The 72089-nt window shown below is 35.2% G+C and overlaps 4 protein-coding genes across 5 annotated transcripts; 2 read left to right on the forward strand and 2 right to left on the reverse strand.

The window, feature by feature from the left end:
- The first annotated feature begins 12782 nt into the window (after positions 1-12782).
- LOC125495671 (F-box protein CPR1-like) lies at positions 12783-13769 on the forward strand. The gene has a single exon (XM_048640454.1). It carries the CDS (start codon positions 12783-12785, stop codon positions 13767-13769), a length of 987 nt encoding a protein of 328 aa, XP_048496411.1.
- Positions 13770-23698: 9929 nt separating this feature from the next.
- On the reverse strand, positions 23699-28939 carry LOC104906823 (uncharacterized). 2 transcript variants are annotated; one of them, XM_057393719.1, is made up of 2 exons: positions 28244-28939; positions 23699-25601 (listed from the first exon to the last, which is right to left on the reverse strand). In XM_057393719.1, exon 2 carries the CDS (start codon positions 25595-25597, stop codon positions 24350-24352), a length of 1248 nt encoding a protein of 415 aa, XP_057249702.1. In that variant the 5' UTR covers positions 25598-25601; positions 28244-28939; the 3' UTR covers positions 23699-24349. The 2 variants fall into 2 exon arrangements, with proteins under 2 accessions (XP_057249702.1, XP_057249703.1); XM_057393720.1 differs by having other exon boundaries at positions 28237-28939.
- A 20814-nt stretch (positions 28940-49753) lies between these two features.
- Positions 49754-50822, forward strand: LOC109136400 (uncharacterized). The gene is made up of 3 exons (XM_019252476.1): positions 49754-50383; positions 50449-50601; positions 50691-50822. The coding sequence occupies exons 1-3, from the start codon at positions 49754-49756 to the stop codon at positions 50820-50822; spliced, it is 915 nt and encodes a 304-aa protein (XP_019108021.1).
- Positions 50823-57669: 6847 nt separating this feature from the next.
- On the reverse strand, positions 57670-58023 carry LOC104906851 (probable glutathione S-transferase). The gene has a single exon (XM_019252477.1). It carries the CDS (start codon positions 58021-58023, stop codon positions 57670-57672), a length of 354 nt encoding a protein of 117 aa, XP_019108022.1.
- Positions 58024-72089: the final 14066 nt, after the last annotated feature.

The raw sequence follows: 72089 nt of genomic DNA on the forward strand, positions 1-72089 counted from the left end.
TTTGGACTGAACGTCAAGATCTCAAGTCAAGATCGCAACAAAATAGTGGTGTTTCACTTGTGGCGTCGTCTACACAATATGCAAGCTCGAAAGATAAGTCGCCTGTACATGCTGAAAGCAACTATTATGGGCGAATACAAGAAATATGGGAGCTGGACTACTGTACTTTTAATATTTGCCTCTTGTGTTGCAGTGGGTGTGATAATCAACGTTGTGTAAGAAAGATGATCCTTGCGGTTTCACTCTTGTTGACCTTAGTCGTCTACGTGAAACTGAGGAGCCATTTGTAATTGCATCACAAGTCAAGCAAGTATTTTTTGTAACTGATCCTGCTGATCATAAGTGGTCAATTGTTGTACCTGGTAAAAGGAGTATCCTCGGTATTGGTGATGTTGATAATGAGGAAGAATATGATGCATTTGAGGACCTCCCCCTTTACCTATCCTGAAATTGTGTGGAAGATGATGTAATATGTCGGAGAATTATATGGTGTAGATCACACGGAAGGGATACATGTACTTGAGGATCCTAAGAAAGGCGGAAGCTCAATAAATCATGAGACATAAACTCAGGTTGTGTAATTTCTCCAATTTTATATTGGAGCGCTTCATTTTTGTTGGTTGCATTTTGGGAACGAAAAGGTCATTTGGCCTATTTTCGGCCTTTTCGCTCCCAAAATGTACTTATGAAGTATTTAACCCAAATTTTTCTTTGAACATGATTATATGATGTATAATGTAACTATTGTTATATTTTAGGCTTCAATTTTGTTGATTGCATTTGGGAACGAAAATGGCCAATTTCGGGCCTATTTTGGCCTTTTCGCTCCCAAATGTACTTATGAAGTATTTAACCCAAATTTCTTTTGAACATGCTTATATGAGTATAATGTAACTATGTGTAGATTTTAGGCTTTAATTTGTTGTTGTTGCATTCGGGAACGAAAAGGTCCATTTAGGCCTATTTTCGGCCTTTTCGCTCCCAAATGTACTTATGATATTTAACCCAAATTTTCTTTGAACATGATTATATGAGTATAATGTAACTATTGTTAGATTCTTAGGCTTGATTTTTGTTGGTTGCATTTCGGGAACGAAAAGGCCATTTCGGCCTATTTTCGTATTTTCGCTCTCAAATGTACTTATGAGTCACTTAACCCAAATTTTCTTTGAACATGCTTATATGAGTATAATGTAACTAGTGTGTAGATTTTAGGCTTTCATTTGTTGTTGTTGCTATCGGGAATGAAAAGGTCAATTTAGGCCTATTTTCGCCTTTTTCGCTCCCAAATCGTACTTATCGAGTCATTTAACCCCAAATTTTCTTTGAACATGCTTATATGAGGTATAATGTAACTAGTGTGTAGAGTTATAGGCTTTCATTTGTTGTTTGTTGCATATCGGGAACGAAAATGCCATTTCGGGCCTATTTTTGCCTTTTCGCTCCCAAATCGTACTTATCGAGTCATTTAACCCCAGATTTGCTTTGAACATGCTTATACGTGGTATAATGTAACTATTGTGTAGATTCTTAGGCTTGCATTTGTTGTTTGTTGTATTTCGGGAACATAAATGTGATTTTAGGCCTATTTTTACGCTTTGAACAGCGCCTCCCCTCTCCCCACTGCTGCCCTCCCCTCCCCACACCCCACCCCACTGCCCTGCACCCTCCCAACAGCCCCCCGCCCCCACCACCCTCCTGCCCTCCCCTCCCACACCACCCTGCACACTCCCCTCCCCTCTACACATCCCCCCCACTGCTGCCCCTCCCACAGCCCCCCTCCCCTGCACCCTCCCCACTGCCCCTCCCCACTATTGCCCCTCCCACTGCAGCCCCTCCCCTACACCCTCCCCACTGCCCCCTCTGCTGCACCCTCCCCACTGCTGCCCCTCCCCACTGTTGCCCCCTCCCCACTACAGCCCCTCCCCTGCACCCTCCCCACTGCCCCCTCTGCTGCACCACCCCTGCACCCTCCCATTGCTGCCCCTCCCCACAGCTCCCCTCCCCACTGCAGCCCCTCCCCTGCACCCTCCCCACTGCCCCTATGCTGCACACACCCCTGCCCCTCCCCACTGCCCCATCTCCACTGCTGGCCCCTCCCCACAGCCCTCCTCCCCACTGCTACCCCTCCACCCTGCCCCCTCCCCACTGTTGCCCCCTCCTTACAGCCCCCCTCCCTACGTCACTGCACCCTCCCTCCCTAAATGTGAATTTTTTTTTATTAATGCGTATATTTGTACAATTTCAGGGACATTACGGAGGTGCATACGGATACGAGTGCGGAACACACTACCGAGGATGAGTCTTTCGATTACCAAAAGGAGCGGGGTAAATTGGTTCGAGCTCGCCGTGAAGAAAAAGATGCACCAAGGGATAGGAAGTCATTGGCGACGAAAAAGAGAAAAGGAAGGGGACCTACAAAGTCACTAGGGAAACCCACCCTAATGACTTTGGAGTACGATCATTTGGGGCAACCTTGTGGAAAATGGCGTCAAAAGTATACCATGCAAATTGGGATTTGCATGCATAAGCTCTCCATTCTCCACTCATGGAAAGAGGTGCCCGAGTCTTTGAAAAAGATGATTTAGGAAGATACTATGGTAAGCTTCACGTACAATAACGTTTAGAATCTTAACACTTTAGTTAAATATATGTCTAATATTTACTAATTTGTGAAATGCGTTTTTTGTAGAATCAATTCAATATTGAAAATGATGAACCCAAGAAGAATGTGTTTCTATCCGCGGTTGCCCAGAGATTCAGAGATTTCAAGGCTAAGTTAGTGTCGGGGTGGATCACTAAGCGGAGAAAAGTAGTGGGTACAAAGAAGAAGAACATCTAGGACGGAGAAACACAAACCGGTTCTGAGGCTACACCAGACACATCATCTGAGGCACCCTCCAAGTTACCTATCAGATATGGAGGAATATCAAACATGAGGAGTGGCAAGCATTTATTGCACAAAAAAAAACCCCGGAAGCTGTTGTAAGAAGATTTTACTAGCTAAGATTTCATACTCTTAGATCCAGTATTATTGTATAACACCATACCTAACCTTTGTTTATAATTGTGTGTTTCAGGCAACTCGTGAGAAAAGTAGCGCGAGTGCAAAAGCTAGGAAGTATTATCATCATCTGGGTGCTAAGTCGTACGGTTAGGCGAGAGATACGTGGATGTATAGCCATTACCCCACGATAGGGTCGACAACCGCAACGGGGACTAACTCTACGACAACAGTTGCACAGCCTCGACAACCAAATAGAGTGCTCGATTGGTGGTGTTTGATGCATGGGGTTGATGCAAAGGGACAGAGAGTCTTGCTTGATCCCGGAACACAATAGATAGCTAATGCCATTGTAAGTACATATTATATGATTATATAAGGAAAAGGAGCATTTCTCTCTTATCCCACGATAATATAACTTGTGCGCTCACGAGCATTTCTCTCTTATCCTTATGTAGATTGGCTTGAAGGAAAAGGAGGCAACTGGTGAGTTCACTCCTAAAAGACAAGTTGATGCCTTACACGAGACTTTAGGACGGGACAAATATGGACGTGTGAGGGGCGTAGGAGGTGTCCGCCTCGGGGTGAGAAAGGTGTATGGTGATCAATACACTACTACGTCAAAATCCAGTGCCTCCAGTATGAATTCGGCAGCTTCAATAGATGTGGAGGCTATGAAAGCTGCAATTCGGGAGGAGCTCAGAGAGGAGATGACACAGAATTTCAACGCCATTTTGGCGCAAATGGGCTTACCGACTTTTGGTGCTTTCAAGGATGGCAGTGTTATTACACCTACGCAGCCTGATCCAGTTTCGGAGTTCACGGTAATCACTTAATATCACAACTATTGTTCTTAAATGCATGAAATTCTTACTATATATATGTTGTTTCATAGACTAACTATAAATAGAGTTTTTTTTTAAAGGAAGAGACACCATGTGAGCTATTAGCTCGAGGAGATGGTCATGCTAGTTTCATTCTTGTTGCTTATGGCCAAGTACAACCCCCTAGGGACCGGGTACGATTGTACAACCAGGCAGTGGCTGATATTCACTATGTGGTCAGCGTTTCAGAGACTGTGCCTGGTTTCGAAGAATTACCTCTTCCGCTGCCGAATACAAAAGTTGGTCTACATTTAGTGACTGATGCCCTTGGCAGTTATGTTCTACGTGCATTGGTGCGGTTATCAGATGAGGTACAATGATTATAGTTCCTATACACATATATATATTATTTTATTTTATAGTTCCTATATATGATTGACAGTAATATCTTTTAATTTAACTAATTACTAGGTTTCGGAGAAGGCCGACGTGATGAAGGTGAACTAAATGTGGAGAAAGAAAAGGTTTCTATGGCAAAGTGTCCACTTATTATGGAGATAGAGAAGGTGCAAGGCCTTAGTTCTCCGTGCTTTTGGTTACATGAGTGCGCTAGCGATGTAGACGATGAAGCAATCATTGAGATTCATCTGTCGCACCAACAATTCCACTACTTTGAGGATACATCGACCTTCATTTCTAAGCTTGATATTAAAGAATTCTTATGTGGGGAAGAGTTGAATGTTTCCATGATACAAACATTCATGAGGTAATACTTTAGTATATAAATTAAATACAATATATACATATGCCTTAAGTAGTTTTGAATTCAACTAACTTCCATAATAAGTAAGTTTTCTTTTAATCAATATGGTTTCTCAGGTTATTATACAATGAATTGATTGCATCTAGTGAGCCAATGTTTGGTTGGTTATCTCCAAGCATAGTACGAGATGACAGTCCCCCTCCCTCACTCTCGTCGCCCTCGCCTCCCCTCCCCCTCCCTCGCTCTCGTCAGCGCCTCCCCTCCCCCTCCCTCACTCTCGCCGGCCCCGCGAAGGAAGGATCTGTTGATTTCGCTGTTGTTCTGCTGCCGGAAAGAGACCGCGAAGGAAGGAGGGAAAGGGAGGGGAGGTGCGACGAGAGTGAGGGAGGGGGCTGCCAGAAAGCTTGGCGCGAGGGGGAGTTGGGTTGCCGGCGAGGGGGAGGGGAGGGGGAGGGGAGAGGGAGGGGGTGGGGCTGGGTTGGGTGGTGGGTCAAGGGTTTGGGGGTTAATTAAATTAATTAGGTTAATTAGACTAATTAGGTTAATTAGGTTAATTAGGACTTAATTAGGGCTAATTAGGTTGACTTAGGGCTAATTAAATTGACTTATGGCAAACTTGTAAATATAATCTAACGGAGCACTAACGTCCGTTAATAGTAAGGGTATCTGGTGAATTTTTTTAAAAGTTAGGGGTATCTGGTGAATTTTGAAAAAAGTTGGGGTATTTGGTGAATAAATTTTTTTGTCAGGGGTATTTGGTGAAAAAACCGTAATTATTACCTTTCTCCACTTGTCATATATATTATTACATATTTCATCGGGTTTTTTTTGTGTCGAAGGGAGGTTTTGGGTGGGGGTGGGGTGGGGTGGTTGGGGGTGGGGTGGTGGGGGCTGCTGGGTAGAGGGGGTGTGGCTGGGGTGTCGCAGTGTGGGCAGGGGTGTGCAGGGGTGGGCAGGGGGGTGGGCAGGGGGTGTGCAGGGGTGTGCAGGGGTGGCCTGGGGTGTGCAGGGGGGTGGCAGGGGGTATGTAGGGTGGGTAAGGGGTGTGCAAGGGTAGGTTGGGGGGTGGGCAGGGGTTGGCAGGGGTGGACGGGGGGGTGTGCAGGGGTGGGCAGGGTGTGGGGGTTGGAAGGGCTGGGGTGGGCAGTGTGTGGGGGTGTGCTGGGTGTGGGGCAGGGGGTGGGAAGGGCAGGCTGGCAGGGTGTGGGGGCGGGAAGGGTTGGGGTGGGAAGCAGATTTAATTTTCAAAAAAAAAAAAAAAATTAAAACAAGAAGGGCTGCGCTTTTTTCAACAAACGCAGCCCTTCTAACCTTAAAGGGTTGCGCTTGTAAAAAAAGCACAACCCTTCTGTTATGTAAGGCTGCGTTTTTAGGTAAAAGCGCAACCCTTTTACTCTAAAGGGCTACAGCCCTTCACCTTAAGAAGGGTTGCGCTTTTTAAAAACGCAACCCTTCAGGCTTAGAAGGGCTGCACTTTTACCTAAAAATGCAGCCCTTCACTTGTAGAAGGGCTACGCTTTTAGGTAAAAAGCGCAACCCTTTTAAGCATGAAGGGCTGCGTTTTTTGTTAAAAGCGCAGCCCTTCGTTGTGAAGGGCTGTGTTTGAAAAGTGTAGTCCTACTTAAAAAGTGAAGGGTTGCTATGGAAAGGGCTGCTATCAAAAAGCGCAGCTCTAAGGGCCTTTTTTAGCGCAACCCTTCCTTATTTTTCCACTAGGGTAAAGCTGAATGTTCCCACTTATGTCACAAACTTCTAGAAAGATTCTATATCATACATAAATATAAACCAGGCTGGACAATTAAATGACAAACATGAAGATGAATACCTCCATGGATTTTGAGTAAAATTAGAGAATGAAAAAACTTTGTTACTCAGTACATGCTCTAATTCTAGGATAAGGGCTAACTATAACCCTAGAAGGGGGTTGGCTAATCTAGGTAAAGCTACACTAGAGAAAGTGCATTGCACGTTTGTTGCCTTATTTTGTTCTTCCTTCTTGTATTTATACTTCGAGTTCAGCGTAACTTCTATGCTTCCTCGGAGGGAAATAACTTGAATCATCTGTGATTCAAATCATAATTGCTATCTCCTGCCGCCATGATAACCACGTCCCATTGCCCACATTCTAGCATGCTTCCATAATCCGGTTAACTACCAGCCACGTCCTTGTCTTTGGCGTTACTTGACTTTCAATTCCTAACTCCCATCTCTTGATTATTCTTAAGTGCTGGGCTTTCTTTTATGGATTGCTAACTGTTGACTATTTATCATGTGCTTCTTTATATGATTGGGCCTACACATTTACGTGATCATTAAACTCTTTGGGGCTTGATTCAATTAATCATAATAAATGCTAGCTATGACATACAAATGGTAATAACAAATTGTCCCCCTGATTTGTGAGGTGATGTGCTCAGATTTCACAAATTATTAGCAGGGAGATATGCTCAATGGCCATACCCAATTTGTTTTAAAAGCATCCTAAAAGTTGCTTCCTCCATAATTCTACGATGATCGACAAATTATTTTCTTTACGATGACTGAATTTAGTGGAAAAGAACAATCTATCATGTATTCCTTCCTTTTTTTCTTCTAGCCAATGTGAAATCTATTAGAAAAGTTTGTCTAGGGCCTGATCCTAAAGGATAATTTTCACAACATCCAATGGGGATCTAGACCTGGGACCATGAGATTATGCCATATTTGGCATGTACATATGTATTGTACTATATCTCTTGAAGATGATCCCTGCGCCACTCGCGAAATCTTTATACTCTTTGTATTGCCTTTAACAAATAGCCTTTTTAGATATCTCCAAGGCATATCTGGTTGCCAAACTTCTTCCATGTTGGCTTTACCCCCAAGATTTGCAAACCAATAAGGAAGTAACTTGATCATTTATGTCAAGTTTTGGAAATATCCATGCTTGCATTAAATCTAAATATGACTCTATTTGAAAGGCCTTAGACTTACTTACATGTTTTAGATCTTTTTGTATAATAGATTTTTTGCCAAAACACTTAATAATCGTGTCACTCCATCTAATGGATTCTTCCTTTATGAATTCATCTTTATCTCCAGACATAATATCCAATGCTTTATGATGATTTAAACATTTGGAGTATAAGGTTTATATATTGGAGATATTGGACGAAACATTGATAGATGAGTAAAATCCATTGATGACGTTCACAAATGTTTTTTCCTGACCTTCGTATATGTGGCCTTTTCATACATATTTATAGAAAAAAGTAACCATCAAAGGACACATGTTAACTTATTGCATTTAACGCAACAAAATATAGTTCTTTTATTAATTTCTTTTAGAAGTAATTTTATAAATACGAAAATTTCTCTATTTGTAGATAAATATTACAATTTAATCGAATGCTCCAATAGGAATTCTTTGGAGATGTTCCCTACAAACAAGTCCTACCATAGCATGGTAGTTTTCATTTTCGATTTCATAACCTGCTGTGTATCTTATGACAGCAAAGTAATGGCCATCTCCATGAGTGTAATTAAATATTCCCTTGAAGATCATCCTGCAATATGAAGTATCCCATATGTATCTTTTAACTAATAGGGCCAAGTACATCCAAGGGAAGAAAACTTCTGAGGCCCATAGACTCCACAGTTGACACAGGCACTTGGAGTACATTGCCCTTCCGTCTATTTCATCTTGGTTTGGTTCCACCCTTTACCACCTTGACTGAGGTTTGGGTACATGTGAGAACTAAACTTGTGGCATAGGCCCAATTAAGAGTTTGGGGCCTTGGAAAGTTGAAGGCATTTGCGACTTCCTTCCCCCATTTTTCGCAAACTAATAGTAGTTCATCTTGTGAACTATCTAACAATTTGGCCAAATATAGGTGACTATCCATGCTGGCGCCAACTTTGGTGGCGCTGGATTCTGCTAACGCCTAGATCCTCTGGCTCCACAATTGGATCATCCCCAATGATCCTAGCCATCTGCTCACCCCCATTGTTGTGTCTTCATTATTATGAAGGCCTCTTTATCCTCTTGGATAATATCCAAGGCTTGGTGGTGATTAAAACAATCTTCATCATCATGATTATTAAACTCCATCTTTTCTAAGTTTTGTAAGATGAGAAGAGAACGGTGGGAAAAACTTTCTTAACTTTGTAAGATAGGAAAACAATGATGAATAAAACTTCTCAATACAAACATCTTTAAATTACATAACCGATTTGTTTCCTATAGCGGTCATTTTTATAATAACTTAAAGGATTAATCTGTAAGTATTTGGATCATTTTTCGAGAAGTTTATAAGAAAACTTGGCCAATTTATTGGAAGATCTCATGATGACTTCATGTTATAGATCTTAGGGCCTATATTTTACTTCTTCAATTCATCATACTTTTTGAACATTTAAGTTTAATACTTGAGTATTATGATGTAAATACGTAATTTGGTACGTATTAGGAAAAATCTATCTTTAGATTAATAAGATTTAACATGAAATAAAAGCGTACTTTATTGATTATCAACAAAAGTTACATAGTATTTAAAAAAACTACGAACATTGAACAAAATTGTTGATAAACTAGACTTAATAGACTGAATAAACTAATGTCCAACATTTATCTTAATACTCTAAGTTGCCCTAAGATGCGTAAAGCTAATGATGATTTGCGGCTCCTCATTCTCATCCACATCTGGGTCATCATCATCATCCGAGTTTTCTTCATCTGGGGGTATAGGGAAGCCCTTATCCATCATATGCTCTTGCCACAAACGACAAGTGCACTTATATTGGATTAGCTTTCTAAAGCTGGTGTTTTTTTCAACTGCACCACTCGATACTTTCTTGTAAACACCCCTAGGCTGCTCTCACAAATGATTGATCTATGATAGATATAGGCTAAATTCGGAGGAAATAACTGTTTAACAATATTTTCTCCCCAAGCCTTGCATACTACCATAAGATTGAGTAGATCAGTTTTGCCTAGTAGGGGTTAAAGATTAGCAGCTAGGAAATCTATGTCGTTTCCTATAATTTTGGCGCTAGAGTCTTTTTCCTCTATATCTCTCGGTTGAATCTATGCCTCCAACATTCTCCAGGGAAGTTAGAGATAGCATCAACTTGAGGATTGGCCATTGTTTTTTGGAATGAACAATTCTTTGTGTAAAACGAGGGATTTTTATAGCAGTGATCAAATTTAACTACTTAATGATATATTTATAATACATTTCTCAAAACGGTTATTCCTTTTTATAAGGGATAACCAAGTGTCACATTTATCTTATAAATATTTAATTAAATTATCTGATTATCTTAAGTCTGATTTTTGATTTCATATCCCCGATTTTTTATCCCATAATGGGTAAAGTGGGTAAACATGGGTTATCCATTAAGTACCCCTTAACTCTTAAATTATACGTGTAAATTTTTTGAGTTAAACTATTAATATTAATGGCGTGTACAGATGGAAAGCTCTTCATTACTCTTAGGAGTACTAATCATGTTCCCAGCCTAAATAAATATCAGGTTTAGTATGCCAAGAGACATTTTGTATGTCTTTTTAATTGGAATTAAATTTAACATGCATTATTTGATGTGATAGTCTTTATGAACCGTTCATCTTATTTAAATTATTTGAAAATTACAAGATCACAAGAGAATGCTCCTTACATGAGAAATGAGAATGAATCTCAACTACACGATTGGATTAGACTTACAACACTTGTTCATTAGAGCTATACCCACCTAAAAAAAATTTAGAGCAAAAAAAAGTTTGAATTTTGAATTTTGAATTTTGTTTCTAATATACTTTTTTTTTGGAGTTACATCACTTTTTCATTAGAGTTACATCACTTATTCATAAGAGTTATAGCACGTAAATATCATTCTCATTTCTCATGTAAGTATGCATTCTCATATGAACTCACTTCTATATATACATGTAAATCTAGAATTTTCACTAAAAGATAATATTCAAAAAAAACTAATCCTTTCCCAAAACCAACTCAAGTTATATTTTCAGAATTTTTTTCTTTTTCTCCATTTTTCTTTTTGAACGAAAATCTAATTTACTAAAACAAACCAGCTTTCGAAATTTTTTTATTTTTTTATAGGGTAAAAATATGGTATTATTTAAAAAACGAATTTCTAGAAAAAAAATCTGATTTATTATAATTTTAATTTATTTTTTTAGAATTTCATATTTATAAAATCTTATTATAACAAAATAAATTTCATAAAATAGGTACAAAAATTTGGGATGTTACATGATGTGGGAGCCGAATGGTTGGAGCTCCCACTTTCCAACCTTATGGTCGGGAGTTCGACTCTCATCATCTCCATATTTGGGGTATTTGTGTGGATATTTGTTTCTGGGTATAAATCCCTAACTTCCAATCTCAGAAAGTTTCTCTATTAGTTAGGATCCCCTTCTTACCCCCTAGCTCATGAGGGTTGAGCCAGTTTGGCTCAGTAAATTACCAAATAAAAAAAAGGTGAAAACTTAAAAAGATGAATCTACATATATGCTTAACTTATCTAATTTCAAGATGTGATCTTTTAATATCTTACAAATAAGGATATAATAAACGGTTTTTTCACCAAATACCCTGACAAATTGGAAAATTCACCATATACCCCCATTGTTTCAGATTTTCACCATATACCCCTGAGTTTTTAAAAATGTGCACCAATTACCTTTTTTTTTTCTTAACGGACATTAAGTTGTCGTTTGCATTATTTACAACTTCCTAACCCTAATCCCTAATTAACCTAACCCCAACCTTAATGCCCTTAAATCTAACTAATTAACTTTCATAAATGAAACTCTATATGTCACCACCAAAACAACATTTTTTGATAAAATGGACACCAGCGATCCTTTAAGGGTACGAATTTCGAGAAGCCCATTAAAATGAGAACAAATAAGACATTATTCTAAGCAAGCTTCCCAATACGATCTTAAACGACCGATTTCACCAGCAAAACGATTTTTTTTGAAAAAACGGACGACGCTTGCGACCTTCTAAGGACATCAATTTCGCAAAACCCATCAAAACAAGTACAAATACAACAGAACTTTATGCACGCTTCCCGAAGCGATCTTCAACGACCGATTTCACCAGCCAAACAACATTTTTTTGAACAAATGGACGCCCTATGACCATTGAAAGGCTGAAATCGTGTTTTTTTTTTTTTGAAAAAAAAGTTGTTTTGGCGGCAATAATCAACAGTTCAAGATCGCAACGGAAAGCGTGCTCATATCATCGCGTATTGGTACTCGTTTTGATGGGCTTCTCGAAATTCGTGCCCTTAAAGGACCGTCGGTGGCGTCCGTTTTTTCAAAAAATGTCGTTTTGGCCGTGAGATATATAGTTTCATTTATTAAGGATAATGAATTAGGTTAAGGGCATTAGGGTTGGGGGGTTATGTTAATTTTTAGGACGTCAGGGTTAGGAGGTTAGGGTATAGGGAAGGTTAATTAGGTTAATAATGACAAAGTTGTAAATAATGCAAACGAAAATTTAATGTCGGTTAGGAAACATTGGGGATATATAGTGAATTTTCCAATTTGTATGTGATATTTGGTGAAAAAACCATATAATAAATATTCTAGGGAAGATTTTTGATATGAATCTATGATCAACCGTCAAAACCTTGATTTTAAGATCACTTTTATTTCGAAATTAGCAACGTGCAAAGCATGGGGCCTAACCTAGTACTTCTGAGTAATGATGTAACCCAATTATAAATTGAACCGAAACTAAACATGAATCGCCTCCTGTTTCATCTCCTTTAGTCTCTTTGTCAATTTGAAGTTGATGTTGCAGCTTTTCTCATATTTATCTACTTTCGGGTAAGCTCTTTTTTTCTCTGCTTTTATGCACAATTCCTATATTCCAACCCTCGTTTCTTGTACAAGTGGAACATTAGACTCTAATTTATGCACAATTTCTTTATATCAAACCCTCCTTTCTTGCTCGAATTCTCTCCAATTTTGATATTTGTTGATAGCCTTTAGACTGTTTCAGTTTAGCAAAATCCCTTTCCAATTTTTGCAACTTAGGTTATTATATAATCATCATCATCATCATCATCATGTCACCCTTTCCAAAAGATATTGTAATTGATATTCTGCTGAGATTGCCTGCAAAATCCATTCTCCGGTTTAAAAGGGTGAGTAAATTATGGTACCAAATTATCAATGATCCTTATTTCATCAACCTACATCTTCAGCGACACAAATTATATAGTGTTCAGAATTTCCAGGACCTCTGTCCTTCACTTGTGTGATTTTGACACATTTAATAACCCAACTGAATTGGGATACCCTTTTAAGGATCTTGCTACTGGTGTTAATATTGAAGGATCTTGTCGTGGGTTGCTTTGCATCTCTAAGTGCACTGATCCCTTCACTATAATCTTTTATAATCCAACAACACAAACTCACAAAACCCTGCCCTCTATGCCCATAAAGTCCCCATTTCTTTACTACGGCTACAATGGACTTGTTAAATATTACCACCTCGGGTTTGGATACGATCCCAAGTCTGAGGACTACAAATGTGTGATGATTCTTCTACGTCTTGTCGATCAACTGGGTTCGTTTAAGAGTCAAGTTAAGGTTTATAGTTTGAGAGCGGATTCCTGGACACGTGGAGCTCAGGATGTCCCGTATTTCTTTCATTGCAGAAATACAAATTCTGCTCATTTAGGAGGGATCGTGCATTGGTACATTGAGGACGATGATGCAATACCTCTTCAAATAGTTAGCTATAATCTAGGTGATGAAAGTTTTGGCTCGGTGCCACTGCCTAATAATGTAGGTGACCGTCCTCATAGGGACACTCACTTAGGAGTAGTCGACGAGTGCTTGTGTCTTACTGTCAACTATGTTGATGACTGTGATGTATGGATCATGAAAGAGTATGGCGTACTTGAATCTTGGACTCGGGTGTTTAAGATCGATAAAGTTGTTCATTTTGAGGTATTGAGGCCTATATTTTTCTTAAAGAACAGGAAGCAATTGTTGGTGAACTTTCCCTGGTGTAATGTTTCTTCTGTGGATTTGGAAAATTGGAAGATTACCAAATTTAAGCTCCGTGGGTTGCGTGAATTAGAGAGTGCGCATATTTGTTTAGAGAACCTTCTTATGTTGAAGGATGATGAAGACAAATTTTCAGACTTTTAGCATTTGCTGGAGAATGCTAAAAAGCCAAGGTTAATTGACAATACTGAAACTTGAGATGTTTATGCATTGACTTGGTTTTCGTTGTTGAATTTGTTGTCATTTTGCTTTCCTCGCAATTTTATTGTTTCACATTTATACTTCCATATTGATTGTTAATATCTTGATTGGGGAGTTAGATCTTTTAATCAAATCAAATATGATAAATGATTCCAATCTCTGGCATGATCTTAATGTGCGAATTATTTTTAAATCATGAAAGAAGTGCATTATAAGGATTGATAGTTAATCCTTTTTGGGGTGAAAACTAAGATTTTTGTTACTAAAGAATGTTTCTTAAAGGTAGTATTGAGGGGACATAGGGCATGCTATCAGCTTCAAGTCTCTGTGACAAAGTAGGAAAGCCATATAAGCCTATCTTCTAAGAAAGGTTCTTTACGACCAAGTCTTACAAATTTGAAGTATCAGGATCAGACAATTATCAATAGATGAACAGTGGATAGTAAACAAGTAGAAACTACAACTAGTAAAGGAAACCAAAATACATACTACGTGGAAGAGGATTAGCAGAAGGTTAGGAAGAACTTGGGGGAGGGTTTGAAGGAGTGCTCTCATGTAACATATGGTATAAAATGCATGTTTTTACAATATTCGAATACTTGGCCGGTTAAACTCAATTCTACATTCTATTAAAGCTCATTTCATCTCACTCTAACTCAACACTATCTTTAAACATCTCGTACTAGCCTAGTCGTCTCTTCTTTTCTCATTCTTTTACTCTTGGTCTACATCAAACAATTTTAAAAATAATAACCCGACAGTCTTATCAAATGGATTAAACTAGTCACTAAATAGTTTTTACTAGCCATTAAATGGGTTAAAGAATGTGAATACTGAATAAATTAAATTGGTCACTATATAGATTAAATTAGTCCCTATATTCAGAAAGGTGGTTTGTTCTCTTCTTAATATTGTGTTTGTTACGTTGCCTAATCTATGCAAATATATTAAAAGGCGGTGTAGCTACTAGGAATCAAACACATGACCGTTGAAATAAAATGTGAGAGTTTAACCAGCCGTCCTTTTCTCAATGTTTAATGTTTCAAAGTAAAACATAATAAAAAAAATCTTATAATTATATGTAACTATAAAGACATAGACAAGGTTTTTGATCTCTAATACTTTTATTAAGGTAATAACATTCTCTTACCCTAATTACATTGACATTGTTATTTTTATCTTGAATTTCTTGAAGTTTCTTTTGAAACAACTTATCGTGTCATGGCATCCATTTTTCAATTTTGCACTAGAATAAAATTACGAAAAATCAATAAAATCAATTATGAAATTGATGAATAATAATATATTTGATAATTATAACTGTTCAGAGCATTGCCCGAGCCAAAAATGCTAATTTTAAATTAAAAGAAGATTGTCTCTTAAGACAACCTTAAATACTTAATTTTTTTTTTGTTACAAAATCTACATGTTTACTTTTTTTTTTTGTTATAACTAGCTTCTTTTTAATTACAACATATACTTTTTCTGTTTAGGTAAATTATGTGATTCCAAGGATTTCTTGCTTGAAAAACACTACATTTTAGGATATTTGCTAAGGGTTTTTCTTGCACTACCAATGGCTTAGTTTTGAACAAGGATTCTCAATCACTTGGATTCTTAGACTACTAATTATTGATGATGAAAATCCTCACCAATCACTTGGATAACACACAATTAATTCTAACACTATAATTAAGTTGCAACAATAAGCACGATGCTTTAACTTTAAGTTTATTCAACTCGGTACACTTGAAATCTTGCAATTAAACTCCTATTTATATATAACAAACACAAAGGCTTAAGTGTAATTATTACACCATTCAGATGTGTCAAATCAACCTCAATATAATATCACACTATTTACACGGGAGATGATCCGAGTCAGTTATAATTATCAAATATATTGTTCGTAAATTTCACAATTGATTCTATCAACTTTTCGTAATATTTTGTCTAGTATGAAATTGAAAAATGAACGTTATAACATGATAAGTTGTTCAAAAAAAGGTTTTAAGGATTCAGAGATGAATATAACAATTTCAATGGAGTTTGGTTAAAAAACTGTTATTACTTTTTTTTTGAAAGGATAAAATGTTATTACTTAATAAAAGAGTTAAAAGATAAAAAAGTTTGTGATACATATTGATTAAGAGTTCAAGAGCATTCGAAAATAAGAAAGAACAAAGAAAGAGAACATAAGAGCTTTGTATCAAACCGGTTCAAACCAGTTGAACAACCACCACTTTCCACAACCAAATTACCACCAATCAAAGACCAAACTATAACAATAAGCTTCTAGTTTGAGTCTACTTTGTGATTCAATCACTAAATCAACGTTTAAGTGAAGGAATTAAGCAAAGATTTGATAAAGGTCTAAACTGACCGGAAATAACACTTAGCACACAGCTGAGTATTTTGAGCATAAAAGTTTCAACTTTGATTCAAATCATCTAATTTCAAAAGGAGTACAAAGCTAACATATTTGTTTACATTGTGTCCAAAGATCAGCTGATTTGGACAACTATAGCTACGCCAACTAGGCCAATAAAATAGAAGAAACAAAAATTACAACCATTACAGCACATCTCCTACAAACTAGCTTAGCTACCCTATTGGAAGTTGGAAATCAGAAAAACTACCAATGGAATATTAAAGTAAATATATGATACGTGTCGTTTACCGTATAAAATTAAAAACCTAACCTAAACCTTCAAAAATGTGTATAACTAGTAAAAGGGTAAGAAAGGATCGATCCCACGAGAAAATTATTATAATTCCTAAACTCAAATATTCAACTAAGTGACAAAAATATATAGTATATACGAATTTACACTATTTACATTATTCACATATATACAATTAGGGGGGTTTCGGTTGTAACCAAATACTTGGATTAATTAAAACTAAAACGAATACTAGACTAATAATTACAAGTGACGACACACAAACTCTATTAATTCCCGATTCGATCATAGAATGTTTAGACATACTTTAGCTTCTTAACCTTTATAATTGAGACCACTTTAATAGTTAACTTAGCACTTAGATTGGTGAATTATCGCCGCGATCAATTCTTGTCTTACTTACTAAAAATCTAGAATCTTGCTAAGACAAATCCAACCCTAATAAACTTGTTTTATTAGCACTATTCATACACTCAAGAATATTAAGATGAGCCGCTCACTCTTATTAATCTCAAGTCGTCCTCCCTATCCAATTATTAAACGCAGCTCCGAATAGTCATATAGCACAATTTAAGTATCTAAACAACTAATTGCGTCCAATTACAAGTAAAGATATCAAATTTCATAACCAACCAACAATAGTATGAATTGTATAAATACTAAATTAAATAATTAAATTCAATCAACTCAACGTTAACCAATTAGACTCAAATAATAGAAATATAAGAAACTGAAAATATGAATAAATTCAGATAAAATCCAGTTAAATCACAACAACTAATTGAAAATAGAAGAGAGAGAAAACTCATGACTGTAGACCCGAATTGATGCAGCCGCTACCCTCAATTCGCCTCCGAAAGCAATATTTCTTCAATTCCTATCAACTTGTCGATCTTGGACGAACCCGATTATTTTCTTCACTCTCACGAACTCTCTTGTATGTGTGCGTGTTTTTCATCTCCGAGAACTGGTGAATTTATATCGAGTTGTGTAGAAGATAGAATAAAAAAAAAGATAGATTTTCATAACTGAAAATCTGATAACCAATCTGTATCTTGGAAATCTTGAGGAGATTAAAATCATATCTCCTCTTTGGTGTTTGCGTGGAATTCGGAAAGTGGAAACAACTTTCCTTATTCTTTTGTTTGCTATGTATACCCAGTTGAGGAAGGAGGAGTCAAGGAGTGAGTTGGCCCCTTTGTATTCTTTCTTTTGCAAAACTCACGTGAGCTTGGGCTCACTTTTATTATATTTTTTTTCTTCTTTTCTTTTCTTCTCTTCTTTCTTTTAGTCTTGTTGTCTTCCTTTAGCAAATTTAACTTGTAAAATACCTATAATAAAATAACACACTATATAAGCTAATTATTCAATAAAATATAATATGAACATAAATACGTCACTTATTAATAAACGTCAATAAATATTATAAAATAACACATAGAAGACAACTATAAGACTAATTTTAGGGGACAAAAATATAGGAATATATGCGCTTATCAAATTCCCCCATACTTAGCTTTTGATCGCCCTCGATCAAAATACGACTAAAATAAAAGTAAAACTATTCTAGGAAAGCAATAAACCTAACTCACTGTCGTAGGAATCACGATTGCACTTAGCATGTGCAACAAGCCCTTTAAACCCCTAGGCTACCCTAGTGGACGAGTAGGGACTCGTGAGGATTTTCAGATGGCATACCCACAAAACCTTATTAACATAGTTTCCCAGCCAACTACAAAACATGGATATTATAATGACAAAAACTAAATGCAAGACCTAATATACCACCTCAGTTTTCTTTGTCGGAAATAACGATATTAGATATGCACACTACAAGAAACTAAAACATTTCAATGTTAGTCAGAAAAACGTTTAGAAAATGTTAATGGAGATGTCATACTCTTAGTGTTTGAACAATCGAACTATCAAATCTCATAATACTTCATGAACTACTTGTTATCTTTTGCAACTCAAAATTTTATAGCATGAATCCACAAATGTATGTGTATCAAGTTCGATAAACAGACCCTCACAGGTAGAAATAAAACACTCAACTCTCATGTGTCTGGGATTAAATAATATTCACTCAAACCTATAACCGAGTCGACTCAAAATGAAGTATATTTCTTTAAACTTGACTATTTTCTCAATTCTCCACTTTGAAGTGACATAATGCATAAAGATCAAAAGGTCTTTCATAAGGTTGTAACATGGCCAGGGTTAAAGGGTAGGAATAATATTTAGGAATGTCGAGTTAATTATAAGCCGAGCTAAAGGGAGCAAAAATACATGACTTATGATGTTCCACTCACAACAAACTCCACTTTTTTTTTCTTTTCATATTATTCACCATATCTTTCATATGTAATGCCATTATAATACTTATATGGATATTTCATAGCATTTTCATCGTTATATGACTTTCAAACAGTTATTTTCTTTGATATTTTTCAATAATAGTAATTTTTTCGTACCCTTGTTTTCTCTATTTTTTTCCAACAATATATCTCTACCATAACGCAATCTTACACTACAAACTCAATAGATAATAGCTCCCCTTAGCCAAGCATGGGTATAATCTGTAGGAGGCCACAAGTTTGTAATGTATGGTTAGCAAATAGACACGGGATTTTAAGGCTCAGAAGGCTAAACAAAGGAAATATTATATGAAATAAACTCTCTGAGGCTAAGAAAAAATGAAAAGGACGCCTAAATCATTTCTTCATAGCATTTGTCACAAAAGTCTCAAAGAGTACCAAGTCAAGTTCAGGAGCCACACTTCATTGAGGAACTATCACACAAAAAAGAAAATAATGAGACTAATGCAGATGTGTCAGTCTAATAGGCTCAGAAGCTCACAAGGTTTGGTCTATTTATCTAGCCAGCTTATTTAAGAGAAGCAAGATAAATTGTTTTTTCAATTGTATTATAAATCTCTCAAGTTCGATTATCCGTTTCCAATTACATAACATTCCCAAAATCTTTTATTTCGAAAAAAGTTTTTAGTTATTTCAAACACAAGTTAGATTAGAGTTTCTTATCAACTTACTAATCGCCATTCCTTAGGAAGTTAAGAGGTGGAAATCCTAAACTAAATGCAACTAAAGTTCTATAACTAATGCAAGCAAAAGCACGATTTCTTCTTCTTCTTTTTTTCTTTTTTTTTTTACATTACTTAATAAAATAAAAATTCTACCGAAAATTTGGCAGCACTTCCCCTAAAACAGGCCATATCCCAATTTTTTTTTTCCATTTAAAGTCATGGATACTAGAACCTGTATTTAGCCTATAAAATTATACATCATGTAATGCAAGCACACGCCACAATCCAGCCTATGATTTTCCCAATTTACGACATGTCCAGCTCCAAAGTGAAATTTGTCACCATTTATCTCCCCCCCACCCTTAGAATGTGCATTGTCCTCAATGAAAAAGAATTGAATTAAAGAATGAGAGAACTTAGTTGGTTATGTGCTGCCTTCCTAATAGAAAGCTAGTTTGGAACCTCTGATTGCTTCACCACTTCTAGAGTATCACTCATGAGATGTGAAGGTGGCATGGTGCTGGTGGACAAGGAGCAAAAACAAGTTAGAATATGACTAAATTTCCTAGCTATGATAAACATAAAGCATGAATGAAGAGTGTAAAACTGAGAGAACAGTAAGAAAATAAAATGAAATAACAAGAGGAAGTGATAGTAGCAGGATTGGGTTGCCTCCCAAGTAGCGCCCTTAGTTTATGTCGTTGGCTCGACGTTATGCAAGCATCACTCTCGATGAAGCTTGATCTCTTCAATTAAACCTGCATGCTCAAACTCATAAAATGGTTTTAATCTGTGGCCATTTACTTTAAAACACTTTTCCAGATTCCAAGCTTTTAATCTCCACTACACCATGAGGAAAAATATCAGTAATAACAAAAGGACCTAACCATCTGGACCTAAGCTTACCAGGGAACAACTTTAAGCGAGCATTATATAAAAGGACTTTCTGTCCCACAGAAAAATCAGTTTGAATAATCCGCTTATCATGAAAGGCTTTAGTCTTATCTTTATAAATCTGAGTGTTTTCGTAAGCTTCTAATCTAAGTTCTTCTAGTTCTTGCAAACTAAGTTTCCTCCTTTGTCCAGCTTGTTCGTAGTCCATATTACATTGCTTTACAGCCCAGTAAGACTTATGCTCGATTTCGACAGGTAAATGGCATCCTTTTCCGTAAACAAGTCTGTAAGGGGACATTCTTAGAGGTGTCTTATAAGCTGTCCTATATGCCCACAATGCGTCATCTAACCTAAGGCTCCAGTCCTTCCTGTTAGGGTTCACCATCTTTTCTAGAATTGGTTTGATTTCCCTATTGGACACTTCAGCTTGTCCGTTTGTCTTAGGATGATAGGCTGTTGCTACTCTATGTGTCACATGATATCTTTCAAGGAGAGTCCCAAATGTTTTGTTACAAAAATGGGTACCCCTATCACTAATTATGGCCTTTGGCATACCAAATCTGTTAAATATGTGACTCTTAACAAACTTAACAACTGTCTTAGCATCATCAGTTATGGTAGCTTGAGCTTCCACCCATTTAGAAACGTAATCGACAGCAAGAATAATTTAAAGATTACCAAAAGATGAGGGGAAGGGACCCATAAAATCAATACCCCACACATCAAAGATTTCACATACTATGATTCCATGTTGGGGCATTTCGTTCCTTTTAGATACATTTCCAGTCTTTTGGCAACGTTCACAAGACTTACAGAACACATAAGCATCTTTATAAAGTGTAGGCCAATATAAACCACATTCCATAACCTTATGAGCAGTCCTTTGAGGACCAAAATGTCCTCCACTTTCAAGACTATGACACAATGTAAGAATCGAAGCATATTCAGATTGGTCTACACATCTCCTAATTACTTGGTCAGAGCATGATTTCCACAAATAAGGGTCATCCCAAAAGTAATACTTTGACTCAGATTTAATCTTTTCTTTTTTGCTCTAGACAGAGTCGGGGGAATGTGCTAGTGACCAAATAGTTAACCATATCAGCATACCAAGGAGTTTCAACATGATACATTGAAAGAAGTTGTTCATCAGGAAAGAATTCAGTCATTAAAGGCCAATCATCTCTAGGAACAATTCTACTAAGGTGGTCAGCAACTAGATTTTCAACACCCTTCTTATCTCTAATTTCTAAGTCAAATTCTTGTAACAAAAGCATCCACCTAAGCAAGCGAGGTTTGGATTCTTTCTTTTTCAAGAGATATTTTAGAGCAGAATGGTCAGAATACACAATAACATGTGTGCCTAGTAAATAAGGTCTAAACTTCTCTAAAGCAAAAATCACAGCATACATCTCTTTTTCAGTTACAGTATAGTTGCATTGAGCAGAATCAAGTGATTTAGAAGCATAATGGATCACATAGGATTCTTTATCTTTCTTTTGACCTAAAACGGCACCGATAGTCTTATCACTAGCGTCACACATGATTTCAAAGGGTAAGGTCCAATCAGGTGGTCGAAGCACGGGTGCACTAGTTAATCTTTCTTTTAACTCATCAAAAGCCTTTTTACATTCCTTATTAAAATCAAAAGTGGCATCTTTAGCAAGCAAAACACACAAGGGAGATGCAATTTTTGAAAAATTCTTAATAAAGCGTGTATAGAAGCCAGCATGCCCTAAAAATGATCTAACTTCACGAACACATGTAGGATATGGCAATGAACTAATGACATCTATTTTAGCTTTATCAACCTCTAAACCTTTAGCACTTACAATATGTCCAAGTACTACACCTTGTTCTACCATAAAATGACATTTTTCAAAATTCAATACAAGGTGAGTTTCAACACATCTTTGCAAAACACGAGCTAAACCCCGGAGGCATCTATCAAAGGAATCACCAAAAAACAGTAAAATCATCCATAAACACTTCCATATCTTGTTCAATCAAATCAGAGAAGATACTCATCATACAACGCTGAAAAGTTCTAGGGGCATTGCATAGTCCTAAAGGCATTCTCCTGAATGCAAATGTACCAAAAGGGCAAGTAAATGTGGTTTTATCGTGATCTTCCGGAGCGATGGGTACTTGAGTATAACCAGAATAGCCATCAAGAAAGCAGAAGAATGATTGACCAGCAAGTTTTTCTAACATTTGATCAATAAAGGGCAAAGGGAAATGATCTTTTCTAGTAGCTTGATTAAGCTTCCTATAGTCAATGCAGACCCTCCATCCATTTGACACTCTAGTTGGAACAAGCTCTCCTTTAGTATTTTCAACAAAGTTATTCCACTCTTTTTAGGGACCACATGAACAGGACTCACCCACTGAGAATCAGAAATAGGATAAATCACGTCGGCATCTAACCACTTAAGGATTTCCTTTTTAACTACCTCCATCATGGAGGGGTTTAACCTACGTTGAGATTCTCTCGTGGGTTTAGCATCTTTTTCAAGAAAAATTCTATGCATGCATAAGGTGGGACTAATTCCTTTTATGTCAGCTAAGGTCCATCCGATAGCCTCCTTGTGGTCTTTTAGCACATTTACCAATTTATCTTCTTGAAATTGATTTAGAGCATTGGAGATAATCACAGGTAGAGTTTCATTTTCACCTAAATAAACATATTTTAGATGCGAGGGTAGTGGTTTCAATTCTAATTGAGGTGCTTGAACAATAGAAGGGATTAGTTTAGGTATAGCACTGGCATGAAAGATCAAAATTATTTTTTATCATTTTGCGAATCAAGACTTGCTACATCAGACATATCTACTAAAGAAACAGGCATTTCAGTGTCCTTGCTATCAGTAAAATTATCAGTCTCAAACAATTTTTCACACCACAGATCAAAAATTTCTTGAGCCATCTAGTCAAAAGCATCAAAGGAATCAATAGAACTAACATTATTGACATCATTTGGGTATCTCATAGCATCGAATATATTGAACTTAATTATTTCACCATCAAATTCCATCGTCAAATTACCCTGATGAACATCAATTTTAGTCTTAGAAGTTTTCAAGAAAGGTCTTCCCAACAATAAAGGAACATTATCGGTTCTATCACCCATATCAAGAACATAAAAATCAGCCGGAAAAACTAATTCATTTACTTGAACCAGTACATCTTCTAACACTCCAATGGAAATGCATTTGACCTTCAGCTAACTGAATAACCACATCATTTTAGACAAATATCCCACATTTAAAGTATCATAGACAGATTTGGGCATCACATTAATCGAAGCTCCTAAATCTAGCATGCATCTTTCAAATTTAGAATTACCAATTTTGCAAGGAATAGAAAACATGCCAGGATCTTTACATTTAGGGGAAGCTTCTTTTGAATTACAGCTGAAATATTCTCCCCCATACTTACCTTTTCAGAAAGATGAAATTGCTTTTGTTAGTACAAAGTTCCTTAAGAAATTTGCATAACGGGGAACCTGTTTAATAGCATCAAGTAAAGGAATATTGACTTGAACTTTCCTAAAAGTCTCAAGAATTTCATTGTCAAGAGCAGCTTTCTTAGCTTTAGCAAATCTGGAAGGGAAAGGGGGCACATCTTTAAAACGAGAAACATCAATTTCTGAATTAAGCTTACCCTTTCCTTCATTATCTTTTCTACTCTCAATCTCTCCATTTCCCCCTATATTAAGTTCATCGTCAGGTTTAACCTCTATCTCTCTTTCATTCTCGCGACTCTTTGCCTTAGGTTCACTCAACTCTTTCCCACTCCTAAGGGTCACGGTTTTGGCATTCTCTTTTAGGTTAGGTAGTGGTTGAGATGGTAGTTTACCTAAAATTGAGTTTCTAGGTTACTTAGTGAAGTACAAATTTGTCCTATTTGGTATCTATGTGGTGAAGGTGATTATCAGTTTTCTTTTGATACTCGACTCCATGGTTGTGAACTTGACCTATTTGAGTAGTTAATTGCTTCACTAAATCTTCTAATGATGGGCCAGAAGATTGAGGTGGAGGGTTTTGTACACCAAATTGCCTAGGTTGATTAGTTTGTGAAAACTGTGATCTAGTTCCATACCTAAGATTTGGGTGATCTTTCCAACCTTCATTATATGTCTGTGAGTAAGGATCATATTTTCTTTGATTGGAAAAGCCTCCTAAAGCATTAACATCTTCAGTTTTTAAAGTAGGACAAGCATCAGTTGCATGAGAAAACTCAGAACGTATACCACATACTCTAGCTTTAGACTCATTTCCAACAACAATTTTATTAGACACTAAAGTGGTCAAAATAGCAATTTGTTGAGCATTTTCTTGCAATTGAGATTTAACACCACTTAAGTCAATTTCATTTACTCTTTTAACATCATTTCTAGTGCTATGTTGTTGAGTGTTTTGGGCCATGTTAGCAATTAAATTCCTAGCCTGAGTTGGTGTCTTGTCTACTAATGCACCACCACTAGCAGCATCAATCATACCCCTATCGTTAGGCAACAATCCTTCATAAAAATATTGAATCAATAGTTGATCAGTTATTTGATGTTGTGGACATGAAGCACATAATTTTTTAAAACGTTCCCAATATTCATAAAGTGATTCTGAATTATGTTGTCTAATTCCACATATTTCCTTTCTTATGGATCCAATACGACTGGCGGGAAAGAACTTTTCCAGAAAAGCTTTTTGTAAGGCGTTCCAAGTCGTAATGGAACCAGTAGACATAGTATACAACCAATCTTTAGCTAAATCATGTAGGGAAAATGGGAAAGCATGCAATCTTACTTGATTTTGTTCAATTCCTTCAGGTTTCATGGTTGAACAAACAACTATAAATTCTTTTAAATGCCTATGAGGATCCTCACCTGTGTTCCCATAAAATTTGGGAAGGAGATTAAGAAAACCTGAGTTCAGCTTCAACGGTCTTTCCAAGGTTGGAAAAACAATGCAGAGAGGTTCATCATCTAGCTTAGGAGCTCCTAATTCCTTCAAGGTTCTTTCATCACCCATCTCTGAGTCTTCACATGGTCTGTCTTGAAAGATGTAAAGTAATTTCTCTGGGCTAGCTTCGTTTAGAGTTTCAATAAACAGGTTGATACGCTTAAGTTTGGTTGCCGTATCCAAACTCATGCACCTGAAAATAGAAAAGAGAAAATTTAGGAGTGAAGTTCATGAAATTCTGTAATTTATGTATAAACACTAAATATCCAAGGAATCAAATAAGAGTTCATTTAGCAGTCATATACTGAAAGTGGTCCAGAAGCACTCATGTCCATGATAGCTATATAAACATAATCCAAAAATCAGATCTTTATATACTTGCAGATAAACTTAAACTCTGATTATGGAGACAGTACATGATATGTTTCAGATCATCAATCATAATCTGAGCTAGATCTAAACTCAGTTTCTAATTATAGAGCCATAAAACATATTACTTATTATCATAACTAAATAAATCTCCATATTACAGCAAACACTCTTCTTCAGAAAATTGTTGAAATTTCATATTTGATTTCCTTCTTTAAGTTACTCTTTTTCATTCTTTTATAGAAAGTCAACTATTGTCAGATAATATTAATGAAAAGAAAATAGGTGTACTCTCTTAAAACCAATAGTCAATCAAAGTGAAATTTAACAGTGAACAATCATAAGATAAACTTTTTTTAGACACATAGAACACACACACATTCTAGATAAGTAGGATTTTCTAAGTTCCATAGCTGTAAAATAAAATCCAACAGTATGCTTTTTTTTTTTTTTTACCAGTTAAACTAGCAGAACACACATTCATTAAATCAAAACTAATCTCCCCTATAATTTCTCAACCGTGAATTAGAGCTATAACTATAGCCAACTGAAAGGAAGAATTTCATATAGACCAAAAGCCATGGAATCTAATTATCCACAAACAAAGAGCAGGTGGCATAATCAAAACAAGGGAATAAGATTAGTTTAATGAAGTCAAGCACACAATAACACATTTAGTGCCACATCTTCTAACCAAACATCTCAGCCCATAATCACGACATTTCCCTTTAGAACATAGCACCAAAATCACCTTAGATGAGTTCTGTCCAAGCAACTGTTACTTAAGAATGAATGCAGACAGAAAAATAAAGTTCCCTGGTTAAGCCATCAATAAAGCAAATTTGAAATTTGTGATTTTTCTTTTAGTCTCTCTAGTATTGATTAAATAATGAGTGGAACTACATTCATAATGCTCCCTCATTGTGAACCACAACTCGTAACATATTAGTAGTGCAGAAGAAATCAATTCCAACCCTGTAACTTAATCCTAATTCAATAAACACATTATATAATCATTAATCCCTTGGCAACTAATTCTGAATTTTGTGACAGTTGATGTATAATAAAAAAAAACCTGGTAGTCATTAACATTAACCAATGTATTTGATAAAAAAAAAAAACTACAGTGGAAGTAAAACTGAGCACAAGGCACTTCCTCTCACTGTATCTCGTTTATACTTTATTGCTTGCAACTAACAATTAAATCTTTTAGCAATATCACACAATCATTCAAATTGAAGTAAAGCAAAGAGTTCACCAGAAACAGCAGAAAAAAAAAATTTGGTATTAATCAAGGCTATTTGAATAAAAGCTGAATAAAGTAATGAACTATGTACCTTGGTGAAATTATGACTAATGCCAAAATATGGATATTTATAAATCAAGATCTATACAGTAGTGATTATGTAAAAAAAAAAATGATGCAAAACCATATCTACATGATGTTTCATGATCACAAAATTAAACAAAGATAAAGGACATTAACCCATGGTCACTCTTAAATGAACCTACTATAAAAATACAATGAACACTATTCACAAGAATATGAAAAGGAACAGCACTAAGCTAAACAAGTATTAGGAAACATAGATAAAATCTCCCCGGCAACGACGCCAAAATTTAATACGTGTCGTTTACCGTATAAAATTAAAAACCTAACTTAAACCTTCAAAAATGTTTATAACTAGTAAAAGGGTAAGAAAGGATCGATCCCACGAGAAAATTATTATAATTCCTAAACTCAAATATTCAACTAAGTGACAAAAATATATAGTATATACTACGAATTTACACTATTTACATTATTCACATATATACAATTAGGGGGGTTTTGGTTGTAACCAAATACTTGGATTAATTAAAACTAAAATGAATACTAGACTAATAATTACAAGTGACGACACACAAACTCTATTAATTCCCGATTCGATCATAGAATGTTTAGACATACTTTAGCTTCTTAACCTTTATAATTGAGACCACTTTAATAGTTAACTTAGCACTTAGATTGGTGAATTATCGCCGCGATCAATTCTTGTCTTACTTACTAAAAATCTAGAATCTTGCTAAGACAAATCCAACCCTAATAAACTTGTTTATTAGCACAATTCATACGCTTAAGAATATTAAGATGAGCCGCTCACTCTTATTAATCTCAAGTCGTCCTCCCTATCCAACTATTAAACGCAGCGCCTAATAGTCATATAGCACAATTTAAGTATCTAAACAACTAATTGCGTCCAATTACAAGTAAAGATATCAAATTTCATAACCAACCAACAATAGTATGAATTGTATAAATACTAAATTAAATAATTAAATTCAATCAACTCAACGTTATCCAATTAGACTCAAATAATAGAAATATAAGAAACTGAAAATATGAATAAATTTAGATAAAATCCAGTTCAATCACAAGAAAAACTAATTGAAAATAGAAGATAGAGAAAACTCATGACTGTAGACCCGAATTGATGCAGCCGCTACCCTCAATTCACCTCCGAACGCAATATTTCTTCAATTCCTATCAACTTGTCGATCTTGGACGAACCCGATTATTTTCTTCACTCTCACGAACTCTCTTGTATGTGTGCGTGTTTTTCATCTCCGAGAATTGGTGAATTTATATCGAGTTGTGTAGACGATAGAATAAAAAAAAGATAGATTTTCGTAACTGAAAATCTGATAACCAATCTGTATCTTGGAAATCTTGAGGAGATTAAAATCATATCTCCTCTTTGGTGTTTGCGTGGAATTCGGAAAGTGGAAACAACTTTCCTTATTCTTTTGTTTGCTGTGTATACCCAGTTGAGGAAGGAGGAGTCAAGGAGTGAGTTAGCCCCTTTGTATTCTTTCTTTTACAAAACTCACGTGAGCTTGGGCTCACTTTTATTATATTTTTTTTCTTCTTTTCTTTTCTTCTCTTCTTTCTTTTAGTCTTGTTGTCTTCCTTTAGCAAATTGAACTTGTAAAATACCTATAATAAAATAACACACTATTTAAGCTAATTATTCAATAAAATATAATATGGACATAAATACGTCACTTATTAATAAAAGTCAATAAATATTATAAAATAACACATACAAGACAACTATAAGACTAATTTTATGGGACAAAAATATAGGAATATATGCGCTTATCAATATATTAAACTAAATATCCCCAAAAACTTGAGCCATTTGCAGTAGGAACGATTGTTGCCCAAAAGCTTCAAAAAGAAGGTAGGCTGGACGTAGGGGTGTAAGTTATTTGGTTAAAAACCGAAAACCAAACCAAACCAAACCAAATTAGTAATTTGGTTTGGCTTTTTTTGAAATTCGGTTTGGTTTGGATTCAAAAAAATTATTTTTTCGGTTTTTCGGTTTGGATTGGTTTTGGTTTTGGAAAACCGAAAAAACCGAAAAAAATCGAATTATTGTCACTTAACATACGAATTTTGTCTATTATTTTTTTTGTGTTTCTTTTTTTTAATATTAATTACGAAAATACAAAAATATTGTCACTTGAAATACAAATTATCAAAAAATTTGGTTTAAATTCGGTTTGGTTTTTATCTTGGTTTGATTTAATTTCATTTCGGTTTGGTTTGGATTTTGGAATACGAAAAAAAATTGGTTTGTTTTGGTCTGGATTTTGAAAGATAAAAAAAATCATGTTTGGTTTGGTTTGGTTTGGTTTGGTTTGGTTTTTGATTTCATATTTTGGTTTGGTTTGGTTTGGATTGAGTCGAATTTCGGTTTGGATTTGGTTTGGAAATTTCAAAACCGAATTTATTTTGGTTTGGTTTGGTTTTGACCTTAAACCAAACCAAAAACCGAACTTACACCCCTAGCTGGACGTGGGAGAGCTGGGCAGCATCATACGTTGGCATGAAGTACTCTCCTTTCATTTGTTATTGCTTCTTTCACCCATGTGAACTTCACATGGCTTTATACACTTCCTTAAGTCTTCATTCAGCTGGAGGTGGCTTCCAAAAGGCAGCAAAACATCTTCCTAAAGCTTGCTTAGAACCGGATTACAAGAAGCTAAACTAGCTTAGCTCTTTAACATGATTAGCTTAGCTTAAACATGTAATTAGGCTAGTTAATCACTTACTAAACTTGATTACCAATACATAATGATGATTAAGGTGTCATTAGTACTAGTTAATCTTGCTTAAGTAGAGATTAACAAATGATTAACCTAATTAAGTGCTTAAGTAAGGTTTTAGGACAAACCGAGCTAGTTAGGCTTAGAAATTGAACTTCCTTACCATGTTCTCCTTATGATCATGTAGAAGAAGACCTTGGTTGTTTAAGCTAGATGCTCCTGCATCATTCTCCTCAGGTTCGAAAAGGTCTTCTTGTAATCCAGATTCATCTGCAAGATATGGAGCTAAATCACCAACATTGAATGTGCAGAGATGTTTCCCATTTCATCTGGCAATTCATCTTGTATGCATTGTTGTTGATCTTTCTCAGCACTTTGAAAGGTCCATCACTTCGTGGCATTAGCTTGTTCTTCCTCCTTGTAGGAAATCTCTCCTTCCTTAGATGTAACCACACTAGATCACCTGGCTTATAGAGAACTTCCTTCCTATGCTTGTTTGCTCGAACCTTGTATGCTTCATTCACCTTCTCTATTCTGGTTCGAATTTGCTGATGAAGTTGCTTCATTTCTTTTGCTTTCACTTCAGCTTCCTTGCTACTATGTGCTTCAATAGGAAATGGAAGTAAATCAATAGGACTTAAAGGATTAATCCCATAATTTACCTCAAATGGTGAGTGTTTAGTAGCATAAGTTGGTGATCTATTGTAAGCAAACTCAGCATGAGCTAGCTTTAGATCCCAATCCCTTTGAGACTTGTTCACAAGTGTCCTTAGCAGCATAGTTAAGGTCCTGTTGGTCACCTCAGTTTGAGGATGAGCAGTAGTACTAAACAGCAACTTAGTACCTAAAAGCTTCCACAAGTTCTTCAAAAATAGCTAAGAAACTTTACATCTTTATCAGAAACAATAGACTTAGGAACTCCATGAAGTCTAATTATTTCTTTAAAGAACAAATCAGCAACATGAATAGCATCATCAGTTTTATTACAAGGAATGAAATGAGCCATTTTAGAGAATCTATCTACACCACCATGATTGCATCTTTTGCCTTTGAGTTCTAGGTAGAGCAACAATGAAATCCATGCTCACATCTTCCCATGGTTGAACTGGAACAGGTAGAGCGTGTAAAGTCCTTGATGAAAGGAACTTTTAGCCTTCTGACATATAGAACATCGAGCTAGAATACATGAACATCTCCTGCAAGTTTCGGCCAGATAGAAGTGTTCCTGCAATACATCAACAGTTTTGTTAATGCCAAAGTGTCCTGCTAGTCCTCCTCCATGAACCTCCTTGATTAGCAAATCCCTTAATGACATTTAGGGATCAAGCTTGTTGTTTCGAAAAAGAAAGCCATCTTGCAATGAATAAGCTCCATGAGATCCTTCTTTGCATGCTTCTAACAATAAAGAGAAATCTGGATCATCATAATACAATCTTTAAGATGCTAAAGCCAAGTACACGAGCCTCCATAAGAGAAAGCATAGAATGCCTCCTTGATAAAGCATCTGCAACAATGTTAGAAACTCCAGTTTTATATTTTGAAACAAAATCAAAGGACTGAAGGAATTCCACCCATTTTGCATGTCTTGGACTGAGCTTATGTTGTCCATTTATGTACTTCAAGCTTGATGGTCTGAATGTGAGCTGGTCTGAGATAATGAGTCCAATGAGTCAAGGCACGAACAATAGCATAGAACTCCTTATCATAAGTGCTGTAGTTGAGTCTAGATTGATTGAGCTTCTCACTGAAATAGGCTATGGGACGCCCTCCTTTTGCAAAACAGCTCCAATGCCCACCCACTTGCATCACACTCCACTTCAAACACTTTCTTGAAATCAGGTAAGGCTAGAACAGGAGCCTTACTAAGCATATCTTTTCAATTGTCAAATGCTTCTTGTGCTGCGGAGTCCAAATAAAGGACCCTTTCTTGATACACTCAGTCAATGGCGCCAAGATGGTGCTAAAGTTCTTGATAAATCTCCTGTAAAAAGAAGCTAAACCATGGAAACTTCGAACCTCAGTGATAGATTTAGGAACTGGCCATGACTTGATTGCTTCCACCTTAGATTCATCCATAGAAATGCCATTAGATGACACTATGAATCCAAGAAATGTCACACTTGAAGTAAAGAACTCACACTTCTCCATCTTTGCATATAACTTCTTTTCCCTTAGTTTAAGGAAAACCTTCTTGAGATGCACTAGATGTTCCTGTTCACTTTGACTATACACAAGAATATCATCAAAATAAACAACAACAAAGATACCAATGAAGGGCCTGAGTACCTCGTGCATAAGTCTCATGAAAGTACTAGGAGCATTTGTCAAACCAAATGGCATCAACGCCACTCATACAAACCACTCTTAGTTTTAAAAGCTGTTTTCCATTCATCACCCTCTTTGATTCTAATCTGATGATAACCACTTCTTAAATCAATCTTCGAAAATATAGTGGAACCATGTAATCATCAAGCAAATCATCAAGTCTAGGTATTGGATACCTATACTTCACTGTTATGTTGTTAATGGCTCGGCAATCCACACACATCCTCATAGAACCATCCTTCTTTGGAACCAAAATGACAGGCACAGCACATGGACTAAGACTCTCTTGCACAAATCCTTTAGCTAACAATTCACTAACTTATTTTTGCAACTCCTTAGCTTCTTCAGGATTATTACATCTATAAGCTGGTTTATTAGGTAAAGGTGCCAGGAATCAAGTCAATTTGGTGTTCAATTCCTCTACTAGGGGGTAAACCATTGGAAGATCATAGGAAAAACATCACCAAACTCCATCACTAAAGGCTTAACCATTTCGTGCACTTCATTAAGATTTTCATCATTTTCATCCAATAACAACAACAAATACATAACCTTCCCCTTTTCTACAGCTTTATCAAGTTGAGGTTTAGAAAGGATTAAGGTTTTTTTGTTTTGTGTTTTAGGTGGTGTTGTTTTTGGTTATAGAAGATTGGCCATGGCTTACTAGGACTAAGCACAATTTTCTTCTTATTATGCATGAAAGTGTAAGTATTAGTCCTACCATTATGCAAGGTTTCTTTATCAGATTGCCAAGGTCTACCTAATAATACATGACATGCATCCATAGGTAATACATCACATAAAACTTCATCCTTATAAGAATCACCAAAAGAAAAGCTAATTAAAGCTTGTTTTGTTACCTCCACACAATTGCCATCATTAAGCCAATGAAGCTTATAAGGTTTTGGATGTGAGAAAGTAGCATGATTGAGCTTGTCCACCATAGAAGATGAGGCGACATTGGTGCAGCTTCCTCCATCAATGATCATCGAGCATATCTTCCCTCCAATCAAGCATTTGGTTTGAAAGATTTGATCCCTTTGATATGGAATCAATTCAGCTTCTTTGGCATGAAGAACTCTTCTTAAAACAAGGCTTAAATGATCACCTTGAGTCACTTCTCCAACCTCTAAAGCTTCTTCATTTTCGGCCTCATCTTCGAACTCCTCTTCATTGTCTCCTTCAAGCTCAAGTGATTCTTCAATGTTTTTTATGTCAAGTAGAGTCATTACCCTCTTGTTTGGGCATTGAGCTTGATAATGACCATAACCATGACACTTAAAGCACTTCACATCAGATTTTTTTGAGGTTTCATCCACTACTTTCTTCCCTTTATCTTAGCTACAAGAACTTTGAAAGCCTTTGAATCATTATACTCCTTAAGCTCAAAGATCCTATCACACCTTGAAACCCACTCCAAATAAACATCTGGATTAAGGTTTCCATCAAACTCAGGAACTTCTAACTTTATGTCTCTAAAATCATCTGTTTTTCGTGGCTTTCTCCTAGTCCTTGAAGACTCAGAGACAACCTCCTCATCACTCTCATAAGCTACACCTTCATCCTCCACATTTTCTCTCCTCAGTTATCCTCTAAATCCCTCTCTCATAACTGTCATCATGTTAGCCATTTGTTCAGACAAAGTGGCTATTTGATTCTCCACTCCAACCAACCTTGCTTCACTCAAATTCATGCCCCTTCTAAACTGATTTTCTTCACCTCCACTCATGATTGATTCAACCTCAATGAAAGTTAGGCTAGAAAGAAGAAAAGAAGTGTGTTTGGGCTTAGAATAGGTTCGGTTTTGGGGGGGATTGTGTTTGGGTTTAATGTGTGTGTTTAATGTGTTTATGGGATGAATTAGAATGCTCTTAATCAACCTACAGCTCTGATACCAAATGATACATATTGATTAAGAGTTCAAGAGCATTCGAAAATAAGAAAGAACAAAGAAAGAGAACATAAGAGCTTTGTATCAAACCGGTTCAAACTAGTTGAACAACCACCACTTTCCACAACCAAATTACCACCAATCAAAGACCAAACTATGACAATAAGCTTCTAGTTTGAGTCTAGTTTGTGATTCAATCACTAAATCAACGTTTAAGTGAAGGAATTAAGCAAAGATTTGATAAAGGTCTAAACTGACCGGAAATAACACTTAGCACACAGCTGAGTATTTTGAGCATAAAAGTTTCAACTTCGATTCAAATCATCTAATTCCAAAAGGAGTACAAAGCTAACATATTTGTTTACATTGTGTCCAAAAATCAGCTGATTTGGACAACTATAGCTACGCCAACTAGGCCAATAAAATAGAAGAAACAAAAATTACAACCATTACAGCACATCTCTTACAAACTAGCTTAGCTAACCTATTGGAAGTTGGAAATCAGAAAAACTACCAATGGAATATTAAAGTACATATATTAAACTAAATATCCCCCAAAAGCTTGAGCCATTTCCAGTAGGAATGATTGTTGCCCAAAAGGTTCAAAAAGAAGGTAGGCTGGACGTGGGAGAGCTGGGCAGCAGCATACCTTGGCATGAAGCACTCTCCTTTCATTTGCTATGGCTTCTTTCACCCATGTGAACTTCACATGGCTTTATACACTTCCTTAAGTCTTCATTCAGCTGGAGGTGGCATCCAAAAGGCAGCAAAACATCTTCCTAAAGCTTGCTTAGAACCGGATTACAAGAAGCTAAACTAGCTTAGCTCTTAAACATGATTAGCTTAGCTTAAACATGTAATTAGGCTAGTTAATCACTTACTAAACTTGATTACCAATACATAATGATGATTAAAGTGTCATTAGTACTAGTTAATCTTACTTAAGTAGAGATTAACAAATGATTAACCTAATTAAAGATGCTTAAGTAAGGTTTTAGGACAAACCGAGCTAGTTAGGCTTAGAAATTGAACTTCCTTCACCATGTTCTCCTTATGATCATGTAGAAGAAGACCTTGGTTGTTTAAGCTAGATGCTCCTGCATCAGTTTGTCTACATGTTTTTATAATTACATATAATTATAAGACTTTATTATGTTTTACTTTGAAACATTAAGTATAGAAATTGTAATGGATTGGTGGTTAATCACTCACATTTTATTTTCAAAGGTCATGTGTTCGAATCTTGGTAACTACATATTATTAATATTTTTTATTGAGATTATTAACATGTGTATTAGAAGTTTAAGAGGAGTATCACGTGGATTTTTGAGATTTATTTTTGAAATCAAACGAAATCGACAACAAATCTAACAAATTCAAACCAGATTTTCGAGATTTATTCTTGAAATCGGCCACAAAAGTATTCTAGATTTTTGAGATCTCCAATTTCATTGGTTGCACACTTTTTGCTGGCGATGTCTTGCCTCCAAAAGCAATCCATCGTCGATTCCCCGGACCTTGAACCTGGAAGAAGAGAGGGCGTGAAGGCGTGAAGGCCTGAAGGGGAGGTAGAGAGAAGGAGGAGGAGATGCAAACAAGGGGAAACTAGGTGTTGAATTTGAATTATTGTGTTTTTAGCTTTGGTTTTAAAAAATAGGGTTTATTTGTTGAAAAATAATATAAATTTGGTGAAAAATAATATAAAAGTCAACAACAATGAAACAAGTTTGCTATAAATATAAAATAAAAATTAGTAAAAATGATACAGAAATAAATAATAATGATATGATACATAAGGAATTGACAAACAATAATAAAATAGGAAATAACAAGTTTGCTGAAAAATCACATAAAACTAAGTAATAATGACATATAAATGAGTAATAATGATATGATATTAGTTTATAAAAAGTTGAAAAGTGATAATGAAATAGAAGAAAATTGTACAAATTTGGTGAAAAATGACCCAAAAATAAGTAAAAATGACACGGTAAGGAGTAATAGTGATATGGTATATAAGGAGTAGACAAATAACAATGATATAGAGTAAAATGAGTAAGTTTGCGGAAAAGTGACATAAAAATGGCAAATGATTGAGTAATAATGATATGATACATAAGGAATTGACAAATAATTACGGATGACAATGAGATAAATCTAGACCAAATCTTTACGGACCTAGATCCATATCCGTTTGAAGAGGCCGGATCCGAATTCGCCACAGATCCGATGGGTCTGAAAAAATGGGAGCCAAATCCAGATTTTGCGGATCCCACACATCTGGATCGAAAACAGATCCGTTCACAATATTCCCAATTCAAATAAAAAAATTCTGCTTTTAAATAACATAATCTAATTCAATCCAATTTTCATGTTTTTTTATTAGGAAAGATAATTGGTCAAAAGACTAACCCCTGATAGGCTTATATACGGTAATCCAGTCCGGATCCGACCCTAGTCTGCTCCGATCCAAAGGACAAATCGAAATTGACTTTGACAACAAAATTATCTGAATCCGACTTCGTTTAGAAAGTCCAACTCCGAGTCTGAGGAGGGTCAAAGTCGGATCCCATAAAAAAATCCAACATCCAAATCTGACTCCAACTTTAAGGCAATTACTCCTTTTTTTATTTATTTATATTAATGTATTATGTATGTAAATCTGACTAGGACTTCAAGGTAATTTATTATTTAATATTTTTCCATTGAAGAAATGATTGTTAAAAATAATAGTAATGTTTAGATTATTTGTACTATATATGATTTCCATATAATTATTTAAAAATAGTAATAATTAGATTATTTGTATTATAGAAGATTTTTCTATTAAAAAACTGGGTCGAAAAAAAAGTCAGATCGCATCAGAGTCGGGTGTTAGGATTTTAAGTCGGATCAGACTCAAATTTTCGGAGTTATTTGTTAGGATTTTAAGTCGGATCAGACTCAGATTTATGGAGTCGGACTTAGATTTAAAATCCGACTTCAAGTAAGGCCGGAGTTGGATTATGCATAATACGGTCCAAGTTCGACCCGTTGCCATCACTAGCCTAGACTAGTAGCGTACAGGGCACACCAACTCAGAGGCTAGGTACAACGCTAAACGACACAAAAGTAAATGCCTAACATATTGTTGGGATGAGGATTCAGACCTTGGGCAATGCCCTGAAATTCAGGGTGGTACTCTACTGAGCTACCACCTCTCCCTCAGTCCAATTTTCATCTTTAATAACTAGTAGAAATCTATATAAATCTATTAAAAGACGTTCCTAAACAAGGAACGGTGCCACGTGGCACTCTTCTTAGGGGTGTTTTACTTTATATAATACATGTACAATAAAAAAAATTAGAAATTGCATAGTATAAGATTTGATCCCGTGACCGCAAGTTCATATACTAAAGTTTTAATTACTAGACCAAGTTGTATTTAGTGTTAACATTTTAAAGTACAATATTAATAAAAGAAAATTTTCCTTACCCAAGGCATAACCCGGGCCTGATAACCAGTACATATATTAAAAAAGGAACTGCACCACGTGACGCTCTCTCTATGGAGTTTTAGTTCATGTAATCCATGTAATATAAAAAAAATGGAAATTGCTTAGTATATGTTTTGATCTCGTGACCTCGAGTTTAGATCCTAAAAGTTTTAACCACTAGACCAACTTGTATTTAATATTATTATTTTAAAGTACAATATTAATAAATCTAGTTATCAATCTATATTAATATATTAGAAGACGTTACTAAGAAAGTTTATGGTGTCACATATCACTCTCTTTGGTATCGAACATGTGACCTTTAAAATGAAAAGTGAGAGTTTAATCATGAATCCAACATAACATCATCGTTTATTATTTCAAGTAAAATATAATAAGGTTTTATGATTATAACTTATTAAAAGACTTAGGCTATGTTCAGTTCACCTTATTTTTGCTTATTTCAGATCTAATCAGATCAGATCAGATCAGATCAGAAAAAATAAGTTCAGATCAGATCAGATCAGAAAAAATAAGTTCAGATCAGATCAGATCAGATCAGATCAGACCAGATCAGATCAGATCAGATCAGATCAATTCAGATCATATCATGCTTATATTTAAAAACTCATTATTATTAAATATCTTTCACTACATATTAATAAAAATTATAATAATTGAATATTAATAAAGTACTCATTGAGACGAATCAAACAAGACCCCACATGACTATATTTTTTCTTATATATTGAGAAAAATCTAAAAGATTATCTCTAATTGTGAATAGTGTCAAGATTCTAAGTGAGAAAGATAAAAAAATACAAAGGGAGTATTATTATTTACTAGTACATTTGTTCAAAAGAATTATTATTGTTGTTGTTGTTGTTGTTGTACTTATTAATTATTAATCTTGGTAATTATTATTAATCTTGTTGTTACCATTATAAATGTCATTGTTATTATTATATTAAGTTATTTTGTTGTTATTAAATAATAGAAAATTAAAAGCCACGTGTTAAGAACATAAGATTGATGCAAAAATAAGAATATATAAAATATGATATCTCAAATTCATGATAACGAAACTACTAAGTTCGGATTACATTTCAAAATAAGCTAAGTGTGAGATACAAATTATAAATTTAGATTCGGTATACCTCTTCCTACCGAATTCCAAATCTCTCTAGCTATTTGAAGTTGCACGATATTTATTTATTTTTTGCTCAAGTCATAGTTGTTTGTATATCTTATTCTATTTTATATGGAAAAAAAAGAGTTGAGTTTGCCGACTTCTCAAGTGTGAAACTTTTTTTTAAGGGAAAGTGTGAAATAACATTGTATAAGTGCTCTTATAAAATAATGACTTGAGTTATATAATTATTTTTAGTAATAATAATAATTATGATTATAATTATTATTGATGTGCTTATAATAATGATAATAATAATAATTATTATTATTAATAAAAGTTGTGCAAAAGTTGTAATAGAAATAAAATGATAATAATAGTAATACTATAAAGAAGATCTTATAATGTATTGCATAATAATGATTTACAAAGTAATAATATAATAGTAATAATATATTTTATATAAGATAAGATCTTGTAAATCAGATCAGATCAGATTCAGATCAGATCAGATCAGAAAAAATAAGTTCAGATCAGATCAGATCAGAAAAAATAAGTTCAGATCAGATCAGATCAGATAAGTTCAGATCAGAAAATTTCAGGTGAATCAAACATAGCCTTACACAAGTACTCCCTCCGCTTTTTTATTATTATTATTTGCTACATTTGGGTTTACACAAGAATTTAGGAGATGTCATTTTCATGCTTTTTAAATGTACTTTTTGAGCCCATTAGCATTAAATAGGGTGGGAAAAGGGAAAAAAGTAGTACTTTTTGGTGGAAAAAGAGGACAAACAAATATAATACTATTACTTTTTGGTGGGCCAAGTCTCCTAATAAGGAAATGTAGCAAATAAAAAAAAGCAACCCTTTTTGGTAAATGTAGCAAATACAAAAAAGTAACCCTTTTTGGTAAATGTAGCAAATAAAAAAAAAAAGCAGAGGGAGTAGTTAGATACCTAACACATTTATGGTAAAAACAATGTACTATTGTAGACATAAACTCCACTCCAATTTCTTGTAGAAAGTCATGCTATTACTTTTATTTTCAAACTTTTAAGGGTGTATTATTAAAATTACTATGACATTAATTTGTCATCATTAGACAATAGATTACAAAAAGAAAAAACTCGAGGCATTGTCCGGAATATTCGATCGTTAATAACTCGTAACACAAAAAAAGATTGATATTCTAAACAACCCCAAAGCAAAACAACTTAATTTGTCCAAATACACCAACCCACCTCACCAAATAACATTACTTTAAATACCCATTTATCCAATTAATGGAGCTAGAGAAAGAAAGGATTGGATTAGACAAAAAAAAAACTAGTCGAGGGTTGTTATCAACCAATTAAGTTCTCCAAGCTTTCAATTTGGAATGATTACTTTGATGGGGCAACTTCTTATTCGTCAGATATTCAGTGACGTATTCAACAAATATAGTCTATTGCAGTCCATCAAATAATGAGTTCTAATTTGGAGTTCGTTAAGAGGTCGGACAAAGGGGCGAAGGTCATGGTCGCAACGGTTTTTAGTAGAAGAAGAGAGAAGGGAAGTGACGGGCTGGCAAGAGGGTGGAGAGATGGTACAACGGCGAACTGGTGGTAGGAAGGTGTGGCGGTGAGGAGAGAGAGAAAAGAGGAGAGACAGTGACTAAGGGGTTGGGGTTTTAACGAGCCAAGCCTGCTCGTGAACTACTCGAGTTTGGTCCGGTCGAAAATCAGTCAAAGTTGACCTCGAGGCGGCTCGAGTCGAGCTTGAGTTCGACTCAGTATGCTAACAAGTCAAGCATGATCTAGTCTTGTCTCAGCTCGAGCCAATATTTTCGAGCTCAAAGCCGAGTCGAGCCTACCCAAGTTCAGTCATTGTTCGTCTCGTTAACACCCTTAGGTGGGGGTAAAATTAGGAACTCAAACTTTGAAGACTTTAATTGATTTAACTTTAAAATTTTAATATTAAAATTAGTCTTTTAAAAAGAACAGATCTAGGGTTTCTTGTGACATATGTTGAACCCCTTGTTTGTTATGCACACGTGAGTTGCCGCACATTCGAGAAAGATAGAGAAAATGCCACATTATAAGCTATATGACCTAGTCCTTACTATCGCCAAGGCTAGTTGTCCTCCTTATCGGGTTGCAGATGTCCATTTTCAATTCTATCAAATTTATCAACAAATATTTCATGGTCGCATTTCATGGCTTTTTGTCCCATCTTATAGCACCAAATTTTGAAAAGATGAAGTGGGTGAAGATAAAACCCTTCAATCTTATTAGATTTTTCTAATTTTTTTCCTTTTCTAGCTTTAATCCCCTTAAATGTTATCTTACATCCCAAAACAACCACCAATCATATGAATGATATACCTTAAGAGATATAATGGGCGACAATATATAGCCACCCGGCCCGAACGATATGAAGGCCTTGTGCTGATATTGAAAATTCTGGCCTCAATGTATACAAATTCAAAGGCATAATTGTTTTTCAACTCTCAATTTCTTATAAATTTTTCATGTCCGGAATCCTATTTAATAAATTGAGAAAAGCATAACTAAAATAAGTAAACAATCCTTCAACTCCTTAAGTTGAATCTTGACTCAATTAACTTTATATTGCTACTTCTCTTTTCAAATACAGAAGCTGAAATAAGTAACCAATATTTTTTACCCAATATAATACAAAAATAAAGAAATACTGATAAATCAGAAATTAACATACACCAACATCAACAAGCAAAAGTCAAAATTATAAACGAGATCAATAAATCAAAATTAAACTAAGCAAAATACAATTACTTGAATTTCGAAAATTTTAGATGTAAATTGAAAGAGGATGGGACTTGTAAATTTGTAGCCATTATAGGAATTTTTTTCCCATTAGACAAGATTTTGATGATGTGAAATTGTAAATTTTGAGTAGCTTCATACTTCCATGAGGAGAAAGGCTTGGTAACCAACTGTTTGAGTTCAAAAAAGACTCAAACACCCAAAAAAAAAAAACACAATGGTACCATTATAACCTGATATTGGTATCAAATTATTATCAGGACTGGTACCAAGGTATCAATATTTTCGGAGAATGGTACCATTATAACCTAGCATTGGTACCAAGCAAATCCTTGCCACACGTGCGTGAAATCTTCCAACGCATACAATGACCAAATTACCCCCGTTTGAGTCCCCTAAGAGACTCAAACGGTTGGACGCCTAGACAAGCTCCTTCCATGAGTGTGTGTGTCCCCAGCAGCTGAGAATATTTAGGAGGAAAGTCCAGTTGTTAAAGAGAAAGTAAGCAGGGAGAGAGAATCTTGAGACTGGTGGCTGGTCTGTTAATGCAATCATCAGGTATGTGTGGTACATTGGGCCTGACCTAGTTTAAAGATTTTTTTTTAAAAAAAATTAGGGCCTTCTGAAAATGAGGCCTTGTTTTGAGTCTCACGTTGTACTTATTCAGGACCAGGCATGTATATAGCTAACAGCAATATCAAATTCTTTGTCATTAGCTCAAACTTATTAAAAAGAAACATATACCATATTGTGTAGCTAATACATATAATAAGTTGTTAAAATACACTCTACAGTTTAGGAATAAAAGTAGAGATGGTAGGTTTTTTATTGGTAGCCTCTGCATTCATGAAGGCAAAGTGACCTCGGTAGAATTCGTTTAATTTGTCGTGATCAGGTAAATTTTGTTTGATAATTTTGCAACCCAACATCTGATCGGCCCAAGTGCAAATCCTTGGATACTTCTCCCTTGTGAAAACCTCCTTACCGGAAGCCGCTTGCAAGCATGTGATCCAAAAAGGTACAATTGCAGCAACTATGTCCAAGAATCCAATATTGTTTCCTCCAAAAAACTGCATTCCTTTGATCTCATTTTCAAGGATTTGGAGAAGCTCCTTTAGTTCAAGTGTTGCCTTTTCACTTCTCACTCCTTTATGCAGTAGTGCACTTCTCATTACAGGCGTTAACTAAGAAAATTTGTTAACAATGTGTACAAATTATCAATAGAGAGAAAGAATAGTGTGTTTAGGTAATATATATAGTTTCATAATAGTTGAAGTTTAATCTCGCTTGATTGATTCAAGCCCTATTCTGTCTTTCTTGTTCCACTGACAAAAAGTGTTGTCATGCTACCAACAGAGTTTCTAAAGTTAGAAGATCAATCAGATTTCCATACTAACACCACATCATGGGCAGATGTAGTTCACAAAGAAGAAAGGAAAGGTAACATTAAAATTTATTCTTCCCGAAGTTTGTCATTTTACTTAAATGCAACTCACATAAAAGTGCCTAATAAGACATCTCTGATCTAAAAGCCAATCTAAAGAAATTAATCATAGATAAAATCTTTAGGTCAGTTGATGTTAACAATAGTCACATTAAAGCTTTATTTCTAAATGTTGATTTTGAGGGAGTTCGTTTAGGTAAAGTATTGGTGGACACCAGAGCTACTTTTAATATCATGTCACTCTCTCTATTTAGAAAGCTAGGAAAACTAAAAAAGATTTGCATAATATACAAATTAACATAAGTGATTTCTCTAGTTTATCAGAAAAAGTGGAAGGAATGTCTATCCTAAAAATAAGGAACTAAAACTAATCATATTGGTTACTTTAGAGTCGAAAGTAACACTAATTATAATGCAAGTTTAGGAAGAGATAGATTCGCTACACAATAACTATGCTATTCCATCATCACTCCATCAAGTTTTAATTTTGTGCAATAGTGACACGTATGAAATGGTTCAAGCAGGACATTTGTCTAATTACATCTCCTAATTCTATTTTTAATCGAGACTCTTTAAAGTCAGTTCCTACTATCAAAATTGAGGTTGCTCTACAACTTGAATCACAAACTCACCAAAAGGATTTTTTTATATATTCTAATGAATGTTACTCAACTTTGTACGAAACTGAACCCTTGGAAGAGGAGAATGAAAAAGTATAGGCGAAGAGTGAGGATATTAAACAAGAGGTTCATGATCCACTAAAGGAAGTAAAGTTAGGGGCAATGAAAATCCGCGTGTTACTTATATAAGTAAGCTTCTCATTAATTAACTACGAAAAACAGGAGATAATAGAAATTCTAAAAGAGTTTAAAGACTGTTTTGCATGGGAACACCATGAGATGCCTGACATTGATAGGAAAATAGTAGAATATAAACTGGCTATCAAGGATGGATTTGAGCCTATGGCCTAAAGTCCTAGGAGATTGGTGCCTAAACTAACAAAGCCTACACAAGAGGAGATAGATAAACTTCTCAAGGCAAAGTTCATAAGGCCTTTGCAATATGCTGACTGGATCTCCAATATAGTTCCAGTGGTTAAGAAAAATGGCAAAATACAAATCTACATTGACTTTAGGGATCTAAATAAAGCTACACCTAAAGATCAATATCCCATGTCGGCATCTGATCTACTAATAGATGCAACATCAAGATATGAATATATATCTTCTATGGATGGCTATACAGGATGTCGCCAATTAAGGATTGCACATGAAGACTGCAAGAAAACAACCTTCAGATTTTAAAAGCATTGGGCATATTTGAATATGTGGCCATGCCATGTGGGTCAAAAAATACTGGAGCCACATATCAGCGAGCAATGGACCCAATCTTTAAGGACATGATTGGAAAAATCATGGAGGTTTATGTGGATGACATATTTGTAAAATCAAATGACTTTGTAGGAAATAAAGAGCACTTAGTTAAGTCATTCACCAGAGTGAGAGAATATCACCTGAAAATGAATCCACTCAAATGTGCATTTCGATTTGAAGCTAGTAACTTTTTAGGATTCCTCATTCACAATAATGGAATGGAAATTGACTAGAATAAGGCAAAAGCGGTATTGGTAACCAAGCCACCTTCACATAAAAAATAATTACAAAGATTTCTTGGACAGGTTAATTATGTTAGAAGATTCATGGCTAACTTAGTTGGGAAAACTAAAAAAATTTCACCTCTGCTAATTAAAAAACATGAATGAGAATTCAAATGGGAGGAGGAGCATCAAAAGGCATTTGACCAAATCAAACATGATTTGGCAAGTCCTCATGTATTGATTCCTTCACGATAAAATGGAAAACCATTAATACTATATCAATCTGTCTGTGAAAATTCCATCAATAGTCTTCTTACTCAAGGAAATCAAAACGGGCATGAGCAAGCCATATTCTACCTAAGTGGAATCATGCATGATAAAGAAAAAAGGTATACCATGACAGAGAAATGGTGTTTGTGTTTCTATGATGCATCAGTTAAACTCATACATTATTTCATGGCATTTACAGAAAAACTAGTATCTCCAACAAATGGTATAAAATATATGATATCTCAACCTTATATAAAAAGAAGGTTAAGCAAATGGAGTTTACATTTACTACAGTTTGACCTAATATATGTGCCATAAAAGGCAGTAAAAGGTAAGGCTCTAGCTGATTTCTCGGCAACCCATCCTTGTTGTGACTCAGGAATCATTGATGAATATGTCCTTCCATGGACCTTATTCTTTAATGGGTCCAACACTAGAGAAACAGCAGGTACTGGGATATATATTTTATCTCCTGGCAAGATCTCAACTAAGCTAGTAGTAACCCTCACAGGTCCATGTACTAACAATAGAGCTGAATACGAAGCTTAATAATTAGACTAGAGATGCTGTTACAATTAGGAGCCAAAAGAGTAAAGATATATGAGGATTCTCAGTTGGTCATTTACCAAATGAATGAAGAATTCAAGAGTATATCATCAATATCACAACAGTGTGCAAAGAAAGCACAAAAATTGTCTAAACAGTTTTAAAAAATCACTTTCATACACATCCCAGAGAAACAAATAAAATAGCAGATCAACTGTGTCAAATAGCCTCTGCTAGAGAGGATATTCCTTCAAAACATGAAGATATCATTCTCCAAGAGAAAGTCCTAGAGAGCCTATTAGGGAGACTAATCAGGAAGGATCAGAAAATATATTGGAAGTCTACAAAATTTCAATAATAAGAGAGGAAAAGGACTTGAGAGATGAGATTATCCAATATCTCCATATTGCAACTGGGACAAAAGTGCCAAATAGAGTCAAAATGGCAGCAAGTTTTGTATATAATTTGATGAACTATACAGATTGGATCCAACATGATTTACTATTAAGATGTGTGGATGTTGGAGAAGCTCTAACACTCATGGCGGAGATTCACTAAGGGTTATGTGGAGCTCATCAAAAAGACCTTAAAATGAGATTGTTATTCCACGAGCATGACTTCTATTGGCCCGCCATGAGAAAATATTATATAGATTATGCTAAAGGTTGCAAAAGATACCAGCTAGAGATTTAGGCCCAGCAGTAGGGCACCAGCCTCAGAACTCAAGTACATTCTTAAGCCTTGACCCTTCGGAGGATGGGTAGTAGATGCCAAAGGGGAAATTAACCTTGCATCTTTTAAAAAGTTTTGATACATTCTAGTGGTGATTGGTTACTTCACTAAATGGGTAGAGGCTCAAGCTTTCAACAAGATCAATACCCCGATTTTAATAAAATTCTTGGAAGAGAAAATCTTTACAAGATTTGGAATTCCATAAACTATCACCTTTAATCAGGCCACAATATTTAGGAATCTTGACCTGCTGGATTACCTAAATCAGTTTGGGATCGTTAAGTTGCATTTAACACCTTACTATGCTCAAGTAAATGGTCAAGTTGAAGCTACCAATAAAATCATAGTAAAAGGAATATCAAAACTAGCTAATAGACAACAATCCAAGAAAATGGGATGAGTTGCTGCTATATGTCTTGTGAGCCTACATGACCTCTAAAAGAGAAGCAACAAGAGTTACCCCCTTTAACTTAGTTTATGAGCACAATCGAGTCATCCTAGCTGAAGTGAATGTAAGATCAATAAGGATAGCCCAACAAATGGGACTATTAGGAGATGACTATTTACAGGCGGTGAACATTGAAATTATGGACGCTCTAGAGGGTAAGGAAGAAGCTTTAGTCAAAATGAGAATCCAAAAAGAAAGGGTCGCTAGGGCCTAAAACAAAAAGTTAGTGCCTAAAAAATTCCTGAAGAATGATAAAGTTTGGAAAATGTTTATGCCAGAAGCAGCTTACAAAGATCCATAATTAGGAAAATAGTCACCTAAGTGGCAAGCACTAGTAGAATAATCTTTTATTACTGCTATTGAATTGCTGCAGTTTTAGCTATACGCATCAATAAAGTGCTTGAGAAAAGAAAAAAAGAAGTTAGAATTAACCTATTATTACGGTTTCTGAAGCAAACCGCAACAATAAATTAAAATATTAATTTTATTATATCTATTGTTGCGGTTCTGGGGGAAATCATAGCAATAACATGAAGCTTTAGTTGTCTCACTCTCATACTTTACATTCACGCCTCTTCATTTTCACATCCTCACATCTCTCTCATTACTCATCCTCTCTATCTCTCTCATTGTCTCTCTTCTTCCCTCATCAATATTCTCCCCCAACAACAACAAACATCACCACCATACCACAAAAAACACCTGCGCTTCGCCTCCACTTCCTTTCTCATTGTCGTCCACGATTTCTCATCCTCGTGTGCATGCTCGTCTCCGGAATCTGGGTCGCCGTGACTCATCAAACCCAAAATCGCCGAATTCTAAACTTGTTGAAGCAACCCCCTCTTTCTTCTTCTTCCTTCTTTCGTTTCTCCCTTTTGTTCTCCCGCATCCCTCTTAGTTTTCTTGAAGATGCCGAAATCTAAGAGAAATCGTGCAGGTACTCTCTTTCTCTTCCTTGATATTGCAAGTCCTTCTTATTTCCCCCTGTTTTTTTATAATGTTTCGGTAGTATATAAATATATTTTATGTTTTTGTTAATTTTTAGATTATATGAAAATGGGCCTGGGTAACCCAATAGGGAGGAGGAGAGTTTATCCCACTTACAAGCTAGGAGGTTCCATCCTAAAACCAATTGGTAATAGGAGGAGTAACTCCTCATCTTATAAAGTGGTTTATTCTCTCCTCTTTCTCCAATGTGGGACATTCACAAGTGGTTTTTCAATGGGTTTCAACACACCCCCTCACTTGTGAGTGTCCTTAGAAATTCAAAGCTAACTGGAAAGATCAAAGCAATAATCCTCTTAGGGGCTGGACATCCCATCAAGGTAAATCGAGTTAAGGGTACTGAACTTTCAAAAAAGTTTCAGTTACGGTACTGAACTTTCACATGCATGTAACAGTTAGGGTACTCAAAATGGATGTCTGTTAACTTAAGGTACTGAACTTTGGTTTGTATCGTTATTAGCCCCTAAAATAAAAGAAAAATGTGACGTGGCATTAATTTAAAAAAAGGTGACATGACTTTAATTATAAAAATTCCAAACTCTTTTCTCTCTCCTTTGATTCCTCACCCTCTATTCTCTCTCCTCTGATTCCTCACCCTCTTTTTACTTTTTACTTTTTGCTACTTTTTATTTTCTCTTTTACCACATTTTCTTTTCTATGTTGGATCTTATATATTTCGTAATCTTCAATAGTATACATCTCTCTTAATTTTAGCTCTAATTTTTAACCCTTTGACTTTGTGATATAATGATTATTCTCCTTCCGTCTTCAAATAAATTTGACAATTTGACTTTGTATATTGCTATATTAAGTATGACCACGAAGGTATATATAATATATGATTCAATCTTTGACAATCTTTGACAATCATTTCATTAAAGACACCATAAGCTTCATCAATGAATTCACCACTCGTATACATATCAATAAGAGCGGTTTGGATTTTCCATTCTTTGTTATATCCTATTCTAATGGTAAAACGAAGAATCGAATACTTCTTCTACCTTGACTAGGTCTTGAAGAAGCCAATATCAAGCTCATGATGGTAAAATAATCCAAAGAAATCCCATTATTTCGCATTATATTAAAATAACACAATACATCATCACCCATCCCATTGTTAGCATACCCAGTGATAATAACATTCCAAGAAACAAGATTTCTCACAGGCATTTCATCGAACAAATTCTGAGCAACACTCATGCACCCAAAACCAGAATACATATCAACCAAAGATGTCTCAACAACAACATTATTCCTAAATCCGCAACGAATCCAGAAACAATGCACTGATTTACCCATCAAATTGAGACCCATATTAGAAAACACTCGTAAAATGCTAGAAATAGTAACCTCATTAGGCAGTAATCCACTTCCCACAATTTCACCAAATAATTCTACAGCCTCATAAAAAAGCTTCCATTTTGTGAACCCAGATATCAAAATTGTCCAAGAAACTATATTTTTTTCTAGGATTGTGTAAAAAAATTTCTAGTTGTGTGAAATTAGACCAATGGAAACATAATCATTCATCATATTGTTGGAGAGAAAAACATTATTGGTAGCAGAACCAGAAGTGACAATTTGAGCGTGTAATTGAAGAAGAGTTGTGGGATTTTTTGTCGATTTCAGAATTGAAGAGTAGAACGAAGGAGATTTATGATGATGATGTTGTTTTTGTTGGGTGCATTTGAAACGAACAAGATGAATTCTTTTGAGAGAGAAAAGAGTAGTAGTGAATGAGAAGAGAGAGAAAAGAATTTGAAATTTTTATAATTAATGTCATGTCACCTTTTTCTTTTTAATTAATGCCATGTCACATTTTTCTTTTATTTTTAGGGCTGATAACGGTAGAAACCAAAGTTCAGTACCTTAAGTTAACAGACATCCATTTTGAGTACCTTAACTGACACATGGAAAGTTCAGTACCCTAACTGAAACTTTTTTGAAAGTTCAGTTCCCTCAAGTACCCTTAACTCAGATAAATCCTTCTCCAGTAGCGCGATCAAATACCCTGTTTAGACGAGACCCGCAACCCTGGCTCTGATACCATGTTAATTGTTAGATTATATGAAAATGGGCCTGATTCTTACTAAATTTTGGCATTAATCTGGCAATCAATTGTGTGTTGATTGTGTATTAGTATCTGTTTCTTCAAGATTTTTCTAGAATTTTTCATTCTTGAAGAAATTCTTCTGTGTTTCTTGAAATTTTCTCAAGATTCATTTTGCGAATATGTCTGAAATTCCGAATTCGAATTCAGCGAATTCAGCTTCGTTGAATTTCGTGATCAATTACAATGATCCATATTTTCTTTCTCATGGTGATAGTTCGAATAGTCAGCTAGGTCACATTACCTTTAATGGCGCTAATTATGTTAATTGGAGTCGTAGTGTGAAGCTGGCGCTTGGTGCGAAGAATAAGACGTGTTTCATTGATGGAACTCTTGTGAAACCTTCATCTGATTCTCCTGATCTTCAGAAATGGATACGAAATGACTATATGGTAACTGGTTGGATCTTGTATTCTATGGAAAAGTCAATTGCAGAAACTTTTATTTTGACTCTTTCTGCTCGTTATCTTTGGTTAGAACTTCAAGAGAGGTATGGTCAATCTAACGCCCCTCTTCTTTATGAAATTCTCATGAATATGATGTCTGTGTCTCAAAATGATGATTCAATTGCTTATTATTATGGTCGTTTGAAGAAAATATGGGATAAATTACAAGTTTATGAGCCTTGTCCAGATTGTAGTTGTGGTGCTTTGTTGAAATGTTCTTGCAATTTATTAAAGAAGATTGCTGAAGCTGATGAACTAAGGAAACTGATTCAATTGATTGCTGGTTTGAACACTGGATATAATACTGTTAAGACAAATTTGTTGAGTATGGATCCTCTTCTACTGTTAATAAGGCTTACCAAATTTTACAGCAAATTGAGAAACAATCATCATTGAGTGTTGAATCTTCTACTTCTGAAATGAGTGCTTTATTATCCATGAGGAATTCTTCTTCACAAATAGATCTTATAAGAGAGATTTTAGGGAGTCTAAAAGGTTTAAGGCTGAAAGATTCTATGATCATTGTAAGGCGAAAGGTCATACTAAGGAATTATGTTTCCAGCTTGTTGGTGAACTAGACTAGTTTAAGGAATTGAAAGCAAAATCTTCTCAGAATAATTCTAATCAATCTTCATATTCTGGAAGATTAGTTGCTAATGTTCAAGAACATCCCTTGGATTTTGGCACTACTGGATCTAGTAACTCTGGATCATCTGTTGATAATGTTGGTGCTCTGATACCATGAGAAGCTGGAGTGTTCTTCAGCTTAGAGAGAGAAAATTAGAAGAAAGATAATGAGAGAAGTTGAGAGATTTTATTATGTTGACCCCTTTCATACAAGAGGAGAAAGAGTGTTTATATACTGCTTACAACTAAACCAACTCTCATTTATTTAACTAACTAACTTGTAACAGTTTTGCTATGTTTTGAAGAAAATATTTATGAAGATTGTATCTTTTTAGTATTATAATTGACTTAGTTACTTTTTTTTGGAATTTGGGTGTGTAAAATTTTAACAGTCTGAAACGGGTTGTTGGAAATTCTAAAAAATGAAGGAAAAGTATAATGATTTTGAGTGGATATTATATACTGAGCTAATGATGGTTTTTAGGTGATTTTTTTATGCAATATGTTTATATTTCAGTGACTCTGTCGAAGACAAATAAGAAGGGAAGGGAGCATAAGATGCAATTGTGAATTCAATAAGGGAAGCAGTAGAGAAGTACCCATCTGTTTACGTCTTCGCTTTTTAGAACATGAGCGCTAGGAATCTTGAATTCAAACAGTTCAGAGAGTCTCTCAACTCTAGCAGCAGGTAATCTGGTTTGGTTTCCTGTTAGATTCTCTCATCATTTTCCAAATGTTGTTTGGTTTGGTTTCCAGATTAAGTTTTCTCTCATTGCACGAAGAAGCTTGTGCTCTCTTCACCGGATTAGCTTGACTGCACCACCAACACTATTTTTTTTCATTTTTGTTCTCAATTTTCGTACTTGATCTTTTTATTTCTTGTTTTCTCTGTAACTTTCTTTCGCATTCTTCCATTTCGCTTTCCTTTGTCTTTGTTTTAGTTTCTTTAATAAAGTTTTGATTATTTTTGGTAATAGGTTTGGTTTTTGTTTGTAATTAGAGAAAATTTTGATATAAAGTTTGATATAATTAATCATTATGAATTATATTTTACCATATATTTTAGGAAAAATTGATTTAATTGATCCCAGTTGTGGGCGTCCTGACAAAAATAGTCCCAACTATCGTTTTTTATTGTTCAGTCCCAACTTTGAAGGGTGTTTGACAATAGTAGTCCTAGCAGGTAAAAAACCTGCTGTAGTAGGTAATTTGCCATTTTTTTTTTTCAATCTTCGTTCTCCCTCCTTCCTTCACTGCTCCCTCCCCCTCTCCTCTGCCACTAGCCACCGCTCCCCAGCCAACCCCCCTGCCACCCCTCCCTAGCCACCCCTCCCCGACCACGCATCCCCATCCACCCTCCCCTGCTACCCCTCGCCAGCCACGCATCCCCAACAACCCCTGCACCAGAACCCCTCCCCTTCCCCTCCACTACCCTCCCCTTTCCTCTGTCCCAGTCAGCGCTCCCCTTGCCATGCATCCCCTGCTCCAGACGCCTTCCCCTCCACTACCTTCCTCCACCTCCTCTTTCTCATCCCCTGCCCTCTAACATTCCCCCAACCTTCGAAACCTCTCCCCTTCCCCCACCTCCCCTGCACCCGAAAGACTTTCCCCTACCCCCGAAGCAGCGGCTAAAGGAGAGAGATAGAGAGAGAGAGAGAGAGAGAGAGAGAGACGCGAGCAAGGTTTGCACGACCCATCACCGGCAACCAATAGCAACTGCGCTAGTAGTACGGGCTTCGGGTGTTAGAGAGAGGTTGTCATTTGGGTGGAAGGGAGAGGGAAGAGGAGGGGTGATAGGGGAAGGGGAGGAAGGAGGGAGTGGGGAGGAAGGAGGGAGTAGAGAGAAAGACTGAAGGAAGAGGTGGAAGAAAAGGTCAAAAAAAAGAGAAAAAAGGAAAATAGGATTTCTTTTACCGGTTTAGCAAGTCATCAGTCGAACTTGACCACCAGTGTAAAGGGGGGGATTAAAGTTGGGACTGAACAATTAAAAAGGATAGTTGGGACTGTTTTTGTCAGGACGTCCATAGTTGGGACTCTTTAAATCAAATTTTCCTATGTTTTACTTGCTGAACATCTATACATCGCCCCATAATTACTTAAAATCGCCACCAAAAAAATTGAAATTACATTTATAAATTTTCTCTTTTTCATTTTTAAATCACCACCATCATCTCCCTCCCGTGTCACCACCACCACCGCTCACCTCCTGGCTGACTGCCACCACCACCCACACACCTCACTCCACCACCTCACCTCCATTGAAATTACCCCTCTCTATCCTTCTTCAACACCATATCCATACCACCACCACCCACCTCACTCCACCACCCTCATCTCCACTTCCTTCGTCGCACACAACCACCACCACCTTCGGGTCATCCTTCGTCCCTTCGCGTCACCCTTCGCACAACAACCACCACATTCGCGAAAAAGCTGGCGAATTTTTTTTTGCATTGCGAACGTCCGACCAGGATGTTCGCGCCATGGCCAGAACATACAACGTCCTGGTCGAACGTTCTTACCTTGGCTAATACATCTCCCTATGAGGTACATTTTGATTTTCATGGTTGGCGATATACAACATTTTAGCTATCTTTAATTATGTAGTAACAAAAATCATACAAGATAACATATTGAAAGTACCATAAGATGAATTAACAACATATTTAGTACACATGTTTCTTTTATAGAATATTAGTAAAAGAAAAATTACTCAAAACAAAGTACTATAGACTAGATTGCACAAACCGCGTGAAAATGTTGGCAAAAAAAACTAGAGAAAAACTTTATACAAACACACTAACCAACTAATCTACGAGCTCATATTAATTTTTTATTGTAAGTAGAAGTAATTATGCTTCTTAAGTTGACACATAAATTCGACTCCTACATTAATTAACCTATCAAGTCAATGAGTAAATGAGTAATATATTAATATAACTTGTAACGTCGCCTCCTCTCAGTCGTCGTCTCGTTGGAGTCTCAGAGAAAATCAGAAAATGGTGCGTTTTTGTAATTTCGTGATTCCTTAATTTTCCTAGTTCCCTCTTAACTTTCTTTCTCTTTCCTCTCTAATGGTAGTTTTTTTATGTAACCTATGTTTTGTAAATCGGTCGATGACTCAGTCCGACATTCCGAGTGTCCGACTCCGACAGGCAATGGCTTCAAGTAAGCGTTTGTCGTTCAGGTAACTCATTTGCCCAACTATTGAAGATTTACAATTGTTGGAATTTTGAATTTTGGGTTGAATTTTGATTGTTAGTTGTGATTGTTGTGAAGTATGATTGTTAGTTGGGTTGAAATTTTGATTTGTTAGTTGAGTTTTGGTTGATTGTTGTCATTTTTTATTGTTTAGTTGGGCTGAAATTTCTATTGTAGTTGTGAATGTGGATATTTGAATTTGTTGAGTTGGAGGAATAAGTAAGATTGTTATTGAATATTTGAATTTGTGGAATTTGAGAGTGATATTTTACATGTTGTTGAATTTGTGGAAATTTGGGAGTGATATATCATATGTTGTTAAAATTGGGAATTTGTGGAATTTGTGAAATTTGTTAGTTTATTATTGTAATTGTGGGAATTGATGATTAGTGAATGAAAAATCTATATCTCATAATCATGAAGAGAAAACAAGGGAGGGATAGCACCTAATAAAAAATCAAGTTGATTCAAGTTCACCTATTCCTCCCCCTCAACCAAGTCAACAGAATTCTTCTCCATTAAGTACTAACCCTCCATCTCAAAATGAAGACTTAGAATTTGGAGCTGCTTTACATACTAGGTCTCAAATCCCAACTCTATTGAAACACTAGTAGAATAATTGCTTATTGCTGCGGTGGTATTGCTGCGGTTTTATCCATACGCAGCAATATATCACGTAAAAAAAAGTAAATTATAAAATAAAGATATTGTTGCGGTTTCGGCCTACAACCACAACAATATGGTCTCATTAGGAAAATTTCTGAAAAATGTTGACTATTTGACCAGACATATTGTTGCGGTTCTTGACAAAAATCGCAGCAATATATTAAAATAATATTAAAAAATAATATTTTAATATATTGCTGAGGTTCTTGATAAAAACCACAGCAATATCATTAAAAAATATTAAGAAAATATATAAAAGGTGTGACAAAGCGTGTCACTTAGGGTTTTATTCCTCGCGCCTCTCTCACTCCTTCTCTTCCTCTCACCCCTCAGATCTCACGCTTCTCTCACTCCTTCTCTTCCTCTCTCGCCTCTCTCACTCCACGCCTCTCTCACTCCTTCTCTTCCTCTCACCCTTCAGATCTCACGCCTCTTTCCTCTCACTCGTTCTCTTTCCTCTCACTCCTCTCATCATCATCGCATATCCGGATCTTCGCGCACTTTTGTCGGCTGCAACATTGCCTCTCATCAAGACCGTCGGCTCGTTCGTCGGTGATTTTGTCGAGATCGAGAGTTCTTTGTTGATTAGTGGTCTTCGCGCAACATCTTCCTCTCCTCATCGTACGGTGACTCGTTGAGATCAAGAATTCTTCGCTGATTAGTGGTCTTCGCGCAACATCTTCACTCTCCTCGTCGTTCGTTCACCGTACTCACCATCTTCTCACCATCTTCGCTGATTAGTGGTCCTCGCGCTCCATCTGGTTCGTTCGCTCGAGAAACGAGGAAGGGTTCACTGTGCGCTATGAATCATTTTTTTTGTTTGTTTTCCTTTTTCTCATTTGTTTAGATCAAATTTTTTATTTTAGGATTTTTTATTTTTTCCTTTTTTAGATCTATTATTCTGTTTGTAGATTTTTTTTTTGTTTTATAATTTTTTTTTTATTTATTTATTTTGTTTTTTAGATCAGTTTCTTTATTTTTTTTAATATAGTTTTGTTTTTATTATAATTTTTGTAATTAGTTTTGTTATTTTTATATATTAATGAGATTCATGTCATTTCATCTTTAGATTTTCTTCAAATTTGGTGGATAGTGGATGTGTTAGTTGCATGGTTTTTATCTTTCAAATTTAATTGCGAAATGGCAAAATATTTTTTTTATCTATACTATGACCTATTGCTGCAGTTTTGGGAAACAACCGCAACAATAGGCCAAGCAATTGCTGCGGTTTCTAGCCAAAACCGCAGCAACACGTACTTTTTAATATGAAAATAAACTTATTGCTGTGATTTTGCTCAGAAATCGCATCAATATGTTTAGATATTGTCGCGGTTTAAAATCGGAACAATATATTAATTACCTATTGATGCTCCCTTAATTGCTGCGCGGCCACAACCGCCACAATAAGCCACTTAATGACCGCAACAATAAGCATTTATTCTATTAGTGAAAAGGTTAACCGAAATGGAAATTAAGAATCTTCCTCAAGATCCGCGAGAAAGGAGAAATATGAGTGATTTCCATAAAGATGATAGAGATTATATTAGGAGATTATTCTATATTGATAGAGGACTTTGTCAACCGGTAAACCATGACTTTCCTTTTAGAGATTTTTTGAGTTTCTAGTAATGTAAAGTTACGCTATCCTAGTTTGGAATCCTGGATCCGCCCCTGACATGAGGGTTATGCTTGTTTGCATGGATTAAGGAAAGCGATAGTAGCTGAGTCGTGTAAGCATGCAAGGGTTCATTCGGATGCTGTCGATTTGGTTCGAGCGATACATGAAGGAATGGGGTCTATGGAACTTGCTAGTATCATTAGGGATATTAATAATATAAGTCGAGAATTTGAGTCATGTTTTTTTCCCGAATGTTAGTAGAGTGCATGTTAGGGATGCACATTGTTTAGCTGTTCATGCCATAAAAGGTATTATATCGTAAGACAATTATATGTTTGTTCTTGTTTGTAAAAAAAAAAAGTAACAAATACAAATTTAGAGATATTATTGTTCAAGCACTTACATTGATAAACGTGAGAAGGTGAAGTGTAATTATTAAAAAGAAAGGGAGGTAGTATGTTTTAATAGCAAAATTATAACTCGGACATGACACAATCACATGTCTATCCATTTAACTCTATGATATAAGTGAAGGGGGAGAAAGATGGTGTCCCCTTAAAAAAAAATCTATTATACTCTTAATGAATTTAAATTATCATATATATTAAATAATCTTTTCTTCTTTCTAGTAGTCATATATATTAAACAAGTTAACAATGAAAATGAATTTGAAATTTCAATAAAATGTTAAATAAAGGAGAATGATTTTTTCTTCTTACATATGTGTGAAAAAGTATAATAAAAAAAAATTAAATTTACAATATAACTTGATTGACACAATAAGAAAATGAAAAAAAAATAAAAACATGAATTTCATATTAATAATTATACTGAAAATAATCTAAAACCTAATTGTTGATTATTATATTGTAAACTCTATTATATAAATCAAAATCTTTCACTTTATTAATATTCAACGATCGAACCTGACACACAAATTCTTCTACTTTATTTGAGCGCAAGTTTTCTTCGGCTTTATATTTTTTTCTTTCAAAAAATATATTTGAATAATGATGAATAAATAACTAAAAAAATCAAGTAAACATTGATCTAAGAAAAACATAAAAGAAAATTAAAAATATATATTCGAATCAAGTTTTTTATAACACTGACGAATAACCAATTGAGAAAAAAAAAAGACGCTAATACGACACGCACGCATAGCATATGCGAAAAATACTACTTGTAAAATAAAAAAGGAAAAATTGACAAGAATAATTCAAACTATCACCGTTCCGCTCAAAATAATCCCAACTATGAGTTATTCTAGAATAATCCAAACTATTGTTAAACTATGAGCTCAAAATCCAAATAGTTTGTCGATAATAAGATAATAAACTATTCATAGGAAAAATTGACAAGAATAATCCAAATAGTTTGAATTATTCCTGAATAACCCAAAGTTGGGATTATTTTGAGCAGAACTGTCATAGTTGGGATTATTTCTGTCAATTTTTCCTAAAAGGTTCGTCCAAATGAATTAGTTTAATTTCAGAACATAAGACAAAGTAGCTTGTGCGGTTACCTTATTATCGACAAACTTAGCCCAAAATCGAGCTTGAGCTCTTTCAGAAGGGTCACTAGGCAAGATGGGATTGCCTTTCCAAGTTTCGTCGATGTACTCCAAGATTACCAATGACTCGGCCATCGCTTTACCGTCATGAATCATAATTGGTACCTTTTTATGAATTGGGTTGTATTTCAAAAGTTGTTCACTCTTGTTAAACAGATCCTCCTCGACAATTTTATACTCAATTCCCTTCATTTGTAAAGCTATTTCTACTCTCATACTGAATGAACTTCCCCAGAACCTATATACTTCCACTCCTCCCATTTTTTGATCTGAATTCTTTTCTTGCTTTTTGGTTGGCCTTTTATAGTGTTGATCCTCCTCCCGTCCTACGCTTTGAATCACAGAGAAACCTAAATGGGTAACTGAGTAGCACGTAACTCACTATCTTTTTATAGAATATGAGCACTTTTGGATGAAAAAGAGACAAAAATAAAAGAGAAAACTACAAGGTGCATGTGTGAAAATCACCTATTTAACCTCCTTTTTTATTCTCAGTTAGATTAAGAGGAAAGCAAAAGAAAAGCAATTTGCTACTCCTTCCGTCCCATAATATAGTGTTTATTTCTTTTTTATAAGGTCTCCAATATGTAACTTTGACCTTTAATATCTTCAATTCCGTATTAATAAATAATATAAAAAGTTGATATTATGAAAGTACACGTTGAAACGACGCTAACAAGATTACACATGAGTATGCTCTTTTTTATATAATAATGAGAATATTTGGTCAAAGATTTTAAAGTTTGACCACCAAAAATGAAGTAGATACTATAATATGGGATGGATGGAGTAAATTAATACTCAAAAATACTATATCGTAAAAAAAATCTAAAATATACAACTTTGAGTATAGCCGGCAAAATTGACCCGTACCCGTTGACCGACCCGAAATCCGTTTCTCACCCGAAAATAACAACCCGAAACCCGAAATAATCCGACCCGACCGGAATTAAAATAGACCCGAATATGACCCGAACCCGAATCTACCCAAACCCGAATCTACTCGACCCGAAATGACCCGACAATGATGAGCAGAGCCCGAACCCGACCCGAAAAGTTGTCATATTAGTTACTTTTTAAACAAATTTTAGGAAAATATTAGATTGAAATATTATATATAATTTAGCCACTGTCCATGAATTACTTAATCTACTCTCATTAGTTTTATATATGTTTTATTTATTTGGGAGATTGAAAACTCGATCTAACCTGACCGTTTTAACCCGACCCGTTCTAACCCGACCCGTTTTAACCCGACCAGTTCTAACCCGACCCGATATGACCCGAAATCCCATGACCCGATAGTAACCCGTACCCGAACAAAATCGACCCGACCCAAACCCGAACAAAAAGTTGACCCGATTATGACCGACCCATTTTAACCCGATCCGTTTGACCCTTGTGCCACCTCTAGCTTTGAGTCTCATTAAATAGAAAAGAAAAACCATTTCCATATTGATTATTCCTATCCTAGAATTATTATTACACTCAATTATTAATTGATAACTATAATCTAACAAAACTTGTCAGTTTGAAAATCATGAGTTTCTTGAAAACGTTTTGGAGCAACAAAATGTGGACTCAGCCAAAAAACCATTAAAGATTAGAAATAATTTAATTAGAAGTTAGATATATTTTTATTTATGAGTGTTGGATCATTCAAAATCTTAGTAGTTATAGTGTCGGTTGATTTTCATGCTCTACCAAATTTACCATCCTAGATCCACCAGACCACCACTACTTTGAATGCCGTAAAATGATAGTGTGTGGTGTATGTATTGTAGCACAAAACGGCGAGGACTAATAACATATGGAGTCCCAAAAACATTCCACCAAAGTAATTTGAAAAATTCTACATTTTTTTTTAAGAGAAATTTCATTAATTGAAGGTCAAACGGCATCTACAATAGGAATTAAAGTAAAACAAGATACAATTAAACAAGACTAAATCAAATTCGTCTTCGAAGAAACTACAATGAACCAGATCGAACAATACAGCACAACCCTCTTGTATTTGCTGAATCAAGCAGCTATTGATGAGGAAGTCTATCATTCTGATATAGTTTGGGAAGAACATTCTTGATCGAGTCAAGTTGACCGCATCCGAGATTTTTCAATACCTTCATGTTGAGTCTCGAACTTCAACCAATGAGAATAATTTCTCATACCTAAAAACAAAAGAACTATACTCACAACTCCCATGGGGGAGAAGGAGATTTCCAAAACAGAAACTAAAAACCCCATTACAGGGTTTGAAAAAATCTCATAAAGAGAGACTAATTTATTGAACAAAATAAGAAATTGAATTAAAAACTGGAAATAAAAGGGGAAAAAGGGCTTACCATAAATAAAAACATCCATGGCAGCCCCTAATTGATTAAGAAGGGGTAGGGGAGGCTAGGGTTTGAGAGAGAGAAAAAGAGAGGGGAGGCTATCTCGTTAATTAACAACTGAAAAATTCTACATGATGACTCCAATTTTTATAATTTCTATATGATTGCAAGACAAAAAAATATTATACAAAGTAACTTCTAACATTGACAAATTCAACTTAGGATATGTTTAGTTTGCCTGAAATTTTCTTATCTTAACTTAATTATCTTATCTGATTTGAACTTATTTTTCTGATCAGATCTAATTTGATCTAATCTGATCTGAACTAATCTAATCTGAACTGATCTAATCTGATTTGATTAGAAGATCTTATCTTTTAGATTTTTCTCAATATATAAGAAAAAATATAGTCATGTGGGGTCTTGTTTGAAAAGCTGTGCTATATTACTCGGATCTTGATTTTATTCTAGGAGATGTGTTGGCCTTGAGTTATGTTTTTAATTCTGTTAGTTTTGTTCATGTTAAAAGGGATGGGAATGTTGTTGCCCATAACTTAGCTAGAGTTGTGCCTTTTGGAGTTGAACAATATTGGGAGAATCACGTTCCCCAAGTTGTGGCTCCGTATGTACAGATGGACAATTTGTCTATGGATTAATGCACTTCTCTTTTCCCCTCAAAAAAAAAAAAGTTTACCTGAAATTTTCTTATCTGAACTTATCTGATCTGATTTGAACTTATTTTTCTGATCTGATCTGATTTGATCTAATCTGATCTGAACTAATCTGATCTGATTTGATCTAATCTGATCTGAACTAATTTGATCTGAACCGATCTGATCTGATTTAATTACAAGATCTTATTTTTTAGATTTTTCTCAATATATAAGAAAAAATATAGTCATGTGGGGTCTTGTTTGATTCGTCTCAATGAGTACTTTATTAATATTCAATTATTATAATTTTTACTAATATGTAATGAAAGATATTTAATAGTATAATGATTTTTAAATATAAGCAAGATCGGATGTGATCTGATCTGAATTTATTTTTTCTGATCTGATCTGAAATAAGCAAAAATAAGGTGAACTGAACATAGCCTTAATGACCTTATTTCATTAATTGGTGGCTAACCAATTAAATCTAACTCTTTCTCTCTCCTCCCTCATCCCCTTTCCCTTTGTAAACTCCAATCCCCTTCCGTATGAGAACATCGATCTGATTATTTAAACTAATCTGTGTATACTCCCAAAAAATTACCAACTGATATGCTCTGATACACTGGGAGGCCAAACAATTAAGAGTCAGCAATGTGCGCCGTATATCATAGCCATAGAACTATAGAAGTGAGGAACCACTTCCGGCCAGATGCAATTTTTCACAAACTCATGCTTCTTTTATAATTGTCTCAACTCTACTTTTGTGGGATTTTTATTTGTACACTCAACAAAATTGAGTCAATCTTCAGTCTTTAATGCTAGTCTTGCTCAACATCTTTAGTATTAACAAAATTGAATCAATCTTCAGTCTTTAATGTTACTCCCGCTCAACATCTTTGGTACTACAATTTGTATATGCATTCTTTTAACTTTGGTAATTTGTGTGCCATTAGGCTTTTGTGACACTGCAAATTGTAGTGAACAGTCAACATCTTTAGTACTACACTTGTATCTTTGTTAGTATTGACTTTCTTCTCCCGATGATCTTGATGACATTCTATATTGACTTTGACTTATGTTGACTTCATATAATGGGTTTTATGTTATAATTGGGCCTTCATATTAAGGTAAAATTAAACATTTTGAGGTCTAATACGATGTACCATAAAAAATGTTATCATATATCTAAAAATGGTGGTAACAAATTTAAAAAAAAGGTACAAAATAGAAGATGCATAAATATGAGATACCAAAATTATCCCTGATAGAATCTTTTGGAAACTCCAACAATTGGGTACTCACATAGTCACAGTTGGTTACCGAGCAATGATATTCCCATACCAGATATGGGCCAATACCATGGAATTTATGTAATTTTTATGACAAAAGTAATATTAAAATTAAAAATTATAAATTTTTTGTTTTTCATATTTTTTTTTTGGGGGCTTGTTAGTTGAAATCTTATATCATATCCTGACAATATCTTATCATATTAGTTAGCTATTAAATCATATTTAGGCTACATCTAATCATATTAAGTAAATGGTATGGGAAAAGTTTCCCCATATCGGATATGGAACTATACTTTCTCGTTGGTTACCAATGCTTTATCGACCTACTTGCACTCAATTTATCAGAATTATGAATGTTATCACGTTAGGTTTTCTAGTACGAAGTATTGTGTATTTGTTAATTGTCAACGTCTGTGTGAATCGCGAAATTCTGATCAACATTTCTGAAGCAACATAATCATATTCGCGGGAGGTTGTTTGAACATCTTTATCTAACTGTGGTCGTTGTCAAGTTGGACTCTATCGATGGCACTTCGAACTATTTTGCAAATTAAAGATAAAAATTGGAACCATAAGTTGATTATTATGTGTCACTTCTTGCATCAAACAAAGCACCTTTTCTGCCAAATCGTCTTTAGAATTTTTTTTTTTTTTTTTTTGACAACGGTCTTTAGAAAAATTAGTACAGCCAATTTAACTCGTATCGGGAATACCAGTTAAACGTTCTTTTAAAATTAACATTATTATTGTATCTCTGAACCATTCGCTTATTATAATCCAAATTATGGGATATATCTTCCAAACATAATCAAATATTTTAGTGTTGATGGAATATATTTTTATATTAGAAAGTTACACAAATTTATATTTTTTTTAACCATATATTGTTGACAAATCAAAAAATTCGCCATGTACTGTCAATATTTCAATTATCTATATATATATATATAAAGCTGAGTACATTTATCCTACATGTCAAGCTATTGTTCAATTTGCCAAATGTCATCACTACACTTATCCTCATTTTTTCATTGCCACGTGTAGTATGCATATGAACATTTGCTGAGATTTCGCTTCCACAATCAAACTGTGCGTGGGCTAATTGCCTCATTTATGGAAAGCCATAACTATTGCTTTAAATTGGATGATTTGCAACATATATAGTCTATAGATATAAAATGAATCAATTACAATCATATAAATTTGGCAAGTTTTACCTCATTGCTTTAATTACGTCACCCGGTTAAATTAAATTAATTATTTAGATTCAAAATTTGAAATTCGTGGGTAATTTTCAGACCATAATTAGCCATGACTTTTGTTGTCAAAAGATAGTAAAGAATATTCATTAGATATAGTGAGATTTGATTTGTCTATATAATATTTATACTAAGAATATTTAAACCATAACTAAATTTTCAAACTAAATCCAATCAAAGATCAATACAAATTAGCATGCCAACATTAAATCATTTGCTCCTAGATCAAAACAAAATCACCATTATGAAACCAAACTCAAAGGGTAAAAAAAGGAACTTACAAGATTGAGAGAACTGAAGGGAGAGAAAGTGAAAAATATTACGGTTGATCAAATAAGTCAAAACAAAATAAAGGAGAGAGAGTGGATACTTTGAAGTGAGAGGGTGATGGGTGTTGCGTTAGTGACAGTGCTTATAATCAAGAAATGGGGATAATTGAGACCATACAAGAAGATGAGGAAATAGATAGGTTTGGTTTGGTAACTTTGGTTTACTATAATTTTGTATACTTTAATCAAGAAATGAAGCTATATTATTCCCTCCGTCCCAAAATATAGTTCACATTTTCATTTTAGTTGTCCCAAAATAGAGTTTCCATTTTCATATTTAGTTCCACATTTTCCGTAATTTGTCTAGAAAAATCGTGTCCCATCACTTATTTGCTTCTTGAATTTTGTTTTTTCCTTTGTTTATTCGACCAAGATGTTATAATAATGCTCTTTCACCAATTATTATTCATTCTCTCCCTAATTAAAATCATTTTTTTCTCAGACAACACTTATTTAAATAAATAAAAAAATCTTCATTATCACTCTGAGATTATACTTACATAAATTAGTATGAAAAAAGGGAAATGAGAACTATATTTTGGAATGGAGGGAGTATTACCTTATGGTAACAGTGTATGAGCTACCAAATGAAAATTTACAAAGTTTCTTCTAAAACGCTAACAAAAAGAAAAGGAAGTCATTGTCAGGCTGTCAACAATACTTTCTAAATAAAATTCAAGGGTTTCCTCCAAGCTAAGATAGATATTAGGAAAAGAGTAATAAACTTTGTTTGTTGGATTAGACAACCATTATTGCTAATTAGTGTCCACAGCCTCCAAGATGAAATTAGGATTCTTATTGTATATGATAAACTTTGTCATGTTATATAATTTCTAATTCAATTATTAGCTCTGTATGTTACATGTATTGTTATGTTTGCTTTATTTTATTTTTTAATAATATAGATTGATCACTCGTGCATTATAGATAATCATATCATACAAAAAATAAAAATATGTAATAAGATAGTTTAATAAGAGAGAGGGGTTGAGCGAGACTAGTACTGCCACAAGCAAGGAGTGAAAGTTGTTGCGTGATTGAGTGCCAGTAGTGGCGCATCGTGTTTTTATATGAGCCTCTGAATGAAACAATGGGCAGAACACAAGCTTCTTAGCTTCATTCAACTTTTTTTGTTTAAATAAAGTTTTTTTTTTTTGCTAAGAAAATAATTATATTAATTAGAGTAAACAGTTACAACCTAAAATCAATTAAGAGGAAGCGAAACCAAATTATATTAATTAGAGCAAACAGTTACAACCTAAAACCAACTAAGAGGAAGCAAACCTTGGTTTGCTTCCTCTTAGTTGGTTTTAGGTTGTATTGTTTGCTCTAATTAATATAATTACTTGCTTAGCAAAAAAAAAAAAAAGTCGGTTGGTCACATGTTTTTATCATGACATTAGCTACATCAATCACTGGACATACGGGTCATAAGTCGGTTTTTTAAAATTTATTTTTAATACACGATATGATTATAAAAACTTGAAATCAATAACTACTATTCAGATCATGATTTTAGGAGAAACATTCTAAAATCTTAAATTTATAAACAAAGTACTCCCCCGCATTTTAATGTGTTTTTTTTATTTACGTATTTATAAATGTATATATCACGATTATAAGATTTTTAAAGTTTAAAATGTTGTAAGAAATAATTTATATATATATTAAATAGTATAATTTTATATTTTATATTCTTTTAATCTTAAATAGATGGTATCTAACAATTACGGATTTAATATATTTCGAATAAAAACAACTACTTAATATACAAAATAATTATCGTACATTATACACGCTAAATCATTTCTACATAAAACTTCCCGTGTATTTTTACACGGGTGGAAAGCTAGTTCACCATATATTAATGAGTTTCCAAAGATGTTCACTACATGTCTTTTTCTAACAGACGTTACCTCGCTGTTTGTCATTACTTAGGACTTTGCCACTATTAACCTAATTACATCTATGTTAAAATAAAAAATAAAAAAAAATCCTGGTCTCTCTCCTCCACTATCAATACTGACTAATTACCGTCGTATTGGTACTTGTTTTGATGGGCATTTAGAAATTCCATGGCGTTCGTTTTAACAAAAAAAGTCGTTTTGGCGGTGAAATCAGTTGTTTAAGATCGCCTCGAGAAGTGTCCATAGAATATTTTGGTAATTTGTACTCGCTTTGATGGGCTTCTCGAAATGTGTGTCCTTTAAGGGACATCGATGGCGTCCATTTTTTTAAAATATGTCGATTTCGCGGTGAGATCGATAGTTTAAGATCGTCTCGGGAAGCGTACCCAAAATATCGTCGTATCGGTTACTCGCTTTGATGGGCTTCTCGAAATGTGTGTCCTTTAAGGGACATCGATGGCGTCCGTTTTTTTAAAATATGTCGGTTTCGCGGTGAGATCGATCGTTTAAGATCGTATCGGGAAGCGTACCCAAAATATCGTCGTATCGGTACTCGTTTTGATGAGCTTCTAAAAAATTCGTTCTCCTTTAGTGTTATAGATGTTGTCCGTTTTTCAAAAAAAATTGTTTAGGCGGTGAGATCGACCGTTTAAGATCGCCTCAGGAAGCGTGCTCAAAATACCATTGTATTGGTACTCGCTTTGATAGGCTTCTCGAAATTCGTGCATTTAAGGATCATCGGTGGCGTCCGTTTTAAAAAAAAGTTGTTTTGGCAATGAAATCGATCGTTTTAGATCACTTCGGGAAGCGTGCCAAGAATACCATTGTATTGCTACTTGTTTTGATGGGCTTCTCGAAATTCGTGTCCTTGAAGGGTCGTCGATAGCGTATGTTTTTTTCAAATGGGGTTTATTTAGTTAGGGTTAAGGTTATTAGGGTTATGGGGTTAGGGTGGAGGGAAGGTTAATTAGATTACTAATGGAAAGTTGGAAATAATACAAACATCGACTTAACGTCAGTTAGGAAAAGGGTAGTTAGTGCACATTCTTAAAAACTCGATGGTATATGGTGAATACATTAAACATTGGGGGCATACGGTTAATTTTTCATGTTGTCAAGGGTATATGGGCAAAAAGACTCTATAAAGGCATAATTGGCCCAGATGACATCAATTATAGCTTAGGGGCTTAGAGCAAGACCACCTAACATGGCTACCTTGGGTGTATACTACAGCACCAACTTTAAGGTTGGTTGTATAGTGTACAGCATCTTGTTTAGTTGTATAGTGCAGCACAAACTTCAAGATTATTGGTGGCCCGAATGACATAGTATTGCATATTCGACCAAATCCTTATTCGTCCAACCACTATTCAAAACCGTTTTTCCCGTTCTACTCCCAATCACTGTTGTGTTGTTGTCGAACCGTAGAAAGATTGATCAAATCTGGCGGAATTTGTGAAGATATGTCATTGGACGCACACATGAAGGGGGTTGAATCAAGTGGTGAGTGTATGGATATGACCCAAGTATGTTAAGGGACACGACCACTGCAACGTCATCAATAACACCAAAGGTCAGTTCATTAACATAGTCCGACAACAACGTTGACGGTCGTCTAATAAGACAAAATAGAGGAATATCCCTCATGTCAGGTGAATCGCAGCCATGCACGTGTAAAAGGACTATGCATCCTGTTAGAGGAATAATACTCCTATAAATAGCCCACTAGTACTATTCTGCAGGTATATTCTCTCACTACTACATTTCTTATCTCTCTCTACTTGTTCTCTCTAAATCCTTAGCGGACGCATACTGACTTGAGTGTCGGAGGGGGTTTTCTCGAATCCCCCACGAGGGTAGTTTACGTTTGCTTCCTTGCAGCTATTCACTAGTAGTGGTCAAACCCTTTATTAGCAGACTCTTCTCAAGATCGCTAACCGTTCTACAACCACAACAATGAGTTTTTTCATTTTCCCCAGCAAAGTCTAGGTTTAATTCGTACCTCGTGTAATGGGCCTCTAAGTTTGGACCCTGTGCGAGAACAGCCCAGAAAATTGCTTCTTACCTTTAAAAAGATGTCATTGAATGCACCCAAAATTATAGTTGGTGATGCTCTCTGCCCCCTTAATCATAGGCACTGTCAATTGACTTGTTTATCCTTGTTAGGCCCAAATTTTATAATTAGGACGGGACTCCCCCAATATATTTAAAAATATATATGTGTTATCACATAGAGTGAGGCTATTTGGCTAATTTTGTCTCATGAATTTAGCAGGGACATCTTTATACCTGTAATTTGTGTAGCATCCAACCCTTTCATGTTTAGCTAGTTAAAAAATGTAACCAATTAGAACTTTGTATCCAAAACAATAAACGGTTTTAATTGGACGCAAACCCTTGTGTTTCGATATGGAGTAATTATTATTGGAGTGAACCGGTATCCTTCCACTGCACAAGCCGGTTTGTTGTTCTGCAAGAAAGAACAAATAAAGTAACCTCGGGGGTTGATCCGAGGAACACCCCTCTGATTCCTAAGTCAGTAAAGGGTAATAGCTGGTATATCTCAGGTAGAGTATATTAGTATGTCTGTACGTACCTTATGACTAGGATCATGGGGTATTTATAGGAGCCGACAGTGTCCTGATTAAGGTAGGACACTGCTTATATTGGTTGGATACACTTCTATCCTCTTTAATACTTATCCTTAGGCCCATATGTACAATGGGTAAGTACTGGATCAGACCAAGGCCAACTTAGAGACGACCCAAGTTAGGGATACCGTCAAGGAGATCTATTAAGCCGGCCTTGTAACACCCCGAAATTTCGCTCCTAACTTTTTTCGCGTTATTTTTCCTTAACTGTTATTTTGCCGTTAAAATTAGAATATTTTATCATTCAAATTTTTATAACGTATAAATATGTATTATTTTGTCAACTTCATAATATATTATATTTTTATATAAATTATTTGATTAGAAATTATATATTTTATAGTAGCTAAACTACGTGCTTCATCTCCGTTTGTTATTTTAGCATCTAGCGTTGTGGACTATTTATGTCTCGAGCAAGATTCGACTTTTTACGTACCCAAATATGCTGGTGAAAAGTGCTAAGTAATGAAGGATTATTTTTATTAAGAATAGTTGAAGAGCTTATAACCCTCTTGTAACCCCCACTTTAATTTCCTTATTTTGATTTTGTAACCCCCTATTATCATCTCTTCCTATTCTTCTTTGGAGATGTTATAACAACATAATTCATTATCCTTAACCCCCCTTATTAGCCGGCCAAAGTGAACTCCTATCTTCTCTCTTTCGCATTTTCGGCTATTTCAGCACACTCATTTTATTTGCATCGTATCTCCTTCGTTTCTTATCGGATTTGGGCGTGTGAGTAGTCGAAATTTATCTACTCGGAAAGATCTTGCTCGTGATATAATTTGTTTCTGAATAAAAAGAAAAACGTGACTGCAGTATCCGTTTCAAACAGACTAGTCCACCGGTTTTCATGGAGTTTTCGGGGGCGCGTTATTCTCTTCTTTCTTTGCCATTCTAGTATTTTTTTCCTCCTTATTTCAAGGTAACTAATGGTTTCCCTAGATCGATTAGTATTCTTATAGGGATTATATTAGTTTTAATAGTTAGGTTGCGTTAGTATGATATTAGGATATAGGGTAGAAATAATTACATGTTATGAGTATTGTTTTCCTGTTTTTTTTAATGAATTATATGATTAATTTAGAGACCTGATATTTGTTACGTAGGACATCATTCATAGCTGTTATCTGTGAATTTCTTGTCCTCGTGTGAGTCTTCGGTTAGCATGTTTATTATGGTTATCATAGTTTATGAAAGAATTTTGCTGATTATCATATGGATCCTTAAGAATGTAAGTATGTATGCAGTGGTGGTATGAGTAGAATGATGACTTATGAACGATTATGGTTTGATAGAGGTCGGGGATTGTTGTATCGTTGCCGTCGTTGTCTCGAGCCACTGTTGGCGTGGTTCAGGCTATTTTGTAGTCTTCTTATTGTTTACCTAGTTGGTGCTTGTTCATGTGCGTGAAGATGATGATAATGGTGGGTTGTGGTTGCATAATATGTTTCCCTTCTTAAGTGGGCTTTGTTGGTATTATTTAGTCTTATATTCTTTGGTATGTTTCAACAATGTTTTGTTTTATTTTTATGTTCCCTCTTTTTCTTCTGTTGTATTATATAAGTTGTAATCATGTGAAGTGTTATAGTCTGTGTATGATCTTGATTTTCTTGTGTTTAAGGTTGTATCTCTATAAATTATTTACCTTATGTTTTGTTTTCATAAACGATGTTTTATATTTGAAGTTGTTGGTAAACTATTATTATTGTCATATTCTTATGAGTTGGTTTTGATAACATGATGAGTAGTTCTTTTAGCATGAGGAGATTATTGGTATTTTGGAGGTAATGCTACTACTATTATTAATATTACTATTATCAATATTAGTTATTATTATTATTTTGAGAAGAATTGAAATTCTTGGGTTGCGATCCTAGATTTCTGTTGATTTGGTGTAAGACCTTAAGGGCATCCGTGTGATTTAATGATTGAGTATTATTTTATTATTTTTTTATTCGAGAGCAAGATTATCCGGAGGGACGTAATCCCGAGGTGAAGAACATGCAAACCATATAGGACGTAACCCTAGGTATACCTTGGTTTTGTTGTCGTCCGAGAGGTCGGTGGGGACGTAATCCTACACCGCATCGGGAGTATGGCCATTCTTAGACACAGGCAGTAGGGAACGTAACCCATAGGCTGTCTGGAGGTTGTCTGACATTACCATAGGAAGTGGGTTGTCCACTAGCGTTCATCTCTCTCTCTCAAACTATTATATATTTATATATATATTTATACATTTTGTTACTTCCAAGTTACTCTTCGTCAACCATGTTATCTTATGCATTCCTTAAGTGATTTACTTTTTTTTTTACCGTGTTTGTTCTTGAATTGTTGTTTTTATAACTTATCTATTAAGTCTCTTATAACTCTTATATGGATCCTAGTTGGGTTGGGAGAGCTGTTAGTTACTCCCCACTGATTGTGGATGTTGTTATATTTTGCAGGTAAAGATGAAGAGTAGCCCTTTTTGGTTGTGGGTTGTGAGATATAGACTTATTAGGCTTAAAACATCTTTTTATTTCTTATTTTTGTTAGTTTGGGTTTTTGAGGTTGTTTTGCCTCCTTTTAGATTTTTGTTTTAAATTAACTTGGGGTTTGAATTTCAAGTTTGATTAGTATTTTATGAACGGTAGAGTGACATGTCCGTCTTGACGATATTTCCGCTATTGTCTTTTCTTTAATAAAATCTCTACTTCTTTTCTATTTTGTCTTATCAAAGGACGGAGTGTTACAGTTGGTATCAGAGCAAACGATCCAAAAATTCTCATTGAGTTGCTATATATTTGATGGGAAATGTGTAGTTGTTGCGTCTAGGATAATTAGTATCTTAGGCTTTAAGAAAAGTAATTAGTGAGAGTTACTTGGGTAGGAAGAAAGCTTTGGGAACTATTTTGATATATAATGTGCTATGTGCCTTTATTGATTGTGATTGTAAGAAATAACCATTTTCTTCCTTGTAGTATGCCCCTCCATCGTGGTCTGAGTGCTTGTAAGGAAGCTGCAAGACGTAAGCGTCAGGCATTAGAGAATGCCATCATATCATTGGCAAGCCGTAGCGCTGCCGCTTCTAATGGGCTATCTGTTTTTTATCGTTCTGACCGTCATCGACCGCCAACCTATGTGGGTGTTGCTGATCCCGTCATTTAAGAGAGTTGGCTTAGGGAGATGGAGAAGTTATTTGCTGCTACAGGTTGCCCTGCTGAAGAGATGGTGCCCATTGGTACCTACTATTTGAAAATGGAGGCTGATAATTGGTGGAGTACTGTTCGAGAAAGTTGTGTTGCTACACCTGGTTTTGGGTGGGCCCAGTTTGCTACCAAATTGAAGGAGAGGTTTTATCCTGATGAGCTCCGCTGGCAGAAACAGGAGGAGTTCCTTACTTTATATCAGGGATCTATGTCGATTCAGGAGTTCACGGACAAGTTTACTGAGTTGTCCAGATTTGTTGCTACCGTTATACCAACCGAGGCTGAGAGGGTGAAGAGGTACATCAAGAAGATGGATCCGAAAGTAAGGACCCATGTATTGAGTTATGGAGCTACTACTTTTCAGGGAGCGTATGAGATCGCTTTGAGTATTCATGCTTCTATCAAGGAAGAAGAGGCTACGAGGGTTGTGACTGTTAAGAAGCCTGCGGTGACTTATGTGTCGAGTGAGGTTAAGAAGCCAAGGTATGATCTTGGTAACGTCAGCAAAGATCAACAGAGTTTTGGGTTTAAGCAGGCCTATAATCCGTTTAGGCGAGAAGACACTTCATCCTGGCAAGAATTGTGATGGTTCTACATTCGCATGTTATTACTGCAAAGAGGAGGGGCACAAAGTTTCCCAGTGTCCAAAGAATCCTAATGCTTTGAAAGCCATCACTAAGGGTGCTAAGCCGTCTGGATCACC

The sequence above is a fragment of the Beta vulgaris genome, chromosome 3, assembly GCF_026745355.1.
Source record: "Beta vulgaris subsp. vulgaris cultivar EL10 chromosome 3, EL10.2, whole genome shotgun sequence".
Classification (NCBI taxonomy): Eukaryota; Viridiplantae; Streptophyta; class Magnoliopsida; order Caryophyllales; family Amaranthaceae; genus Beta; species Beta vulgaris.

What these genes read in the sequence shown, in the direction of transcription:
- LOC104906851 (XM_019252477.1), bottom strand. Translation starts at nt 58,023, where the DNA reads ATGGGAGGAGTGGAAGTATATAGGTTCTGGGGAAGTTCATTCAGTATG.
- LOC109136400 (XM_019252476.1), top strand. Translation starts at nt 49,754, where the DNA reads ATGTCTGAAATTCCGAATTCGAATTCAGCGAATTCAGCTTCGTTGAAT. An exon ending in TGAACACTGGATATAATACT is followed by an intron (nt 50,384 to 50,448) that starts GTTAAGACAAAT and finishes CAAATTTTACAG; the next exon opens with CAAATTGAGAAACAATCATC. An exon ending in TGAAAGATTCTATGATCATT is followed by an intron (nt 50,602 to 50,690) that starts GTAAGGCGAAAG and finishes AAATCTTCTCAG; the next exon opens with AATAATTCTAATCAATCTTC.
- LOC125495671 (XM_048640454.1), top strand. Translation starts at nt 12,783, where the DNA reads ATGATCCTTATTTCATCAACCTACATCTTCAGCGACACAAATTATATA.
- LOC104906823 (XM_057393719.1), bottom strand. Translation starts at nt 25,597, where the DNA reads ATGAGTTTGGATACGGCAACCAAACTTAAGCGTATCAACCTGTTTATT.